We start from the raw sequence: 72,089 nt of genomic DNA, 5'->3' as shown, positions 1-72,089 counted from the left end.
TCTTTGGAATTCTTCCACTTAGTGAGTATAATTTTGCAGGCCAATGTGAGCACAAGATCTAACAAGTAGCAGTCATTTTCATCTGGGAGCTTTGAGTCTAGAAAACCCAGCAGGATATAGGAGAACTCCCTTGGGGGATCGATGTTAAAGGTTTTGCTTATACACTTGTATATTTTGTCCCAATATGTTCGTAAAATGGGGCATTTGAAGAGCATGTGGGCAACATTACCCTCATGGGTATTGCAATTCCAGCATATGGGGCTCTGGCTGAGTTTAAGTTTAAAGATACTTTCGGGGGTCCCTTCCGCCAAATTTGTTGACGTAATACATAGTCGTGTAATTGTCGGTATGAAGAAAAAAAAATGGTGACAGATAGTTTAAAGAAAAAAAATTGCTTTGAGAGCCCGATGTACTGCTTTGAGTTTTAATAGATTTATATTATAAGATATCTCCTTGTGTCACTATAGACCCTGAATCATTAGGTAGTACATATGTGCACCAGATCCTGACCAGGAAACCTCCATGACAATGTCTGTGACAAATTCCTTGACAAAAAGAAATCCAAATTGAAAATTCAGCGTTTTGGACCACCAGGTCAGATAGCAGAGCAAGGTCTGTCAAGTAAATTAGATCCTCTGCAGTCTCCTGTTTGAGACCACTGGTCTTCTAGACAGTATTGAAGAGGTCTCATGAAGAGTCTTGCATTTGTGACTATGAATACGTATGATGACATGGATACGAGGGTTGAGATTTGACACAGTTGTCTGCACATTTTTAATATGGGTGATACTCTCTCCTATGAAGGATACCATTTTTTTTCCGGTATCTATCTTTGAGTCTTGAAAAGTCAAGCATTGTACTGGTGAGGTTACGGACCTGCTAATTTATTTCAAGGTCCAGCTTGGTCAAAAACGTTGTTGCAGTTTTGAAGTCTTGATTCATCCTAGACAGGGAACCGGTCTATCAGCCAACAGTTGAGATACATGGAGTGAGTTCAGATTACTGACATGCATTTTGGCAAGGTTTATGAAGCAGATTTTAGGGGGGAAAAATGGAATACCGATAGTGGTCGCTACCTACCAGGAATCAGATATTTTCTTTTAGGATGGGAAACTGGAATGTGAAATAGGAGTCCTGTAAGTCTGTTGCACATCACCAACCGCTTTTTCTTGTGTGCTGGTAGAGTTGATGAAGAGCCAACATCATGAATTGTTTTGGAGTGATAAATTGGTTAAGGAACCGAAGGTCTAGAACCAGTTGAAATGTATGTCTTGACTTTTCTTTTGGATCATAAAATATCTTGAATATATTCCTTTGTCGAGTTGGTTTGAAGTACCCTTTCTATCCCCAATTTTTACAGAAATAGAGGAGTTTAGTGTTGCAAATTAGGTAGGACAGCTCAATCGTCTTTTTGATGAAATGGGAGGTTCAACCTATTTGATTATCTGTTTTGTATGATGTTTAATAGCCATCTGTCCATAGAGTGGGAAATGTAGGGTGGAGGGTGTCAGATCTTTGTTCTTTGAGGGATTTTTCCTTCTGGAATGGGAGGATTTAGGTGGCGACAAGAGCTTCCATACCATTTCATATCTGTGACATCTCCCCAGAAGAGCTGCTAAATTGGCGTTCGAGTGGAAGCCATACCACAGATCTTTTTTCCTACAGTGTCCATTCTTTTGCTCTGTTCGGAGCTGTAGATTCTGAAGATTAAGCATGCTTCGCCTTATCCGTTATGAGTCAAGGTTAGAATCCATTTTCAAAAAATCTGGGTCTTGTATTGGTGGCCTATTTCTTATGAAGGGTTGGAGTGGCAGCTTTAAAAGCGGTAGAGGTAAGTTTTTTTTTTTTACAAAATGTCCAACAGACCTGTTAGAGATGGCAGAAGATGCTTTGGAGCGTATCTTGGTTGTACAATTTCAAGGATGACAAAGTGCACTCTTGATCTTGATAATGATCAGGAATAGGATGCATCCCTTCTGTTAGAAGGTGTTTTGGGTGGTGTAGTCTTAATCGCAGAAGGTGGTTTCCATTTTTAGATTTGAGACATGAAAGTTGCCTTCCATGCTCCTACTGGCAAGACAAGAGATTCAGGTGAGTTTGCAGAAGATACTCTGGCATTATTACTACTCTCAGAGAACAAATGGGTTCAATCATTTAAATAAATGGATGACAGGATGCTTAAGATACTGTGGAAAGGGTGGAAGGTAATCCAGAACACTCTGGCAAAGGAGAGTACTATTGGAGATTTCCATCTCCTACGGAGAAGGACTCAACGCCATACAGGGCCTTTTTGAAGACTACTGCTGCAACTAATCTATGCCTTCGACGTGTTTTAACAATAGAGCTCTTGGCAAGGGTGAACGCGCTGGTACAATTGTAATCTTCAGTGTCAACAGATGCTAGTCAACTCAAAGCAGATTTTGACAGCTGTGGCAATATCAATCCTTTCAAGGGGTGCATGTCGGCACTGAACACCTAAGCAGCGACACTGCTGCTCTTGGTTAGTGATCATGTCACTGAGTGACGTAGATTACTATCTTGCTGGTGATCTTATGTATATACCTCTGGGTATTCACCAGATCAATGAATATTTTCATAGGAAAGATGAGAAGCTTTGCTTTCCAATGTTTTTCTCCTTTTCCGCATCAGACATCTTAATCTGATGCCCTTTGTCTTTAAGAGTCCTTTGACATTTTATTGCAAATGTCATTTTGCCAAATGAGATGGCGACAGGCATACCAGACAGAATGTGTGCATCAGAACTTACCATTTTCCTTCCACAAGGACGGAAAATGGTTAAAAGAAGGCATTCTGACAGAAACGGAGACCGATTTATGCAAGAATGTTTACAACAGATGTCGAGTAAAAATCGAAAATGCTGCCCCCGAGGAGTTCAGAGATCCAGCCTGAAGAAGCCAGAAAATGGACTCTAAGGCAACTGCCAGTACAAAGCACTGTGGGTTGGGGTTGCTCTTAGGTTCTGAAGGCAGTCTGTCTACTCTCAGTGTGAGCCTATCAGACTGCATGTTCTCTTCATGCTTTACACATTAAAAGGTAGCTTCTTCCCATGACAGCTTAACTCAAATTAATTTATCAATATATACTAGCATTCAGGAAAAAAATGAAATCTGACCATATAACATTGGAGATCCATTGGAAATGGATTTGGACTTAGAACATCCTACAAAGTAAATTTCATTAAGGTCTATATTTTAAAGATGTTCCTGGGTCCACACAAGCAGCAGGGAATTATGTGACATTCATGAAAATCAATGAAGATCCTAAGATGAAGAAATGCAATGCAATTTAAGCACATCATGTGCAGAATCCCTAAACTAATTAAGCCACAGATGACCTCATCCTGCTTAGGCCAGCTTTTAGTTTGTATAGTAGCCAGGAACCTTCTCTTTAGGAAATCCAACATGTTAAAAATTGTCACTCCTACCTTGGCAACATCAGGAGATACCATTCTCTTAGAACTGCTTCTTGGTATCCTGTCACAGGGCAAGCCACCAAGATTTGTTTCCAGAAGTGATGGATAGGCCATTACTCCAACAATGCAAATTCTTAACCTCTAAAAGGTGCTCCCTCTGTGAGGCAGTAGAACTATAGACTGCCTGTCAGGGCTGGAAGACTAACAGGATGGAACTTACACATTTTTGGATTCCTGAAGGAGAGGAAGACCCTTCTGGTTCATGTATCACTTTCCTGGAAACTTAAGTTTGCTCAAGCCACTAACCTGTCTTTTTAGTAAACCCCTTGAGTTTGACAGGGCCCATCGGTTCCCTACTAGAATCCTTGCGTACCAGAAAGCACGAAGACCAACTGTTTGCAAACCTCTCCGCTACCAGCATGTAGAACATATCGCCTTCATGCTTAAAAATAACATCCTTTGGAAAAATAACAAAATATTTATCTCGCAAGATTATAGACTGGATACAAGAAAAGGTTTCCTGGCACTTTGCCCAAGACTAAGAACCTTGAACTATCAGTTTTCCTTTGCGGGCTCAGCAAAATTGTGTCATGAATCAGGGTTCTCCACAATTCTTTACAGATTACTTACAATTGAAAAGATTCCGCCACAGGAAAGATGATTCTTCTGTGGACACTGCAGTCTTAGGGCCTTCTACTACAAATCCATAAATCTCCACTGTAGCAACAAGCCATAACGAAGTGCACAACGGCAAGAATACCTTTTTTGGCCTTCACTTGTAATTAGGGCTCCCTGTTTTATGGTATTTATTTTTTGGCCATTTCCGTCTGTATTTATCCATATTTATTTTGTGTTTTGCATATAAATGAAGTTGTAAAATGGTATATTTCCATATCTATTTAACTGATAGACGCGCACTCATACTTTGAAGTGTCGTGTTTTAGCTATTTAAGCTGCCAAATATTACACAATACATCCACTGGTACATACTAACACTATACCATAAATATATGTTGAAATAGGTCTTTATTTAATGAAATTCCATCCTGGTTTTCAATTTCCTATGCTGTCCATCAGCTGGCCTATAATTCATGTAAGACAACACGGAGATTACCTTAAAAGAAGCTGAATTTTCTGTATTTATAAATACTTCCTGGCAAAACAGCAAGTTGAACTCTCTTGGCCTTTATTTGAACTTCTTACAACACTACTTAAGCTAAATTTGTTGTGTTAATGACTCCGGTTTGATTCTTCTGGCCTTACTGTTTGCTGGTAGGAACTGTCAGATAGGCATGAGACAGATAGATGCACCTATTAATGTTCAGCTAGGTTGCTAGCCCTTTCTGTCCACTATTTAGCTGATTTGACCCTGTTAATGCTAGAGCTACCCATAAGTAGTACTCTTTGATGGAACTCTTTGTTGTACCGTAGTTGGTCTCAAAGTACCTTAATATATGTCAATCGACCTAGTTTTGACAAGTTTACGGGCAGATGTGTAAAAGACTGACTGCTTACTGTTTAGGCACCAGCAGATGGCCTAATGTTATTGCTAGTCTAATCATATTTCTGCAACTTACTCCACTCTGCATAATACTGTTAATATGCATAGGCGCTTAAATGCGCATACGCTCTCAGTCTGTTAATGCATAGCAATGATCTTTTTCACATTCTAACCGCATTCAGTTCTCAGTCCTTGACGTTTATACATTTATTCCTTGGGCCGCAGATTGGTCTCATGCGTTCCATACAATTTATTCTGGGTTCCATGTGAGGGGAGCTCTCTTCCTATGTCACCATGCCAGTTCAGTACTTTTCGGGTTGTGGGTGGGTAGGACAGGGATTTTGGTTTTCTTTTTTCATGCACTTGTTTTATTTTTCTTTGCTTGAATGAATGAATGAATGAAAGTATTTATAGAGCGCACGGTGGCCAAACGGCTTCCTGGCGCTGAGAGCTCTAGTGAACAGAACAGACAGGGCCGAGGAGGTTAGCAGGGGTAGGCCTGGGCAAACAGGAATGTTTTAAGCGCTTTACGGAAATGTGAGAAGATGGGGATAGAACGCATAGAGAGAGGAAGGGAGTACAATGCTTGTAACAATTGTCATTTTTATGCTGATTATAATTAATGTTTTCTTTACTCAAGTACCTTGTTTTGCAGTGACAATTCTGTGCATACAGGTGGTACCCCACTGAATGGTATGCGTTACATACATGAAATGTACACAATACTAAGAAATGCGTTACTTACCTGTAACTGCAGTTATCCAGTATTGGTATCTAATAGATTCACATGCCTCAATCATTCCCCGTCAGGGTGGGAGTCGCTGGTACATAAAAAGAGTAATGTCATATTGACATATACATAGTAATAGGCCAGAGGCCTCTCATTAGTAACATATCCATGTCCTTGGGTAAAAAAGGACCAAACTTTGGCCAAGAGCCAATCAGATGTCACCACCCTCTAGAACCTTCCTGGAAGGAGCCCTAATCCATCAGATTTTCGTAAGCACAGTGCAAAGTAGTACCTATTTAGAGAACCAAGGTGAGCCCTTCCAGGGGAGGTGGGTGGGCTGCATGTAAATCTATGAAAGATACCAATACTGGATAACTGCAGTTACAGGTAAGTAACGCATTTCTTATCCAGTATTAATGGTATCTTTCATAGATTCACATGCCTGAATCAGAGTAGCAAGCAATCACCAGCACATTTCCAATGGTACAACATGTAAAATCACTCGATATTAGAATACCAATTGAGAAATATAACAAGTACCAAAACACCATATAAAAGAGAAATGTGCAAGTAGACAGTAGGAAGGTGGGATGAAAGAAGGCTCTAGTGAAATAGATGACGGAGCACAGCTTGACCTACTGTTGCATCTTTCATAAGTTCAGTATCCAAGTAGTAGTGCCTGGTGAACGTATGTTGATAATGGGCACTCCTGCAAAGAGCGCCATTGAAGTGGAGACCGCTCTGGTGGAATGAGCCCGAACTTTAGAATGCAAAGGATGACCTGCCTGTTGATGGCAGAACGTAATGGCTGCAGAGATCCAACGAGAAATGTTCTGCTTAGTTAATGGAAGACCTTTTCTAGGCCTGCTGAAGGCAACAAAAAGCTGGTTGGATTTCCGAAACTGTTCTGTTTTGTGGATGAGAACTTCAACAACGTTTGAGGTCTAAAGAGTGGAGAAACCGCTCTGCTGCGGAAAGTGGATTTGGGAAGAAAGTCCACAAGACTATAGGTTCATTCAGGTGAAAATTAGACAGAACCTTCGGGATGAATTTAGGGTTGGTCCGTAGAATAACTCTGTCCCGTTTGAACTGCAGGAAAGGATCCTGAATAGAGAAAGCTTGCAGCTCACTTACACGCATTGCTGATGTGAGCGCTAGTAAGGGAGCGGTTTTCCAAGACAGGTATTTGATGTCGGCTCTGTGTATTGGCTCAAAGGGGTGTTTTAATCAGTTGAGCAAGCACAATGTTTAGCTGCTAGGTGGGTGGTAAAGCTCTCACCGGAGGGAACGTCCTGAACAGGCCTTTCAGAAATTGCTTAACCAGTCTATTGGACCTGTGGGAAGTAGCAGATGAAGAACGCCTGAACTGAGATAAGGCCGCCAGGTGGACATTAATAGAAGCATGGGCCAGCCCCGAGTGCGCCAAATGGAGCACGTAGGGTAGAATTTGTGCAGGTGTTGATGAAAAAGGGTGCATCTTGTTTGCTTTACACCATACGCAGAACCTTCTCCATTTTAGGGAATACGTCTTGTTGGTACTGTCGGCCCGGGATAAGACTGCCCTGCATTCTTGAGGAATGTCTAGGTTCTGAAACTCTCTGAACTCAGGAGCCAAGCAGATATTCTGAGAAATGCTGGATCCGGATACTGGACTTGCCCCATGTTCATTGTGAGGAGTTGGGCAAGACTTGAACAGAATCGGCGGCCCCAGCGACAGGAGATGAAGCTCTGTGAACCAGTGCTGGCGCCGCCAAGATCAATTTCCAGAGGACCCTGGGAATTAGGGGAAATGGAGGAAATGCGTATGCAAAGACATTGCACCATGCGATCGAAAATGCATTCCGTAGAGATCCCTTCTGGGGATGCCAGTTTGCATAACGTTGGCATTTTGCGTTGTGCTGTGTCGCAAACCGATCCAGTTGAGGCCTGCCCCATCGGGCGAATACAGAGCTGAGAAGTAGTTGATCTAGCTCCCACTCATGGCACACCGAGCGTTGTCTGCTAAGAGAGTCCCCCAGGACATTGTTCGTCCCTGGGACGTACTCTGCCCGAAGGGAAATGTGTTGAAGTAGCCATTTCCTCCATTGAGATTCTTGAGACAACGTCAGAGAGCGAGTTCCCCCTTGTTTGTTCAGATAGTGCATTGTGGTGGTGGTGTCTGTTCTCACAAGCACTGGGGAATCTTTGATCCTGGGCAGGAACGCTCCTAAAGCCAGGTAGACTGCCCTTAACTCGAGAAGGTTTATGTGCAGTTGCTTCTCTGCAAGGGACCACTGCCCGTTGTTTTGGAGTTCCTAAGACACATCTGTAGTTATCACATGTGGCGATACTGGAAGTATGAACGAAAGACCCTACCTCAGATTCTGCAGGTGAAGCCACCAGTTCAGAGCATGGACAATGGTAGGAGTTATCCGGATTACGTCGTCGAAAGATCCCGAAGATTGAATCCACTGAGCAGATAGCGCCTCCTGAAGTGGACACATATGAAGGCGGCAGTGTGGAACCAACAGGATGTTCGAGGACATCATCCCTAACAAGGATTTGTACAGGCGCACTGTGATTGACTTTTTGGATTGAATCCGGGCGGCCAAGGTCCTTAGTTTCAATTGATGTTCCTGTGACAGGAAAGCCTTTCTCTGAGTAGCATCTAGGACAGCTCCTAGGAAAGTGAGACACGGACGGCTGAACGGTAAGTCCCAGATCGTATAAGAGCTGAAGACAGGCATTGGAGGACTTGGTGACGCCTGCGAAAGTAGGTGCCATGACGAGCCAGCTGTCTAAGTACGGGAAGACTTGGTGATGTTGGCGGACGTACGCTACTACTGGAGAGACATTTGGTGAAAATGCGTGGTGCCGTCTTCAGGCCGAAGGCCAATACCCGAAACTGGTAGTGTTTGCCCACCACCGCAAACCTGAGGAATTGCTTGTGGTTCCTGTGGATTGGTATATGAACGTACGCGTCTTGAAGGTCTAAAGACACCATGAAGTCGTTTGCATTGAGGAGTTGCAGCACCTCCTGGTTGGACACCATACGGAATGACTTTGTTGAGGTATTGGTTGAGGTCTCTTAAGTCCAATAGAAGTCTCCATTTTTTTCTCCTTTCGAATTAAGAAGAATCGGGAGTAGAATCCCTTGCCCTTCTGATTCCAGGGGACTCTTTCTATCGCTCCTTTGAGCATGAGGGAGAGTTCCAATTGCAGCAGATGCAGATTTTTGTGCAGCATTGGTATTGGCGGCTTCTGAGGAGTTTCCACAAACTCCAGAAAGTGTCCGAATTGAACAAGTTGGAGGACCCACCGATCCGTTGTAATTTGTTGCCAATTGTGATGGAAGGATGAAATTCTCCCACCAACTTTGTAAGGTGGAGAGGAAATGGAGACCTGTGGCAGAGAAGTCACTGCCTTCTGGATGTGTCCTTCCCTCGACATCCTCGAAAGGAAGACTTGTTGTAGGATGACTGGTTTTGCTGCGGTCTTCATTGGTACTGGGATTTGTACTGCTGATTTGAGCTGTACGTGGATTTGTACCCCTGAGAGTCACCTCTCTAGGATTGACGACCATCCTCTGGAGCCCCGAAAGGAAGGATTTTTGTATTGGAGGGTACCTAGAGCCTTTGCGGTATCAGTATCTTTTTTGATACCCTGAAGCATCTCATCGATGTGTTGCCCAAAAAGCAGTTGACTGTCATACGGCATGTCCAATACCTTGGTCTGAACTTCAGGCTGGAAAGATGTTGCTTTAAGCCAACCTTAGCACCTCCGAACTGCAGCTCCTGCCAGCTGACGGAACCCTGTGAATGAGATATCCATCACAACATCAATTTTTTTTTAGTAATAGTAGTATTTATTTGTTGATTAATTAAAATCATTACAAGCAAGGAAAGATCAAAACAACCAAGTAAAACAAGCATATACATTGGTAGATGACCATTCCGTCAAAAAATTCATACATTACGCAAATTAAAATGCATACGACTTACTAAAATGCCTTCTAATTGCCCCAAAAACTATTATAGCAGCATTTACATAAAGTGACTTGTGTTGGCAGTTGCAACTACAGATACCAATTTTAGCTGTAATTCATCAATCATCATCATCGAAGCGGAACGCTCACCTTCAAGGAGAATCTTCAGCTTCTTTCTGCTCTTCTGGAAGCGAATCCAAATATGAGCGATATCAGCCCACATTTGACGGTTGTAGCGTCCTAACAGTGCTAAAGAGTTTGCTGCACGCAATGTTAGTGCTGACATGGACGAAAACCACATCCCTATGTTGTCTAGTTTTCGGCCTTCCTTATCTGGCGGCGCAGCTGATTGATTTTTTGACCTGCACTGCGCTGCCTGGGCGATGACGGAGTCCGGCTTTGGATGACCAGTAAGGCAAGCTGGAGCCATGTCCGGAGATTTATACTTTTGTCCAGTCTGGGCAGTACTGGAGGCAAAGATGAAGGGTTTTGCATTATTTTCTCCCCTTGTTCCCAGAGGTAATCAATGATGGAAATGGACCGTACAGCCTTTTTGAATGGTTCCTTAAAATCATAACGGAAGCAATCCTGTTGCCGACGTTACCTGGATTTTGAATCGTAAAGCCGCCCTTTCTAGGATATTGTGGAATCCCCCAATGTCTTCCAGGGGTGAATCAGCTTGCGCCTGTACAGGGGATGCTGGGCATGGAATCACATAGTCATCCCATTCATCTTGTGTGTCTCAGAGCTCCCCTTCCTCCTGTTGTTGCTACTCTTCTTCCTCATCAGAGGATGGCGGAGGACGCGAAGGAACCGAATCTGGTTGAAGGACTAGAGGAGGAGGCCGAGGTGGCGGTGACAAGTGGTGGAGGCGGAGAGTGGACGGAAACCTTTGCTTGTAGTCCGCAATCAGAAACTGCAGATCTGACACTATGGAGGCTGGGAGACACACCATAGACTGTAGGAGGATGGAATTCCTCCTGGTACTCCACGTCAGCCTGCTCTTGTTCCTCACAATCTGAACTTTCATGGAGTTTTACGTGTAGGTCAGATGGTCTGGTCGCTGTTCGGAACACAGAGCCCTCATGAAGAGTCCTCAGTATCGAGAAGATGAGCAGGTGGGACTGGCTGGACCCTGCGTGAGAGTATGCGTGGTCATCTTGAAGTGTGTATAAGTATACTTCAAGGGAGGAGACTAGTCGTCGAGCCAGTCGATGGAGTGGTTGTCAACGGGGGAACGTCGACAATCAAACCAGATTCAGTCGTCGACTGTCTTCTTCGATGACGGTCGTCGATGATGGCTGCTGTGTCGACGGACCCGTCGGCAGCTTGGTCGAGGACAATGGCCTTTATCGTCGAGGATTTAGTCGTCGAGGAATCAGTCGTCGAGGATTTAGTCGTCGAGGATTTAGTCGTCGAGGATTTAGTCGTCGAGGATTGTCGTCGACGACGACGAAGAGGAGGATTGTCGGCGACGAAGAGGAGGAGGATTGTCGGCGACGACGATTTTGATTTAGTAGACAATGATGAGCTTGTCGACGGTGGCGTCGTAGACTACTTTGATAATAGATGGAACAGACCTACCCGTCGACGACGAGGATGTAGTAGTCGACGCTGATGTTAAAGATGACGACATGGAGATAGTGGCTGTCGACATTGTCACAGGCAGAGCTGAAGACGTCACAAAAGGCGTCTTGAAGGCAGGATCTTGAAGAGAAACCTTTACAGCCATGGCCTTAAAACAGACCTCTGAAGACTTGGGCATCTTCTTTTGAGGTGGCTGCAGAGATGGTCCTGGGGATGACGTTCTAGGCCTTTTGGGAGAAGAGTGTATACTCCTAATGGAACACTCACCTGAAGAGACTGCCTGGTCCTTGTCCTTAAGTCTTTGAAGCCATATCAGCAGGCGGCCCTCTGTCCTTGAGAGTTTTGGCTGAAAAAGTGCGGCAAACTTTACAATGCTTTGCTAAATGGTCAGGGTAGAGACAGTAACGGCAGTCCTCATGCCTGTCATCTACATGAAGAATCTTCCTGGCACAAGATCTAAAGAGACACTTTTATGGAGGATCAGCCATGGCAAAACTGAAAACCCCTCACAGAAAAACATATGTGGAAAAAATCCAGAAATACAAAGAAGCTGAGCAGAGCTCAGTGGAGACTCCCTTCGCACGACGTGCGGTAGAAAATCTGAGGGACTAGGGCTCCTTCCAGGAAGGTTCTAGAGGGTGGTGACATCCGATTGGCTCTTTGCCAGTTTGGTCTTTTTTTTACAAAAGGACATGGGTATGTTACTAATGAGAGGCCTCTGGCCTATTACTATGTATATGTCTATATGACATTACTCTTTATGTACCGGGGACTCCAACCCAGACAACGGGGAATGATTCAGGCATGTGAATCTATGAAAGATACCCCTAATACTGGATAATCAACGTAATGCCAGTGTTTCCACTTACTCTATCGCAGACACAACAAGCATTTGCAATGCAATAGGTCTCGCATTAGGAAAGTTTGAGCTATTGGTATTGTAAATGACACATTTTTTATTTATGTGTTGGTATTGAAAATAGCGAAATTACTAGTTTTGTAATTTACAATGCCAATAGTTTTAACTTTCGCATATGTGACACCTATCGCATTTGTAATACAATATGTGTATTATTTACGTGACTAAGATGTATTGATATTACAAATAAAAATGGCTTTTATTATTTGTTTAATATTTAATACTTAAATAAAAGTTATTGTAATTTATAATGGCAATAGCTTAAACTTTTGTAAATAACTTTTGTGAAGATTAGTGTATTTTATTGTGACGAAAATACAAGAACAGAAGTGAAATATTAACATCTTTTTTGTGACATTTGTAATGAAGCTTGAAACATTGAGAGAACATATTTGAACCAGTTGTTGTTAAATGGTTGCACAGATTGATGCTGTGGTGGCGCAGAGTGATGCTGTGGTGGCGCAGAGTGATGCTGTGGTGGTGCAGAGTGATGCTGTGGTGGCGCAGAGTGATGCTGTGATGGCGCAGAGTGATGCTGTGGTGGCGCAGAGTGATGTTGTGGTGGCGCAGAGTGATGTGGTGGCGCAGAGTGATGTGGTGGCGCAGAGTGATGCTGTGGTGGCGCAGAGTGATGCTGTGGTGGCGCTGAGTGATGCTATGGTGGCGCTGAGTGATGTGGTGGCGCTGAGTGATGTTGTGGTGGCGCTGAGTGATGCTGTGGTGGCGCTGAGTGATGCTGTGGTGGCGCTGAGTGATGCTGTGGTGGCGCTGAGTGGTGCTGTGGTGGTGCAGAGTGGTGCTGTGGTGGTGCAGAGTTGTGCTGTGGTGGTGCTGAGTGGTGCTGTGGTGGTGCTGAGTGGTGCTGCTGAGTGGTGCTGTGGTGGTGCCGAGTGGTGCTGTGGTGGTGCCGAGTGGTGCTGTGGTGGTGCTGAGTGGTGCTGTGGTGTTGCTGTAATGGTGCTGAGTGGTGCTGAGTGGTGCTGCTGTGGTGGTGCTGAGTGGTGCTGGGGTGGCGCTGAGTGATGCTGGGGTGGCGCTGAGTGGTGCTGTGGTGGTGCAGAGTGGTGCTGTGGTGGTGCAGAGTGGTGCTGTGGTGGTGCAGAGTTGTGCTGTGGTGGTGCAGAGTTGTGCTGTGGTGGTGCTGAGTGGTGCTGCTGAGTGGTGCTGTGGTGGTGCCGAGTGGTGCTGTGGTGGTGCCGAGTGGTGCTGTGGTGGTGCTGAGTGGTGCTGTGGTGTTGCTGTAATGGTGCTGAGTGGTGCTGAGTGGTGCTGTGGTGGTGCTGTGGTGGTGCTGAGTGGTGCTGGGGTGGCGCTGAGTGATGCTGGGGTGGCGCTGAGTGATGCTGGGGTGGCGCTGAGTGATGCTGGGGTGGCGCTGAGTGATGCTGGGGTGGCGCTGAGTGATGCTGTCGCGTTGAGTGATGCTGTGGCGTTTAGGGATGCTGTGCGCTGAGTGGTGTTGTGGGATAGACGATACCTAAAAAACTAGGATCGGCCGATGAGAAACAAGCGACAGCCATCCCCCTCCAGGGTTCTTGGAAATCGTGCATGACTCAAGGTTGTGACTCCAACATTTCCTGCACTGCACGAAAAATCTCACAAGAAGATGCTAAATAAACCAGAGTATTGTGTGTCATTGACAAAAACCCTTAGGGTAGGTAGCATATGTTCACAATGCAGTGTTTTTCTTGCACACTTCTTAGAATATGTAAGCATCGACTGGTGGTGGCTTTCCCAAGCATGTTTAAATAACATCTAACAATGACGATACTGGACTTAAAATGTGGGGGGGTGACATTCCTACCAGAATAAAAGGTGCATACATTGGGCTTCTAGGTCGGTTTTAGGAAGCAACTCAACTACTGGCAAGTATGTTCTTGCGGACTTCTCATCCCTGCCACTAGTGTTCCAAAAGAGCTCCTGGCTGACATGACCGAAGCCAGGTGGAATATTTAACTGTTAAACTGATGAGTTGTTACTGGAATAATTTAGGAGGTACTGGAGATCAGACCAGTAAAACACATTTATATTAAGAGGCCGTTAAATGGCAGTGCGGTACATAAATGCAAGTCAGTAACTAGCATTTTAATGGAAACCATGGCACGTCTGGCCGAAAGGAGGAAGAAGCTCGAGACTGAGACAGGAGGGATGCAGACTCGGCGAAATCCATGCTGATTAGGTAAGCGGAACGTGTCAACTTTACTTTATCTTTAATCAGTTTACAAGCAACTGACAACTTCTTTGCGGGGAAGGGGGCAGTAATGATAATCCACGAGAAGCAAATAGGGAGACATGACGGGGTGGGGACACGGAGTGTGTAGGGAGACATGACGTCAGACACCGATGATGAACCCTAGGCTTTACAGGCAGCTAGGGTAGGCGGAGAATTAAACAGGCAGCCTGCTTGTGGTGGTGGGAGGGAGAGCCCATGGGGAGATGGAGCTTTGAAGCAGGAAGCACTGCGTTTGTTTAAAGTTATTTGATAAAAAAATTGGAGGTGGTCGAGCCGTGCCCTGCAACGTTAAATCAAATCCAATGCAGCTAAAGGATTCTTCCTTTCTCTTGTGCGCCGCGGAGACGGAAAGCCGCTGCTGCTGCCTAGCATTACTTATGTATGCGACATCGGGCGCCAGGCTGAAACAAGTGGCATGGTTTAACAAGTTAAAAAACAAGAACTACAGCAGGCAAAAGCAATAAAAGGCTTTGTCAGTAAAGAAGCAAAACTTGTGTCAAGGGAAAGACGTAACTTCTTAAACTCGCCATGATTTGATTTTTAAAAAATGTTCTGATATGCAGAGAGGATGAAGCTCTTCTGAAAGCCCGAGAGCTCAGCCCAGACAAAGCCAAAGCAGGAAGGCTGGAGAAGCGTGAGCCTGGTGGGGGGGCGGGATGCGAGCGAGTGGGAGGCACAGCGGCCGCAAAATGAAACGAGTCACACATGGTTTAACAAGTTAAAAAACAAGAACTACAGCAGGCAAAAGCAATAAAAGGCTTTGTCAGTAAACAAGCAAAACTTGTGTCAAGGGAAAGACGTAACGCCTTAAACTTGCCATGATTTGATTTTTAAAAAACGTTCTGATATGCGGAGAGGATGAAGCTCTTCTGAAAGCACGAGAGCTCAGCCCAGAGAAAGCCACAGCAGGAAGGCTGGAGAAGCGTGAGCCTGGTGGGGGGGCGAGATGCGAGCATGTGGAAGGCAAAGCGCCCGCAAAATTAAACGAGTCACGGCCTGGCGGCCGTGAAGTGTGAAGTAGTGGGCGGGGAAGCAGATCCCTTTGAAGCTCTCGGAGGCAGGAGCAAATGGTAAGGGGAGGTCAAGCTCGTGCACGAGGACGTGCACTTCTGGAAATCCGCTTTTGGTTTAGCTTTCTGGTTTTACCTCAATAGGTCTTCTGCGAGACCTAAACAGCCAGGCAAAGGATTGTTTCCAAAAAAGACACGTCTGGCTGACTGTGTTCCTCTCACATGGGGTAATTGGCGAGTATTCAAGTGCGTCCAGTTTCCAGACGTGGGCTTTTAAAACTGCACAGAGAATCCCAGCCTTGGCTCCAGTCTCTTCATTTCACATGCATTACAGGGGCTGCAAAGGATCTATCTTTCTTCCAGAATTGGTAAAATGGAGGCTAAAGTGAGTGTTTCCGGCAGGGGCCTGCTTCTGAAAGAATGCACTACTGGCTGGAAACTGTAGAATGAAGTGGAAAAAATTGTACTTCTGAAGTGTCTTTCAAGACCTTCTCCAATGCTGCGAAAGGTGCAGTGAGATCTTTTGTGGGTGGAGCCAGTGGAGTGGCGCGAGACAGCTGACGTAACACAAAACAGAAGCGAGGTTGTAGCTTATTCTCCAATGAACACAGAGTTTACTGACAGGTTGATAAAGTAATAATCATGAACATTATTCCACCAAAAGGCATGGGGTAGCGGAAGTGACATCACAGGCTTAAACATACACCAGCGGCGGGTTCTTGATAGAGGAACGGGGGTGTTGCCCCAGTTTGTTTTGTGCGCTGCTGTACATGTATTAAATAGTAATTGTGTACATAGTGCACGGCATGGCCCAGGCAAAGTTTGTAGGAGAGTGACCTAAGGCAAGCCGACGTGGGTGGGAGGAGCCTGCTTGAATAAGTGACAGTGAACACTGGCCTCCTTGGGACGAGGTGCGCATGTGGGGTTGGACAGGTGCCTTGCTCCAACCGGTTCGACATGCGCACTTGCGCCCTTGCCTACCAGCACAATTGTAGGAGCCTGGGGGATTGCTGTCACAGCCCCCCAAGTAATAGTCCTTTCTGGCCTTGCGGTGGCCCCACACCTAAATCCGACCCCCTTGTAATCATGGCTTAAATACTGAGACCTAGAGGGTATTTCAGATTCTAGTGAGATGCAAGTCACACAAAACAAACCTGTTATTACCGTTGTGTAGCCCACAGGTGAGACTGACACACAGTGTTGTGCAGTTCTCAAAGTTACATTTCCAAAAACATAAAGACAGGTTAAACAAGGCAGTGCAGTGGGGAGCACGGAGGGCGGTGCCTCAGATTAAGACAAAGATGCAAAGTATAGCTTTATATAGGAGAAGCTTGGGGTAGTATGCCATGATAAGCGCATTTGCATAGTGCTATCCAGCATGGTGTATTTAGCGCCATGAAGCCTCTGAGTTACTCATGGCAGCCCAGCACATATTCCGCCGGGGTACCTTTCACAAGGACCCTACAGGCTTCGACTGGGCAGGAGGGAAGACTCGTTCGATAGAGTTTATGGTTCTTGGGGGGGTGAGAGGGTTGTGTGTGGTTAGTACCCAGAGCGGCTCCCCATCCACAGATTGTGGGGGCTGCTTTCATTCCTTGCATTATGACCCAGGACACCCTTGTGACCTCACTGGTTGACAGAAAGAATGAAAGAAAGAGTGTCCTTCCAGCTACACAGATGGAAGCATGGGCAACAAATAAACATTATTGCACTCTGCTCCAGGCATTAACAGTCTTTAAGCTCCCTCTGTGATTGGCCAAGACAGCCACAGCATTCTGTAGCGGGTATTAACGGATTTCAGGAAGAACAATGGAGCGCCTACTGCCTCGCAGCAAGGGCTGTGCTGAAGACCGGTCCATCGGGCAGGTAAATGGGCAGGGCTGGGCTACCTGCTGATTCGAGTCGCCATTAAAGCTCTATTAGGGTGACCAACCATCTGTAAATTTCACAGACAGTCCGTAATTTCGGCCGTCTGTCCGTTGTCCGTGAAGGATCCTTTAACGGACGCCATTTGTCCGTAATTTTAACCGGGCACAGCTTCCACCCACCTCCCTTCTCAACTCCAAGGCTGTTGCAAAGCTCAGATACCCACCAGCATTGGAGAGGCACAGCAGGATGGCAACCCTCACACCTCCAGCCCTTGATGAGCTGTTAAGAGGTGCTCGAAGGTGACAGAGGGAGGGGCTGTGGCTTCAGGAGCAGGGGGGCATCTATTCAAATGCAAACATCCCTGAATGCGTCTCTGCAATTTAGAGGGGCCGCCGCCTCTCACATTCCCTTTCTGCCAGGGCCCCAAACATCCTAGAACCGGCCCTGATTGCACTGAGGCAGCACTAGTTCTCTTCACAGAGCGGTTCTTCAAACATGCAGCCTATAATGTAATAAAGTAAAGAAATTTCAAAATTGCACCTACACTGATTAACAAAGTATGGAGGACAATCAGTTCTCTTGGAGTATCTCCTTTAAGTGCTGTACATCAGTGTGGGGGGAGGGGGGCAAAACTAACATTTTGGAAAGAGAGCCTGTCTTCTCGTTGTCTTGTCCAGGGGGGGGTGAGGAGCCCTACCCCACCCTGGAAGAGACAGGATGATACTAGAATACTGCATATCCACCCCTGTGCCCACCCTGGTGGATCCTGCTCCTGTGATGGCTCCTGTCCCGCCCCATGTGATGGCTCCTGAAGGTGAAGTTCTTGATGGGCCTTTTCTCAGAAAGGCTCAGCTCAAAATTAATATGAAAAGGCGGGCGAGTGAGTAAGTGAAGGGATGGGTGGATAGCTGTGTGGTAAATTCTAATTACCCATGCTTAATTTATGCGGTAAAGTTCAATAAGAATAACTCAGAAAAATAAGAGGCAAAATCCGTGATATTTGAGGTTTCTCAAAAAGGGTTTTATTCCTTAAAAAGGAATTGGGTATTTGGCTCGAGCCAAGGTGGCATACCATTCCGTCACCACATGGGTTCGGGAAGGGACTGACAGACAATACTTTATTAACAATCATTCATATATATAGTCAATGCATTACATTAAGGCATATGCAGAAGGCGTAACAGTTGAGAGGAGAGATAAGAATGCTCATACGTAACAGAAAAAGGCGTTGCAATAGGCGTGTACTAGAAACGTCATTTAACATGATGTCACAAGTAGGTGGATCCATAAGAGAATCCTGCAGTGTCAGCAGAAATACATGGCAGAGATGCGCGCGCAGCAGTATGACGTGTGATTGACGTGCAACTGGAGGGTGAAGGGGACTTGACATTTAGCCCTACAAGTGGAGACATAAGTCTGGGATGTCAGATCAACCTAATCCCAAATCGTATCTAATATCTTATGTTTTTAGGAACTGTATTATCTGGAAGGAAAAGGTCTCTAGGACAGGGGCTATTCTATACTGACTGAGTGCGTGTATAAGCGTCTACGTGTCTGTATAAGATGCGAGGGGGGCATGGCCTACCATGGCAACGGGAGCTATGAATTACTTGCACGGAGACAGTAAGGCCGGGCCCTTTGCTCTGCAGCTGGGAGGATGTTTACTTGAACTACGAGACAGGAATGTATTTTCGAGGAGCGGAACAGATAATTCGAAGGTTGAATACAGTCTTGGCAGGCAACAGGCTGAGCCAAGCTCCGTGAGCCGCGCAAGGAGTAAGGCAGAGGTCACAGGTACAGAAGCAGCCCAGGCTGAGGCGTTCAGAGTCAAAAGGCAAGAAAAGGCTCGATGGCAGAATTCAGGGCCTACTTCGCCAGAGCTGGAAAAACGTGTAAAGTACACCACAAAAAGACATTGGCATGGCATACTTAGGAACGGAATATTCAACCCGTTCATGGCGGATCTGAAAGAGGACATGTTAACGTTGGACGCAAATGTATTTGCGTCTTCATAGCTGGCACAGGAGGGAAGTTACATGTACTTCAAGCTGGTACATGGAGACCGTGGGGTACACGTTAGGGAACATTTCTTGACCATAAAATTTATATTTCCTCAGCTGGATGAATTAGTGAAAGGGTGAGTGGATGAATGAAAGATTGAATTGAAAGATGATAGAGGATGGCTGGATTGATGAGTGAGTGGAAGGATGGAGGAGAGAAAAGGTAAATAGGTGAATGTATGGGAGGAAGGGTAGCTGGATGGGTAAAAGGGTGGATGGATCAGTAAAATAATGGCGGATGAGTGAAAGCGTGGATGGTGATTGAGTTGATGGATGAGTGAAATGATAGATGATTGATGAACTGATAAGTGCAATGGTGAATGGATGGACAGGTGAGCGAAAGGGTGGATGCAAGGATGGGTGAGTGAAAGGGAGGGTAGATGGACAAAAGGATGAATAGATGAGTGAAGGAGTGAAAGGATAAATGGATGAGAGAAAGGATGGATGCGTGATAGGGTCAATGGATGGATTCATGAGTAGATGGGTGGGTGGATGGGTGGAAGGAAGGATTGCTAAGTGAAAGGGTCGATGAGAGAGAAAGGGAGGATGGATGATGACTGAAAGGGTCGATGGTTGGAAGGATGAGTGACTGGGTGGATGGATAGTAAGTGAAAGGATGGCTGGATGGGTGAAAGGGTAAATGGCTGGATGGATGAGTGAATGAATGGATGGGTAGAAGAGAGGATGGATGAGTGTACAGATGGATAGGGTGAAAGGGTGGATGGATGAGTGAAAGGATGAATGAAGGGATGGATGAGTGAAATGATAGATGGACGGATACATGATGAATAGGTTTGCAAATGGTTGAATATGTTTGGGTATGGCTGGGCTTACTTACACTATTGCGCGACCTCTGATGTGTCTGTAAAACTTATCCAATTGTCCTGAAGTTTTGTCCTGAATTCTGATCTACTGTCTTGAATTTGTGTCCTGAATTTTGACCCTTTGTCCTGAATTTTTACAGTCACCGTCCTGAATTTGCACCCATAACAGGTGGTCACCCACCCTAAGCTCTATACACCTAGTCACAGCGGTCGAAGTGCATTAAAAAAAAAAGTATGGGACCGATGATCCTGTGTGCAGTGGGGGCGGGGCCAGTGAACGTGGGGCGGGACAAACACGCGGCTAAAAAGAACAAAATATTTTGAAACTATTTTGCTGGTCTTTTACTTACAGGTGACTACATATACAATAACGTACACCTTAAAAGGAAAGGAAATGCAGGCTAAACAAATCATTGAGAGATGCATTCATTTAGGTTATTTACATTATGAAGCCGTTATTTGTTAATGTGATGACTGCACGTGTCTGTGTAACCACAGAAGTGTATTCTAGTCGGTGCAGCGGGGTATAGTGACTGATGTGCTTTCAGTGTTATGACGTCCCTGCCTGTGCCAGAAAGCACTATCAATATGAAAGTCCTTATTTTAAAATTACATTACACCCAGTATAAGACAGACACACAAAATGTGCAAAAGGATTTATGTTTAAGATTTTTTTTAAAGTGCTTCAAAATATAGAACTTGGTTGCCAGCATGTGTAGAACTGTCACGAAAGCTTGGACTCCACAGACTCGCTTGCGATTTTTCTTAAAAGGAATACATCTTTGTGATCAGGAAGCTTGCTTTGCAAAATTACGCAGTTACATTTCTCTGCAAGCAGCAGCAGCCCGGGAAGACTGCGGGTTTTCTTGTTTTGCAATCAGTTCCTCCCTTCACCCTGGAGACTTACTCCTCAGCCCCTCAGCTGAGGCATCTTAAAGGTCAGATATAACCATCCCAGGTTGTCTTTAAACGTAATGTAGGATTACATTTCCCGGATTTCTCTAGTTTCGTTGTCCATGAAAGCTTCCCCAGCTCACGGGGAGGGCGGGACGGCAGAATGTATCAGAGTCGTGATTGGTCCACTGCTGTTTACACCTCGCTTCCATTGGCGGCAGCTGCCCGACTCCCCTCTGGGTAGGCTGCACCGTAAGATCCGGCCGTGGGAGTGGAAGAGACCAGTGTGTGTCAGGCTGGGCTCTTGTACCCATGGAGGACGCCGAGGGGGCTGTGGCAGGCGCGCAGGTCAGGGACTTTCATGGTGACGAGGAGATCGAGGTGTTGGAGCTGAATGACGACGACCCGGACCCGGGTACTGAGGGGGCGCAGTGGGGTCAGGGGTACAAGATGTGCTGTCTGGATTCACAATTTCAAAGGTTGGCTTTTTCGAAAGTAGGAATGAGGCGGCGGGGGAGGTCGGGTCCCTGTGTAAGTGCGTGTGCGCGTCTGTGTGCATGCACGTGCGTTAGGCTGATTTGCTGGGAATGTGGACGGAGCCGACGTGCACGTGCACGAGGTCAAATCCAGCGGAAAAGCGCGTGGCACCCTCTTGTCCGTCATTCCCCCGAAGTCGATAACTATAGTTGTCGATATGGACTGCATCCTACGGATGCTTACCAGCTCGACCTAAAAAGGTTATACAACCTTTTTCCATCTAGAGAAGAAACTACATGAAACAACTCCCATGGTCAGAGATTCACTTACTATGATTATTACGCTACTATGTTGTCCTAGACTGCCCCAGGAGTTATGGCCCATAACAGATTCAAGATAGTCTCAATGAATGTTAAGGGTATAAACCACCCTATCAAAAAAAGGAAGATCCTGGACTACCTTCACATACAGAAGGGTGGCATCTTCCTTCTACAGGAAACTAAGATAGATTCCAAACAAGTTAACTCACTTAGAAATAGGTTTTACAGCGATGTTGCCGGTTCAGATGCAAGAGGTAAACAAGCACTGGCGTTGCCAATAGGCCTCGCATTAGGCAAGTTTGAGCTATTGGTCTTGTAAATGACAATTTTTTTATTTATGTGTTGTTTTTGAAAATATCTAAATTAATAGCCTTGTCATTAACAATGCCAATAGTTATAACTTTTGCAAATGTGACACCTATAGCATTTGTAATGCAACATGTTTTGTATTTTTGTCACTTGCATGTATTGATATTACAAATAACAATGGCTTTTAATTTTTTTAAATAATACTTGAATAAAAGTGATTGTAATTTATAATGGCAATAGCTTAAACTTTTGTAACTAACTTTTGTGAAGATTATGTTCAGTGTATTTTATTGTGACGAAAATCCAAGAACAGAAGTGAAATATTAACATCTTTTTTGTGATATTTGTAATAAAGCTTGAAACATTGAGAGAACATGTTTGAACCAGTGATGCTGTGGTTGCGCTGAGTGATGCTGTGGTTGCGCTGAGTGATGCTGTGGTTGCGCTGAGTGGTGCTGTGGTTGCGCTGAGTGGTGCTGTGGTTGCGCTGAGTGGTGCTGTGGTTGCGCTGAGTGGTGCTGTGGTTGCGCTGAGTGGTGCTGTGGTGGTGCTGTGGTGGTGCTGGGTGATGTTCCAGTGATGCTGTGGTGGTGCTGAGTGATGCTGCGGTGGTGCTGAGTGGTGCTGCGGTGGTGCTGTGGTGGTGCTGGGTGATGTTCTGGTGGTGCTGAGTGATGCTGTGGTGGTGCTGAGTGATGCTGTGGTGGTGCTGTGGTGGTGCTGGGTGATGTGCTGGTGGTGCTGGGTGATGTGCTGGTGGTGCTGTGGTTGTGCTGAGTGATGCTGTGGTGGTGAGTGATGCTGTGGTGGTGAGTGGTGCTGTGGTGGTGAGTGATGCTGTGGTGGTGCTGAGTGATGCTGTGGTGGTGCTGTGAGTAGGTACTTCTGCCCTGGCAAGTGAAGACAGAGAACGTTACCACTTGTGTGAGAGTGAACCTCAGTACCCTGTGAGTGAAACTGATGCTATGAGTTCCCTGCATGCTTGAGAAACGTGCACTCTCGGCTGCCCTGGCTGCCTCCTGCGTGTAATGATTGTACAGTGCACTGCTGCGTCTGGACTTGAGATAGGGTTTAATTAGAGGTATGTGAGCTGTGTGTATATGGTCTTCTTGGACCCCAAGGACCGATGGAGGCACAAAGTGAAATGTTATTACATTTTCTAGGAAATATCAAAATACCCCTCAAACACTGTTGCACATGAACTGTGATATGAGCTCATGTCAGTGCCAACATAGACATGCTGGATGCTTGGAAGGAAGGGTGCAGGAGGGGGGTTGGAAGGGGTGACAAATATTGAAGCCAGCTACAATCTGTTCTGTCACTGCCTATTTCGTTTTGTTTGTTTATTTCGAGTATGTAATGTGTGTGTGTTTGTGTATCACCTATTTACATTGCCCTGTGATTATTTATTTTTCCTTGTGCATTTCGTGTCTTTATCTGCCATTTTGTTTTTATCTGTTTGCACTGATTTGTGGCTGCCCGTATTTGAGTCTGTTTTGTGCCTATATGAATCTCGATGTGAGAGAGGGTGGGGAGGCAACGAAAGAGAGCGCGCGCGTGTCTGTGTGTGTTTGCATGTCTCTCTTTCGGTACCACGGAAAGATGCAAACAGTAATTGGCTGCCTTTGAAACGGAGCCTGGTTGTGGAGGGAGGGGGTGACAGCTGGAGGTGCGAACCAGCTGTAATAAGGGAGAGCTGAGGGGGAGGCGAGGGGCGTGCAAGGAGCTAGGCAGAGCATGGAATGGAGGGACTACAAGATGCAATATATGGCAATTTCTGCAAAAGTTACATATTAGGCTATTGCCGCTTAGGTGGCAGTGTATGCAAGAAGATTTGCACTCAAGGTCATGCCTTGAGAACAAAACTGACAAAAGACATACCTCACTCAGTTTAGCGCATGACCCAACACTCTTCATTTTTAGTGTCAAGCAAACATAGCATATACAGTGCTTGCTTGGTGATGACATAATCAGCACGTGCCATATTTTATATATGGTGCCCATCTAGCCTGCTCAGCACGGTATACTTCTGTTCCTTTCCTTAAACACATACTGGAAAACTGCTCTTCACTATCGTTAATGCATTATTTATCAATATTCCTTTGAGTATCTTCCACACAGTCGCATATCATGCTATATCTATATCTGGCCCCCGTCAATGCTCTGAGCACATTGTTGTAAATGTAAAGTCTTCCTGTCGACTTTGCTGCGAAAAATTGACCGAGGAAAGGCTGTCAGCTAGTTCTATTTACTGATCTTGTTCGTTTATACTTGAATTAATGACAAACGTTGTATCCAGCGTAAAATAGAGACACCCCCTTTACGTAGGAATGTTCACGTGCAAAGAAATACGTGGACATTGGCAACCTACATCTGAAACCAGGTATGTCTAACTAGCAAAAGTTGATGAATGGCCACAAGCTTGCAAGTTTGTTGTTATATGTAAATCCCTTGCAGACTGTTTCATAGGAGAGAAACATTCACAGATCTTCTCATGTCATGGGCCGGAGTACGTATGTTTCCAGAGTGGCAATAGTCAGGGGGCCCTCATCACATTCTGCAGGAGGGAGCCATCCTGCTTACGCCACTGTTTCAGGGCAGGGACTAAGTGCCTCGATGCACCGAGGCTAGGCATGCGGTTTTGGTTGCCTGCAGCCCCGTGACCCGTGCATGACTTCACGATGAAACCCCTGGGTTGTGTGCTCTATCGGGGAGGGTCCCTGTGCGGGCATCTGCAGCGTGGGGGGTTGTCACCTTTTGGCACACCCCGTATGCAAATACCTGCTCCCCGTGAGTCTCTTCACACCACAGCTCTAAGTGGCAAGGGGGCAAGGGAAGGGGCCGCATGTCCTTTCCCAGGCTTCTACCTGAAACCATCTGCGCACAGAAATGCATGCAGCAGATGCCTCTGTCGAACAATATTATGTGGATTTTTTATTTTCTAGACGGCATGGCTTCGCCTTGCACGGCCCTCTCGGGTTTGTGGAAATCACTGACCTCAAAGTTTCTAGAGTCCAGAAGCAGGGAGTGGGGGCACTAGTGCTGAGGGCACGATAAAGAGGTCGACCAAACACCCACACCAGGCTTCAGGCTTTTGCTCCGGACAAAGCTTCTGATTATAAAAAACGTTTGCTGTTGTGCTATTCGGACTCGAAGAGCGCATCGATCATGACAAAGCCTAAACAGCACACCGACTCTTTGATTACGGCTAATACTTTGGCATCAACAACCCAAAAGATAAAATTGCTTTCCTAGTCAATAACCCTATTGCCAGAGAAACGGGCAAAAACACAGTACAAGCAATGTATTTGTAGGCATTCATAAACTGATGAAGAGAAGCAAACTGAAAGAGAGGGGAGGTGCTGGTGTGGGAGGGGAGGTGCTGGTGTGGGAGGGGGGGTGCTGGTGTGGGAGGAGTGCTGCTAGGGCAAGGCTGTATTTCGGGGAGAGAGAGGGGAGGTGCTGGTGTGGGAGGGGGAGGTGCTGGTGTGGGAGGGGTGCTGCTAGGGCAAGGCTGTATTTGTGGGAAGAGAGGGGAGGTGCTGCTAGGGGAGGAGTGCTGCTAGGGGAGGAGAAGCCTGATGCCGGATGGGGGCGGGAGAGCCTGGGAATGCGAGAGGCTGGGCTTGCATGCGATGTGCGTGATGAACAGATGTCCGTGAGGTGTGGGAGGAGTGCCTGATGCCGGATGGGGGCGGGAGAGCCTGGGAATGCGAGAGGCTGGGCTTGCATGTGATGTGCGTGCATGTTTGCTCACGTGATACACGTGAACTGCAAGAAAACCGCGGGGCTGAAAGCCCTTGATTTGACTTCTATTTTGCCGACATGAATTCTCGCTCCGCTCGATGCGCTTGCGCGCATCGATAGGTCGCGAGACCTAAAAAACCAGCGTCCTGGCTTTAGTAGCCAAAAAAGCTAACAGACCTGGTATGTAGTGCATCTGATACACAAAGGAGGTGGGTCACTACGAAATTGGTAAAAGATAGTACGGAATTATACATCACTAACCTCTATGGCCCCAATAGGGATGTTTTGGACTTCTGGGAAGGTCTTAGTAAGCAAATTGAAACAATCCCAGATACCGCCATGCACATACTAGCAGGAGACTTTAACCTGCCCATGGACCCAGCCTTAGATAGGGATTCATGCTGTCCTTTTCGTACCAACAACAAATAGCCCTTATTAATCTTTGCAGGTGTTTTAACTAGACACTTTGAGGCTACAAAACCCCACAGGAAGGGAGTACACCATCTACTCTCCACAATTCTTATTCACGCATTGATTACCTACTTATTTCCAGTAATGATATAGCCAGAAATGATCAAACCTCCATTGAACCAAGGGTGATCTCAGACCACTCATGTATTAGCTTGTTTATAACTGACCCGAAGCCTTTTAAAAGACAATCTCTTTGGAGACTCAATGAAGTTTTAGAAGCAGAATCAAACAGACAAAGTACGATCCAGAATTTCCTTACCGTAAATAAAATTGGAGACCCTTCGGACCTCACATGATCGGAGGCATTAAAATGAACCATTAGATGTGAGATCATCAAAATCAGTACTGCCATGAATAGGGACACCAATAATAATCAGAAATTAGAAAAAGATTTCCATGCTGGAAGAAAAACATATCCAAAGAACTCAATTTTGAACGAAATAGTGAAAAAGATGAGTATACTACATCAGTAAGCAACTGACCAGGGATATGGATAAACGAAAAAGCATTAAGTTTTGTGAATCCAACAAGGCGGGGAAGAGCTTAGCATCCTACTTAAAGTTCAAACTACAGAAGAATACGATTAAGAATCTAATGGACCAAAAAGGAATAGCTTTCTGTCCCTGATAAAATAGCAGAAGTTTAAGAACTTCTACAGCACTTTGCATAGCAAGAACCGGGATTTGGGCACCACAAAAAACCAAGATCTAAAAAAAATATGCATCTTACCGGCCCTCTCAGAACAAGAAAAAAAATAAATTAACCCAATAACCGCTACTGAAATTGATAACACAATAAAAGCCCTTAAAGTTGGGAAGGCGCCAGGTCCTGATGGGTTTAATGCTACATTTTATAAGTGCTTTTCCTCTGCGCTGATTCTCCCACTCCTAAACATGTTCAATGAATTCAGCAACTCTGGTCAGATTAATGGGACACCGGCAGAGGCTATCATAGCAGTAATTCCCAAAGAAGGGAACAATCCAACACTCCCTAAAAACTATAGCCCTATATCACTTAATATAGACTGCAAAATCTATGCAATGATTCTTGATAAACGACCTCCAAAAATTCATACCCAAACTCATCCATCCTCCACAAGTTGGATTTTTAAAGAACAGACTCCAGTGATAATACTTGTACTCTATCTCACATTCTAGAGGAAGCCAAACTAACACTCTCCAACAGTGGTAATCACTGTGGGTGCCGAAAAGGTTTTCAACAAAGTTGATTGGGCCTACTTAAAAGCAACACTTGATAAATGTAATCTGGGTGAGAATTTTACACGTATGGTAATGGCTAGATTTTAACCCCTCTGCCAGGGTTAGAGCAGGAGGATGCCTCCAATCTTTTCAACTAAATCAGGAAACAAGGCAAGGTTGCCATCTTCCCCCCTCTTCCTTTTAGCAATTGAACCTTTCCTCTACCAACTTAGGAACAATAACCAGATTACAGGCGTACGCTTTAATTGCACAGTAAAAATAACAGCTTGCGCAGAATGAGGCAGCTGCTATTCCTGCACTTGTCTGCCATAGAAGAATTTTCTGCAGTATCTGGTTATAAGTTGAAGGACAAAACTGAAGTAAAACTCCTGAACAACCTTGGCAGAAAGGAAATATCGGTAAGTGGTCTTTTATGGCACCCTCATAGCTTCAAATAACTAGGCTTCGACTTCACGAGAGATCCGATTACCAATTCTCTCAAGAAAATCTCTTCATTAATAGGATGGTCTCCTAAATTTTTATCTAGGGGAGTAAGATCAGAGCCATTAAAAATGACGATTACTCTCTTTGTTAACTATCTAGCCAGTATGATACCAATGACTCCAATGACTTCCTGAGCCGAATCTACAAGCTTTATAATATGTTCCTCTGGCAAGGTAAGAGACCCAGAATATCCATGAAAAAAACGTCAATTAACCAAAGAAAAAGGTGGTCTGGGACTTCCGAACTTTAACTACCAAACTGCGTATCTTTGTAAACTAGGATCTAACAGACTACTCCCCAAGCTGACTATGTCCCAGTCTGGCTGGAAATAGAGAGATCAATCGACATTCCTTTGCCTGCTCTCCTCACTATAGATATATCCTCCATTCCCCACTCAAAATAGGTTATGCTCAACACTAAAAGAGCCCTGTTACGACTGGATCATACTTCTGTGGTAAAAATTAACAAATCGGACGACCTCTCTGGCACATACTGAACCTGAAGATCGATGGAGAGATGCTCCTTTGGGAACAATGGTCAAAAAATGGCATAAACCTAGTCAACAACCTTTTCAAAGGGAATCTCCCCTTAACGTTCTCCGAGCTCTAGACCCGACAAGTTTAGGAATTTATAAAAATCTAACGAGTTCAGTTTAAGTCACTCCTCAAGCTACGCTCTATAAAACCATACGATCCTTTCAAGGATGCTTCAGCTACTTAAGTCAGGACACAGTTTCTAAAATATACAAACTCTTATTCCCTACAGCTTAAGCCTTGCAAATCTCACATGAAGTGTGAAGTAAATTGGGAATCCGAACCAAACTCCATTGAAATCCCATTCGACTGAAGATACATATCACTCCCTTCTCAAATAGAATGTCTCCAATATTATCCCAAACTAAGCTCATGCTAACAGGACATACTGGACCCCCCCCGAGGGGATCTTTAAACTTGACCTTAGCCAGAGCCCTAAATGCTGGAATTGTAATACTCATGTTGGCAACCTTGCTCACATGCTCTTCCGCTGCCCTACCCTTCAAACATTTTGATATAAAATCTACAAATGTATAAGCAAAACATTCAAGATTGATCCCCAAGGGAATTTTCCCATATCTGGTTAGGCTTTCTAGACCCAAAGATCAGATGAGAATGATCATTATTTGTTAGATCTTATGCTCACTTTTGCCTGCAAAATTGTACTCAATAAGTGGATAAGTCAGTTAGGATGTGGCAAAAATGGTTGTCCTTCCTCAGAGGGATTGACATCACTCCACACCTCTCCCTGGCGTAAAACAAACCGGAAATTATGGAGGTCCTTGATGCCTTTTCATTCACATACAACCCACTGAAAATTCTCAACCTCCTATAATGCATTACTTCTAGAATGCTATGTCCTCTTGATACACCTGTATTGTATTTTTCTTAAGACACAAGCAAATATTGTGTTCGATAGACCACATGCATCTTTCCAGCTTCACTGAGACTTCCACAGTAATGCACATAACTTGCTGCTTTCTACTTTTGTATTTCTCATGGTTGTCAGTATTGTGTTAATCATTTTAACTTTGCGTTTATTTTTATTTGTTCTTTTCTTGAAAATTCAATAAAAACAATTTGAAATAAAAAAAACTATAGACTGCCTTATCTGTCTCTTAACTGGAGGCTTTTTGCAAGTTGGGTAACTTGCGGAAGAGGTGTGGCGCAGCCTCAGGCTGACTCCAGAGCATGGGGCTCACGATTCTCCCTGGCGCCAGCAGCAGGTTAGCCCAGCACCATGCTACTCTGGGCAATAGCTCACTTAATCTTCCAGACAGCCCCTGGCAGCCTTAGTGTAATTGTTCACGCTTTACAAATACTGGTATTATTTCAGAACTGCATGAGCCATTCAATTTCTGCACTGACCGTGATCAAGACAAGTCTTAAGTCTTATCCATCCTGAACTATTCTTTTCCATCCTGAACTATCCTGAAGAGATGCTTGAAGACAAATTATTGAAGCTGAAATTAGGACAGCAGTAGTGACATCTGACAGCACTATGCCTCCTACTCACTGTCCTTTCCAGAAAATGTTCAGTGATAACTACACACTAGTATTTTGATTATGAAGTTTAATTCCTTTGAAGGGATGTGACATGCAACAAAAGACCGCTCCCATTATGGGGCGGACTTCCCCATGTAACTAGGCTATTATTGAACAATTGGCAAGACCAAGTATGCTTTGGAGATCAACTCTGGTTTGATTACAGACAAAATACCAAATGTGAACTTTATAAACAGTTATTCAAGGCATTCATGAAAGCCTGAATGAGTATGGAAAAGGAGGCAGGTGGCATACACCTTCAATGTTTAATTTGCTAACAAAAGCTTTTGGATGTTGGCACAGCAGATTTGTCAGAACAGTTTAGACTGGGTTATTAAAGAATGTTAGCATATAATCAAATTGAATAAGCCAGAAAGGCACAGTAATCAGTAAGCAAAGGCCTGCAAGCAGAGTACCTCACAGTAGGTAGACTTTCAGAACAAATGAAATGGCTTCAGTAGTTCTGCTTCTAACAAAAGCTTTTTGATGTTGGCCCGGTAGTTTGTCAGCACGATTCAGACTGGGAGATTAGGCAATTGCAGCATAGAACCACAAGTTGATCGCAAACTGGAGAAGCCAGAAGGACAGTAGCCAAAAGTATGTCTGCCAGGTGCCTCACAGTAAGCCCAGACTTGAAAGAAATGAAGGTGCTGCAGTGGTTCCCAGGTGGAACCTTCCAGAAAAAGTTGAAGGCAAGGAATTATTTTCCAAGGGCCACAGGAATGCCGAGCTAGAACAAAGCAGCCTCACACTAAACCCCGGCATGGCACAGACGTGACAAATGTGAAAGTAACTGCTCGAGTTTCTGCAACCCCATAGATCAAGCCTGCTAACTAAATTGAGGGTTTTCCCTGGTGGCTTCCGCAGCAATATTTGCTACTATATAGCTGGGAGATCAAGCAAGACATTAGGTCCACCCAAATTCCCTCAACAGTTATGATAACAGGAACCATTCTTTGCAGATGGCACAAAGGTGAAAAATCTAAAACTACTGTGTCTGTGAATGCTCTTGAATACTCTTTAGATATGGTTTCTAACATGTATGCTTTCAGACCAGGTGTAAAACTATCATCTTAAGTGCTTGCAATTGTTGACTTCCAGCCACATCATGACAAATCATGAGATACATGTCCACATTTCATGTTACCATTGAAGAAATGACTACATTTGTTCAAAGTAGTATAGTCACAAGGCTGAGACTTCTCTTGATAATACTGTGCATAGTCATCAACGCCATCTTCAGATTGTTATACCATAGGGAGTCGAGAATGTAAGGATGGATATATCAGCAATGTGATATCCATGCAGTAGTATGATATAAGTATATAAAGAACAGCAACCTACACTGTTTTGGGGCAAGAGTTGGCACATGTGACTAAACTACTACATGCCAAGAACAGATGCTTACAGGGTAACAATCTATGAGGCATGTGTGCTGTAGATCCGCAGGCTTTGCATAGACTGAATCAGTCCCTCTACCCAAGCAGTGGTTAACCTGTGGGGGGGGTTGTAGTTTGAAAAAGTTTAGGACAGTTTGACCAACATTGTTGTGTTTGCGTGCAAAGATATCCACACATTGTTCTGTAAACATGTGGAGTGGACCATGTTGCTGCTTTGCAAATTCCAGCAATAGGAATGTTCCCTTAAAAAAAAAGCAGTGGAAGCTCAAATGTTCCTAGTGGAGTCAGCTTGAGGGGGACCAGGTAAAAACATTTTAGCTTTTACATAGCAAGTTAATGTGCATCTTACTATCTTGTAATGCCAGATTTGGAAACAGCCTTTTCCATTCGAGGTGCAATGGCAAAAGAAATTGCTTTGGTTTTCTGAAAGTTTTAGTTCTGTTTATATACATTAGGGCCCTTTTGACAGTGCATAATACCCTTCCAGATACAGACTCTGGTAGCAGGGGGAAAACGGCAAGTCAATGGATTGATTAGAACATGAAAATAGGAAATCACTTTAGGAAGGAACTTAGAGTTTCTTCCAAGTAATACCATGCCCCTATGTAGTTGTAAGACTCCCGGGTTAATGCCTGAAATTCACTGACCCGCCCAAGTGAAGTGATGACGATTAAAAGAGCGAGTTAACATAAGTATTGCAACTCACGAGAGTGGGGTGGTTCAAAAAGCTTAGAATAAGTTGTGGTAATACAATGTTCAAGTTCCATGCTGGTGCAAGTAGAAGTTTGGGAGGAATGATTTTCAAGTCTATCTATAAAGGCTTTAATAACGGGGATTTTAATCCCAAAGTGCCATCTATTTTGCAAATAAGCTGCAATAGCCGCAAGCCTATAGAATTGTAGGTCAACCCTGGGGTCTGTAAAAGCAATAAGTAATTGTCTGTATTTTTGCATTGAGGGCTGAGGTTGTTTGACAATAGAAAATTGATTTAGCTGCAAAATACCACCTTGTGGTAGGTTTGAGAGCAGCTTTAGCAATGTCCATTCATTCTTGTGGTAAGTTTAAGTACCCTAATTCTAAGACTTCAGGAGCCAAATTGAAAGATTAATTTCCTTGGGACGTCTTAGTGTTCCTTGGTTCTGTGAGAAGATAGAGGTTGAGGTGAAGCTTCTCATGTGGAACTAGGGATAGCTTCAGTGCTGTCAAGCCCATGTTGGAGCTACAAGTATCATTGTAAGAGGTTTGCCTGAGTTTCCTAACCATTAATTGAAGTAGTGGGAGCAGAGGAAAAGCATATGCAATTATTCCAGACTAATTCCTTCATAGAGCATTGCCCTTGGACTGTTGGTGTTACCAGCTTGTGCAGTTTGGAATTTTGTTACGACCGGATCAATTTGTGAGAACCTCCATTTTTGAAATTATGGTAGGACCAAGGGGTGGAGTTCCTGTTTATGGACTGGTTGCTGCATCCTGCTTAGAAAGTCTACAAGTCAATTGCTGGTCCCCGGACTTGCTCAGCTAGAAGGCAAATGTTATGTTGGATTTCTAATCTCAATATTTTCTGTGCTGAGACAACACAAGAGTGAACCCCCCTCGCAGTTTCTGTATACAATTCAAAGTAGTACTTGTTTGTATTAGGACAACTTGGGTGTTGTAGGTGCGGTAGGATGCTTTCCCTGCTATGTTAACAGCTTGCAGCTCTAAGTGATTTATGGAGATTGCGGTGTTTGGAGTCCCATACCTCTTGAATTGAGATGGGCACCCCCAACCAGTAGAAGCATCTGCTGTGAGAATTGTTTGTGTAAGTTGTGTAATTGAGTCTTTAAACTGGCACCCCTTTGGATACATGAGGATTCTACCATTGCAGAAGTGATGTGTGCTGCGGTCTACAAACACTAGATTATTAAGTGTACCCAGGTAGTTCCATTAATGGACCATTGAGAGGTCTTATCTGTAGTCTGGCAGGCAATCATGCCTAGAAGTCGCAGAAATGTTTTGGCTTGGATTTGACAGTTTGAAACTGTTGAATTGATGTTACTATGCTGTGTATGCGGTCTGCATTTGGGTATGCCAATGCAGAATGTTGACCATGGCCTCTAGGTATAACAGCATGGTGGCTGGGTGTAGATGTTATTACTGTAGGTGGATTATGAACCTCAGTTGATGTATCGTTAGGGTTACAGGATTTTGTTTGCTGAGGCGGTTTGTTTATTAACCAGTCATCTAAATATGGAAAGACGCGTGTTGTCTGCTTAGATGTGCTGCCAAAACGGATACATCGTGAATACCCTTAGTGCGAAGGTAATCCCAAAGGGAAAAAACATGAATTGATAGTTGTATCATTGGAATTGAAACCCGATATTTTCAGTGTGCAGGATGAATAGGTATATGGGAGTATGCGTCCTTGAAGTCTAAGGCAGCCATGAAATATCCTTTCTGTAGCAAAGGTATGATCTCCTGAAGCGCAACCATTCGGAATTCGGATAATGATTTAGTGGTCTGAGACTGGTTCTTGGCAAACAATCTTTTTTGGGGATGAAGTATAGCAAGTATACTCCAGTTACCTGAAACTGCTTTTTGAACTACCTCCATCATTCCTTTTAGTGAGCTGTTATTTCATGTTGTAGGAAAATGTTGAATGGATAGTTTGCGAGGTGGGATTTTTGGAGAAGTTTTAATGAGCTCCAGACAGTTACCATGTTGGAAAATATCCAACACGTTGATCTGTTGCGATGGATTTCCATATAGGGAGAAAGTTCTGAAGACTACCCTTCACCGGAGTGAAGTGGTCTGGGGGAATGGTGACGAAGTCATTGCTTGGTATTGTTTGAGGAACAGTCATTGTCCTCAACCTCTTCCTTTAGGAAGGCTTCCTTTGTAAATTGTCCATGGCTTTTGTATGCAGACCCAGTGTTGTCTGAGGTGGTAGACCTTGCATATAATGAGCATACTAAAGGAACCACAGTATGTGCTTGTTTGTAGAGTCCCTATTGATTTGGCGACCTCTATCTTTCAATTTTCTCAATGGTTGGGTCCACTAGAGGCCCAAAAGGGTTCCTGATCTAAAAGATAGGTTTACACTAGATTTACATTCGGCTTAAATCCTGAAACAGCATTCATGACTATGTAATGGCCTAGTAGTACCTCCAGCATCGACGTCACCTGCATTGAGGCACTTTTAATGGAATTACGGATAAGGAGTCTTTCCGCATTAACAATTAACTGCGTTCCTCTGGGAGGGGGTTGAGGAGGCCCCTCATTTTGCCCTAATGGGCTCCATCAGAGCTAATAGAGCCTGGCTGTTTCATTACATCAATGGTTAGCTGCTTTTGCAGCTACATTTCCCAGAAGCATCTATTAGTTTAAACTTTGGAGGTGGCACATCTGATGTTTGGGAGTTTGCCCTCTTTTGCATTAGTGACTAGAGACTGGGGTTAACTGACCTAATGTACAAAGGTATTGGTGCAGCCATATATTTTGTCAATGTGTGGTCTTATGACAAGCTTTGACAGGGTCTTTAAAAATTGCCTGAGTGTTGTATTATGCCCTTGAGTGATTGGTATTGTGCCCCTGCTGAGCATTTGAGTTTTGAAAAGCAAACTATTGCGTCCTTATATAAAGTGACCAGATGGAAAGCTGCTGCCCTGGATATTAAATTAATATGCAGAAGCATCAGGTGGTGATGGTCATGATAGAAATCAGGGTATCCTCTTGTTCTTCGTAGTCATCCCAAGCATCCTCAGGGTGTATGTTTTGTGGTATAACCGCTAATCTGAGAGGAGACATTTGCATCAGATAATTGTGGTGAGTGAGGTGGTGGAGTAGATTGTGAGGGTAGAGTTTGTGGGTTAGGTAGAATAGGGATGTGTAGGGGCAGCATCCTTTTTTGGAAAGAACGAGAGGTTCTGCTGCTCAAAGCACTATTTTCTTAGTTCCAGGCTGAATGTGGAGCATTCGTTTGCTTAAGGTAGAGCTGTTTATAGATTAGATTGAAGATGAGATCCGGTGGAGAATTCAGTCCGAAAACAAAGCATTTTGATGGCAGAAGATTGGATTTAGTTGAAGCAGCAGTCGGATCTGAAATGGTATTCTTGGTTGTGCTGAGATTGAGGGGCTGTAGACCCAGGTGAGGCCCCTGCTTGCAGGCTCGACTTTCAGAGCCAGAGGGCGGGGCTTCAAAGTCAGTTTAAGTGCATGCCATGGATTTTTTGCAGCGTCAGCCAGTGAGCAGTTTATTTGGTCGGAGCCGATGTTTTGGGCTTTGGATCAGGGGTAAATGTACTCACTGCCCGATGCTTCTGTGCCCCGAGAGTGGCAGAGTCCTGATCAGATTGTGACTCTGAATCATGGACGGTGATTCCTCTTGTGCTGCCAAAGCTTCCTAGTCTGCCTTATGTGGACTAAAGATGTACAGTACATCAGCTTGCCTAGTATGTCTTGGCATAAACCCCGAAGAGTCTTTTGATCTAAAAGACTTGAAGGCCTCAAAGCTTTCCGCTCGATCGGGCGAGGCATAGGTTGCAAACGGCGTGTTGGTCGGTATGGGGATAAAGAGTGACACTTGGTAGAAGCAGAATGAGTTAGTCATTAGCAGGTCAATTTCCAAAGGCTGTTGGAGTGGATAAAAGGAGGCAAAGCCTTATGTGGCAGGAAGCAAGTCAAAGACCTGCTATGCAGAATGATCGCTTGGATGCAATGAATTTATGTGATCATGACAATACAGTCAAGTGGAGATGAACTAGAGAACCAAAGGAGTCTATAGTACAGACCAAACAAGTGTAGGTGTGCCATATCAGTTTGGCAAGAGCAATGAATAAGTCCTGGCGGTACAGGTTCTTTGTTAATTCCCACTCTGGCCTCTACCATACCCATAGGGGAACCAATTGTGCGCATAGACTAAAAATTACATACTGGCTCTTTCACCCCTTACTGGCATGCCTGGCCATTCTACATACCTATTTAGATGGTTTTAGGACACGTGACATAATTGACCCAGATTAAGCGTTGCTGGGATTGAAGTATAACCGGCACTACGATTACCCCACATTGCTTCTTATCCTAGAAACCAAAATAGGCAGTGTACATGTTCCCTACCAGGTTGGAATCCATTCAGCCCTGAAGAGTCAGGGGACCACTTTCCCCTGACTAAACACGCGGCGGCTGGCTGCGTTATGCAACAGAAAAAATAAATTTGCTTTTGAGTAACACCTTTATAGCTTGTTTAATGTGTGTGCACGGTATTTAGATATACTTGTTTGCTGTAGGGTTTCCCTACACAGATTCAGATTAAGGGGTTACAAGGGTCTCCCCTTCCCAGGTAGCGCCATACGCAATTTTGTGAGCCACATACATCAACGTGAATCTGCTGAGCGCCATTACTTCCTACACTAAAACCCTGAACCTTTAGTATAAATGCAAACATTATGGCTGGTGTTTTATTCATATGGACTTTTTGCATGATTACTTGCATGGTTTATGTACTCTTCCTGTTGTACATCTATATCCATGCCTTCATCCCCAAATTGCAAAATAAACAGTTAGAGCAGGCGCTGCCATGGTTAGTGTGAGAAATGCAGCATTTCTAATTTGCTGAAATGTTACCACAGCCATCCATGTATTACTCCCTCTAAGACCTGCTTTCAATGAATTACTGGATTAGAGTGCATAAGAGCTTCCAATGTTACCCAATAAACCAGAGTGCCAAGTTCTGCACAATTACATGTTTGGTAGCATCAATTGAACACAATAACTTGTTTTAAGACAGTTTTATATAAATCAGATTTCACCTCCTTTATTTTGATTCCCAATGTTTTTCAATTTTCAAACAAAAGCTAAATACAAATTTTAAACAGGAAAGCACTAATTTTAGCCAAAGGAAGCAGGCTTGTACAGATTAACTTCAAGAAAGATTCTCAAACTTAAGCCTTCTTTGTCAAAACTATACAGTAGTTTGTGTTCATTGCACAGTCTTAAAAACAAAGTAAAAGCAATCCCAGCAGAACCAGCTTTGACAAACCAAGCCACCTGACAGTCCAGACTGCTCAAAAGTAAGCATTCCTAATAATGAGTTATGTAAGAATGCTACTTTAGTAACCAGCATTTGAACTCCATTTATCTGCAGCCATTATACAAAAGTCTCTAGAAATCCATTCAAACCCTCAAAACAGCAACTAAGGCATTAATCTTAGCCACTTTACAACTGCCTCTGCATAAACAAATCCACTGAGAAAAATACTTTCATGCAGTTCTGCAGAAACTGGCGAATTCTTAAAAATGAAAGTGCCTTTAAACTTAAACATGGCCTTGTAAAAATTAAAAAAACAAAAATGGCCAGTAATGCACAAGATGCATTAAATTTTTCCATGTTTACTGCCTCTGATCTTTTCATTAATATGAAAGATAGTGCACATTTCATTCATTCTATAATGGTCACATTAAAGCAATAGGGCTTTTACATCCATTACATTCACTTCGCACCCTTTAAATACTGCCAGAAAGAACATACTTCAAGATGATAGGGAGCAGGACTAGCTCAAATGGGAAGACCAATGCACCTCTGAACAGTGTGCAACAGTCCCATTTCAATTCACATTTTAACAGGATGCACTGCAACAATCGGCAATGCACCCTCTTTCAAAGGTCCATGCAGAAAAGAAAAAGTTCCGACAAATGATTTAAAACAAAATCCAGGATGAACAGGTTTCACAACGTACAAGTGTTCTGAGCATGAGTCCATTTTCTTCTTAAATTCAGAGAATTAATGGCAAGAAAACGAGATTTTGCTGCTGTTGCATTCTGTGATCTTCTCCATTTGGCTGGCTGTAACCCTACTCTGGCATGTAAGGGCGGAGATGATCCTCAATGGTGCCAACTGCCCAGTGGGTGAGCTGCTCCTGTGGCAGATATAGGCAAATGCTGCATAGCTTGAAAATTGTAGCTTTGTTTTTAGGAGTCTGAAAGACAAAAAGTCCTAAATGAGCAGGGTTTTTTTTAATGCTTTGCTGCAAAAGGTAAATTATCTAAATAATGTACTAGGAATTAGAAGCAAACTATTTGAGCACAGCTCTCATGCTGCCCGATTCCATGCAGAAAAAAAAATGTGAAGCAGACTGCAGTTGCAAATCGGCTACTTCATCGGAATCAATTATTGCACAATATAGCATGCAATATTTTTATGATACTCATTTAGAATACAAATAGTCCTGTCTTTATTAAAACCTAGTTTGATTACCATGCAATTTTAGAATAGACCAATCGGAAATTAATGAAAACCTACATGGGATAAACAGACAATGGGAAATAAACTAGGATAAAGTCTGCTGCATAGTTTATAAACCAGCTAAGATTCATAGTCTTTGAACACTATGTCACTAACAGATTGTGTGGCTTACAAGTTGGAGCCATTAAGCTACTTCAAATACGATATTAGCACACTGTATTAGGTTTGCAAATTAGCATGAAAAAATGTTGCCTCGATAAAAGGTGCAAAAGCAAGGGGTCTCTTCGCTGGCAGAGACAATGTAAGAGGAACACTACAGTTATACGAATAGGGCAAAACTAGTATTAGTAAACACGATACCTGCAAGATCTGTCTGTCGATGAAGAGAAACACCGACTGATTTGGATTGTTGATAACAATTCCAGTCTTATCCTTCCGGCTCAGTATGTGCATAAACTGTTTTTCGTAATCCCCATGATGAAATTCAAACCTGGCCTGCAGATGAATAGAACAGCCATAAAAAAACGGGTTATAAACTACAGGTTTTAAAACCCAGGACACAACTAGGCCATGCATACAAGAGCCTTCTGAGGGACACCATTTGAATGAAAAGGGTGGGGAGGTTAGAAGCACTATTGATTGAGAATGCTGAGAATATGACGAGTCGCTCAGTTAAAACAATTGGCTGATATTTAAAGTATACTTAAAAGGGATCCCATTGTTTTCACCACAAAACGTTAAAAGCAAGATGACTAGTAGACGCATAGGATGAGATTAGTGCTAATTATTACACTAAGCAGATCTTCACACATCAAAGTCAATTATTACACTAAGCAGATCTTCACACATCAAAGTCCATGCATCACAAAAGTACATATGATTAGCCAGAGTGTCGGAAAATAAATCACATTAAAAACAATGATCGATTAAAATGGACCGTTTGGCCCGGCCTAATCTTAAACAGCACATTTTAGCAAGAGTATATTGAGTTAACCATTCGGAGAAGAGTATGGACAGTTTTTTGCAACTGGCAAAAATCAATGCCTATTACGAATCACCAGACTTTCATCCACCCCAAAATGTTGTGTAGCATAAGAATTCCCCATGCAGGAATCAATGTGATGAAATTAAGCTATCGCTATACTTTTGTAGATCGGTCCTTTATACATTTAATATGGGACTGTCAAAACTGCAAGCAACCAATATTGATCAAAAACCTGAAAAAATGCAACAGTCATGGGAGACCAATTGACTGCAATTTTGCTAGCTCAGAAATAGTCTTCTTCACTACAAAAAACTGCAGTCCCACCTCATCTTGGAGTAATCTGTCCAGAGGACAATTGTACAAATCTTGTCGGTGCATTCTGGAAAGGGTTTTTCTTCTGATAACAATCCACAAAAAGACGTCAGTATTCAGCCTTATTATGAGGAAATCAAGAACAGACTACTGACAGACCTATAGATCTCAGGAGGTAGCTTTGGGAGATGCAGTACGGAGAACATAGGTCAGACATTGGGCCGAAATTGCCAAGATAGCTAAGTGAATGCCAACCGTCTTGAACTTTTATGACGTATCTTTCTCATGATGGAATATTTGACTGTGGGTTGTAAATAGCTTAATAATCCTCAGAACAAGGAGTCAATTTCTGGGTCGGTCACATCGTTTAACCTAGACATCACGTGTTACTTATACCTAAAAACTCCAGCCCAACCATATGAAGTTTAATAGACATGTGGCAGGATTTCAAGCCCACAAAGTAATCCAGGGCACTTGTGTAGCAGCACATGATTTGGATAGCCTGGAGAATTTCACATAAGACTTCTGAATGTTGGATACTTTGGTGTTTAAAAACAGAAAAGAGAAGTCCTGATTGTCACAGGAGATTAGATTGATCTATTTTTAAGACTTGGTGAGGACTGGGTAAATGCCATTACCATGGAAGCCATAGAACCATAGACAGGTGCACCTTCACACGACTATTCTACACATACAGCACTTCACTTTAAGCAATTTAAAAGCACTTGTATTGCAATTAGATTTCAGCATGCACATCTGTAGTACACTAGTACTTACTGAAGAAACTCGCACTCTTATATACCTCAAAATGAAGACTTAAAAATGTGATCGACCAATGGCACCCACCCGATCAGAAACATGAAAACCAACATACCTGCACTGGCCTAAAAGGCTCGTCATCAGACCCTTTCCATCGAGAAAACAGGAGGCAGACAATCTTCTCAATATCATTTCGAGGCCAGAGCATGAAGTCCATCTCTTGAGTACATCCAATAACGTCCTGTTAAGAAAAGTTTAAATATTGCTTTTCACACAATTAGACAAAAACAGGAAGTATTCTGCTTTCCACTGTGTTTTAAAGATCAAGCTTTGTTATTGGAAGGTAAGACACCTGCCTACTAAAATAAAAAAATGAAGATTGCAGCTGAACTAAGGAACTAAAAGAATTGCTAAATTACTACTGGATCAAAAGTGCCATTAATTCAGCTGAACTTAACTGTACCCCAAACACAATACATTCGTTTTTTGTCAAACACCATGCCATCGATCTGTGTCTATTAGCCAATGTCAGCTTCTGGTTTCAAAAACGTAGGCTCACTCCTGCGAGCATATGCATTTTTGTTTAGAATCAATGATCCCCACCTTACACAACTGGAAAGAAATGGTATGCACGTAAACACAAGACTGAGCCAGGTGCTAGGTCACAAGAGGAAAACCAAACAAAGTGTATATGAACTAAGAAACAGAACAGGGAAGACCAAGAAGTCTGTACAGCAACCCTAAGTGGAACACAAACTAAACATGACCATTTGGGGCCGAGACAGTACTCCGAAATGTAATGCAGGTGGGCCTGGGACTAGAGTAGCACATAAGCAAGCCAGTGGGAGTGGAGGGTTCACAGTAATACATTTATGTATGCTTAATCACCTATTGTGTTGAAGCAGTAGGATTGTAACTGTTTTACATTTTGTATTTTAATTTCGTTTAGTTATGATTTCTCATGGTACACAACCGAATATCTAAATTCTTATAAACCAAAGGACTCCAGGTCCCCAAAATCACCTAGGGAGAAAAGCAGGACACAAGTGCCAAGCACGTTCCACTGGGTCACACGCGATACTATGCACAAGTGGGGGTTGATAAGTAATAGATAAAATGTTTTATTCTAGGCATTTCCATGAGGCCACCTCCATTCCTGTAGATATCTTGAGCCAATGCTGCTCTATGCTTTAGGCTACCATGCAACCTAAGCATGTGATTGGGCCACACGCCACTACCACAGGAAAACTACATATTCCAGTGGTACTTAGATTGGGCAATAAGTATGTTTTTCAGCACAATCTGAATTCGTCGAAAATGCACCCATTGAGAGCCCTGTTCACACCCACATATACAGTCATCACATAATCTGATTATTGCTCGTTGTACAAAACTCCGGTGCATTAACTACAATTCTGCTGATGTCAACTACAATTCTGCTGGTGTTTGCCCCATACCCTGTAAATCACTACACAAACCGGTAAACTCCTGCTAATTCAGAGACCTGCTTTTGTGTTGCAATGTAGTCATGGCAGCCATTCACCCTTCACGGCGTGTAATTACTTTAACTACACTATTTTGTAGCAGGTCTAGAGGCATGATCGTAGAATTCCGTCTAGAGGGTGCGCTGGTATTTCACAGAGCACACCTCTTGTTAGAGTGTATAGAATTTACATATCCTTTACTCTAGGACAGGATACTCTGCACTTAATGTTCCTGTAAAAATGGGTACAACCCCCACATCGTTTGGAATGCATTTCTGTATGGTGCACGGAGGTCACGTCAGCTTGTTACCACACTGCCCCACTTACCCACAGACGCTACAATTTAAAGCAGGTCTTAAGGCAAGCTCTTAAGAGTTATGTTTAGAGTGGTGACATTATTGCGGCCAGGACGCACCATCTCGTGGATCCCCACTCATTTGATGAATGGTGTGTTACCCTTGAAGCTCCTAGTACCTTTTGGGCAAAATGTGTAGTGGCACAAGTAGAGTAGTGAGACCTCCGAGACCAAAAGAATGAACTCCAACAATTGTGGGCCACAGTATTTTTAGGACCCCAACTCTGAGGGCTACAAGATGTCCCAAGTTAATTCCAATACGTAAACTTTGGACATTTTTGGAAACTACTCCAAACAATAGCACATGTATATGTTGCATTGAATGTATATTTTATATATATGTTTGTGATGTTGATGCAAATTTGTTGCGATTGTTCAAAATCATTTTTTTGCACACTATATAATGCGTATGGGGTGTACTTGGAGGTAAATTCATACAATTCAGTATCGTGCCACCACATGATTTTACATGCATGCCACTTCTTTCCAATTTAGTATGGCGATTTATCATGGATTCTAACCAAAGAGACCTGCTAGCAGGACTGAGCACCAGTTTGAAACAATATGCAAACATTGGCCAATACAGACAGATCAATGATGTGGGCTTAAAGAAATAATGTTATAGTTTAGGGGTACTCGCTGTTAAAGTTAATCTGATCACCTTAACCGAATCACTCAGAGTCATGACATTAATTCAGCTCAAACTAAACAAAAAGGTCGGATCTAAAAGGTATGAAACGAAATCTTAATTTAGAGAGCCTTGCAAGCCTTACACCTGCCTTTTCTGTACTGTACTTATCAATGAAATGCTACAAACAGGTGAGTCCCTCCGGTAGCTGGAGAGCTTCAGTAGCTCACGAGCTATGGGTTGGAGACCCCTGCATTAGACATTGCAATGTCACCATTTAGTGATTACTAAACTTATTGAAAAAATGTGGGATTACTGTTTAATAAATATATTAAAGTGTTAAAGACATTGGGCTAGATTGACTGTTTAGGGGCTGAGGAATGCAATATGACGTTTGAGATTTAGCTCCTACATAACATAACAGTTTATAACACGGATATCACGAACATCTCCTTTAAGTAAAAACAGTGCTTGGGCCTTCTTGCTTGGAAAGGCTAAGCGTGAAGGAGCTTTTTGGAGTAGGGAGGTCTCAGCTATACCGTATAAAACATGTTACACAAGCAAAGAAATTAATTGGATAAACAATTTTAAAAACAGTATGGTTCGACATTTGACTGCAGTTACCCTGCGCATGGACTGGTAGCGCGGTGCATGAAGTTGTACTATATCCTTCTGTAGAAGCTCGAAGGAACTTTCCAAGGAATAGCTGGAATCTCGCACACCTTTCAGAATATTTTCTTCATAATTATTGGTCATAACTGGTATCACTTCAGACACTTCAAAAAGAGCTGACCTTTTCTTCTGCAAGAGAGGATAATGTTAGTTCTTAAAAGGGGCAGGAGTATGCTTAAAATAATTTGTTTGAAAAAGGCGACCCTTTATTTTCAAGCTTTAAAGGAGAATATTGTCAATAGGTTTAAACATTTAACATGAGAGCATAATTATAAAATATAAAGGGACTATGTATACATTTTAACAGCAACCAGGACGTTATGCTTTTCCTTCGAGATCAAACTTTATTCAAACAAGAGCCTTTAAAAAAAACACATTGCTAAGACACCTGGTAGTAAATGCCGAAATGTGGCGTTCAGTGGTGTCCTGTTCATCAGCCTTCGGACTATTTGGAGCAGTAGGTGGCAATGCAACTGGATCAGACTAAAGCACTTGCAGCACAGAAAAGCCTTGCTCTTCTCACAACAGAACTTGGTGGTAAAAATTCAGCCATCGAGGAGCACCTAGGGGTGCTAGTGATTCAGACAGCCCTGAATTAGATCAGTGAATGGGAGCTAGTTTAGCTCCTTCAATAATGTCATAAGCCATCAGTTGTTTCTGAGTTACCAACTCACGCCACAGTAAAGCTTTAAGGGTAATCAGTCTAGTGCTTTGGTACAAAAGCCCAAAAAGACCTCAAGGATTTTAATTGGAATGCTATCAACTGTACTGAAATGTGATAAGACTAAACAGGATGAAACGGTCAGTGCGTGGATAGTGTTTCAATGCTGCAGCCCATGAAGAAACTGGTGTTTCTCTTCAATGTGGCTAGTTAAATGGCTATGCATTTCTTGGCTGTCAAGATTAGCTACGACTTTTAAGTGCCTTATATTCTTGGGATCACAAATCTTTGATTAAAGCAGTGTTACATAGCACCTACAGATTAACTGGGTCTTGAAAGAAAAGTTAGATGAAAGTATTTTCAGGCTACTTGATTAGTATCAGAGTTTCATATTTTAAATTAAGACCTGGTATTTTTTTTAAATAATTTTGGGGAAAATGATTTAGCTTTGAAAAACTGGAACAGAGTTTACAAAAAGTGCTTCAGTTAATTTCTCATAGATTGCTCCTTAATTGCTTGTGTGGTCTGAACAGATGTAGAAGTCTCGGGATCAATTCTCTTACTGCATTCAGTGGTACTGGCAACTTCGTATTCAGAGTAGCACTTCAGACTACACCTGATCAAACCAATCTAATCTTGCACATCCAATATAACCTATTATTCAGGGTGATTTGAACGTTTCTGGCTGCCCAACCTAGCTACAGTACGTGGGAGGGATTAATAAATCTGCTGTTTGAGAGACGTGCAGTTATGCAGAGGTGACAAACACTAGAAGCAATCACTGCCACTTTAGCAACTGCAGCACGCAAAAAAAAAGCTTAGTTTCCTAGTAACAAGGCCCACCAGTAGCAAACAGCATGGCTATATGCACTATAAGATGGGTCTATCACTAACATAACAAAGTAAGGCGACTGATTAGAATTTAGTTTGTACTACATGAACAGATAACACATTATGGTGTGAAGCCTAGTACTTTATTAGGCAATTGACAAGAAGTGCTTCGGGGACATGGCCTCTGTAAGATTAAGTTTAATAAAACTAACCTGCTCAAATGTCACTTGCCTAGTCTTACTTAAACAAATACATAGTACAACATAATTGCTCTTCTGGTCCCTTCACTGCCTAGCTTCATACTCGAGAGAACACTCACCATCCCAAACTCCAATGGTTGGACTTATGCGGTTTGTTACTAGTCTCTTCCAAGACTCCAGAAGAGGAAAAAGGTATCTCCATTATTTGTTCTTTTGTTAAGTGGCGATTAATAGTCCCATTTTTTAACAATCTACAGATTTGTAATTTGTGGTGAAAATAGATGTGACAAGAATGGAACATAGAAATCAAGGCACTTCTACATTCTAAAGGGTAGACGAGTCGACTAATTAAAGCATTCCCAAATTGAATTCACAAATGCTGATCAATGCACTTGTGAGTATATTAAGAAACTGCCAAACTGATTAGGCATGGTGTTGGTCGACAGCCTTTTAGCTTTATCACTGCCTGTTTTGGTAGGTGTTTAACAAACTATTTTGTTGCAACTGCAAGAACAGTCAAATATAGAATATTTGTGTGGATAGGCTTGCTCCCTGTGAAATGGTAGAATGCCACTAACAGTGAAGTTAACCAATGGATTAAGTGTGCTCATCCAATGCCCCAAAGTGTAAGCTGCAGTAGACAGGCGAAAATTGAATGACTACACCAGACCAATGGATGAGGCCTGGACGAAAGTTTCCAGAAGTATATTACTGAATTATATTTTAGTATCATTAAATGGTCTTGGGTAACACTAGACAAAAAGTGCCTTACATGGCACAACTCAAGTAACCGTTTTGAAAAACATTAAATTTACTTCATTCAGAAACTCCAAGAAAAACATTTGCAATAGGACTCAAATTTGCGAGTTTAAGCTATTTGCATTAAAAGGACAATACCATTTATCTGTTTTGATAAATAAAAGGCATTGTCATTTAGAATGCAGATAGTGCAAACTCTTGTAAATGCAAGAACTTTTTCATTTCAAAGAAGTGGTCGTCATTATCCCGAGCTGCTTGGAAAGTGGAAGCACCCATGGCGTGTTGAATGTTGCAGGAAAGCATGTGGCCTGCAGTAGAATTACAGACTAAATACGACATACTGTGTAACAAATAAAAGGCCCAGTCCTCATGGGAGGTTGCAAATTAAGACAAGGTGGTACTAAGGAGGGACTAACAAGTTTATTTACAAATCAAAAGCAAGCATTTCAAAGGACAATGATGCAAGCCAATGAAAAATATGGGCAACGAGTGGGTGGAGCTTAAAGTTCATACTCTAATACAGCATGCATGCATAGCAGCACATGTGCCCAGGCTAGACCCCAAAAAATGGTACCTCAAGTCATACAGGGCAGGAATGTGCTAAAACCGCCATCATGTCACTTTGAGGACACAAATTGTAGCACTCAGATGGCAGCAGCAGTTAAATCAGTGGTAAACTGGCACCCAGTGAAGCTAAAAATCTAAACCATTTTGAAAAAGAATCACAGATGGGAATCCAGGGAGCTACTGCTGGATGCGGACTGCATAGCTTTTGGAAAAAATAACTTTACATGCCTAAATGATGAGTGATATGGTAGTGGCAGCTGAGCTTTATTTTTGAGTTGTCAGGAACAGAAAATGAAGAGCTTGTTCCAAGCAGTAACATACTAACCAATGTGGCTCAAGTCTACTTTAAGAGATGCTTGCCAAAAGGACATCCACATTTCAGATTACATTCTGCCAACTTTGGAATGAGGGTACAACTACTGTATTCCAGTGGAAGAATTGGTTAAAAAAATATGTCACTTCAATAAACATTTCTGGCACAGCGGATACCACATGACACATGTGAGATCTTCTAACATGCTTTCTGAAGAGATCCATCTAAAGTTTGATTTTAGCACTTCAGCCTTGAGTGATCCAGCAGCAATTTGGAAAAATTCTCAATTCACCCAGGCTAATTTGTCAGTAGTGACCCGTTTCTGAAACTTTCAGAGGAAGTGAATAATCTGTGTGTTAATGTAAAGATAATTTCACTAGTGTCATGCAGGCAAGAGAAAGAAATCAGATATATTCACTATTATGGATGAAATGTCACAATTTTTTGCTAACTTGGCAAGTGTGAATGTGTTCCAAGGAGATGAGAAACAAGGATGTTTCCTTACCCACTGTTTAATGTATGTCAATTGATAACCTTCAAAAGCTTCTATTGAAGTGGTTATGTTTCCACCAAAAAACGATGTATGGGTATTCCATGGTTATCTTGCTATATGGACATCCCGAGATAGTTAGCTCCCACCAAGACAGACCCTTAGTATTCCAAATTGCTTAGGTACTCAGAATGTTCGAGCATCAAAGCAAACATGGGATGGCCAAAGTGGTGACTTTTGGAATCAAAAGTGCTATGCTCTGTTCATCCTCTATGTGAGACTTCTGTCAGCATAAAACGATTGTGGGTTAGGCTGCCTTCAATGAAGGAAAAATCTGGGCTCCCAGCCTATCGGCCTGGTCGAGAAACATGGACTGGTGCATGTTTCGTGAAAAAACAGTTTACATTGCCCGGGGCAGGCCCAAGAAATGGGGAGGGTGTGGAATCAGTGGAACCAATACTGTGGCGAAATTTGTACCCCTCCATTTGAGCCTCCACCGGAAGTGCAGCACTCCCCTAGCGTGATGTTCCTTCTGGTTTGGATTTGCCGATCTATCGCAGGCTCTTCCCCCCCCCCCCCCCCCTCCCCCTCCAGTATGCTCTTCCTATAGACTATGAAACAGTTGTGGATGTGGTACTCCCTTCCCAGAAGGATCACTTATGTCTGTCTTCAGTTTAGCCTCTGCAGTTATCTTCTTATTTTTTTGGTTGGTGGGTTTTTCCTAAAAAATAAAAACAAAAACCTGATTCCTCCTGTGATGTAATGTACAACACAACATGATTGATTGCTGCCAGGCCCTAGAGTGGTCTGCTGAAGGGCTGTGTATTTATTCATCCTGATATGTTTTTTGGAACGGTTGCCACCTGACCCGACATGGATGTAAGATTGCTATTCTATTGTATCTTCACGTTCCTCAATAAAGGTTTATAAAAAAATAAAAATTGCAGTCAAGTGAAGACCTACAGCACCTTAGAGGTAAGGAGAATTGGACAGGGTGAAGTTTCATTCACCCAGCAGAGTTGGCATAATCTCAACAGCAGGAATAAGGCACAGCAGAACCGCTGGAAATATGGAGTTTCTAATGTTAATGGAGACCCCCGATTCAATAGTGTTCTATCAACTGTCACTACAGTTTATATGCTTAAATTGATAAACTATTGACTATAAGAGCAACAGAAAGTACACATTTATCCTCCACTTTCAGCCGTTCGACATATCTGCAAATGTACTTCGCTGTGCATACACAGACTGTTCTGAGTAGACAACACAATTTCAACCCCTTATTTTTTACCCGAAGCACACTCAAAACCTTTTTTATTTACTCTTCAATCATAGGCATGTTAGATGATTGAAAGTCAAATCCTCATGACCACGTGCAGTGCTGGGCAGTATAAAATAGTGCAAATCCGAATCATAGTGGGAGACCATCTTGTCCTAATAAGATTTACATTGAGATATTGCACATTTGTTCAATTCAGTGGTATTAGTTTAGGTATTGTGCAATCAAAGCAGATTTTATCTAAACTCTTAACACTATTTAAACTGAACTCCCCCAAAAAAATACATACGAGCCAGTTAAGAAAAAAAAAAAAAGTAGGCTCCTACCTAAATTTTTTGGGATTGTACTGAAATGAGAATCAAAAGTCGGGTGCAAGATGCTGATCCGACCTGACCATTTCAAACTATACCTAACCCACAATGAACCTATTCCTCCTGCCCAAACCTTCCCCTTATCCATGGTCACTGATATTCCAGTGGACACCAACTGCCCTCAAAATACACTCCTTTCTCTGTCCCATGACCTCACCCTCAATCGGTCCCTACTTCAAAACTCGCAGCCAACCCCCAGGATATAGACTTCCTGCTTACCCACTCTGGGACATTAGATCCAGAACACTCCCCCCCCCCCCCCCCCCACAAAGTCTGGAAGCATAAATGACCGCCACCTGACGTTCATCCCATCCCCACTTCTAATCCCAATGATACAGCCCAAGCCCATAATCCAGCACCCTCTCCTTCCACAGACTTTAATCATTCAGGGCTCCCCCTAATGCAAGAAGCTCTTCTAGCTCTATTATCCAACAACTGTCCTGAATGGAGCAGAAAATAGACACCCTAGCTGCCAATATCCTACACCTACAAGACCTGCTCAACTGGTTTAAGCCAGTGTGCTCACACTCAGGTTACCTATGCTCCTTCCCCCGGCACAGCCTCCCCCATTGCCCCACTTGACACCCCACAGCACTCCATTCCTGTGAGGAATCAAGCACATCGACCCAGCCAAGCTCTCCGGCCAATTTCTACACCGGAAGCAGATTAGAGCAACAACTCGTACCTCACAATGAGCCAGAACACTGCTCCTTTTGCTATCCGTGTTATAGGTGGCACAAACAGAACCCCTAGAACTGTCCACTTGCCCAGACCTCCCGCTCAATACACTTCTATCTACAACACCCACACAAACATGGAGGCTCCCTGCCCTTCATCTTGCATGCTTCTCAACTGTAGATCAGCAATTGAACACCACAGACATTGCTGATGTTTCACTCGCTCATTAAATAGACATTGCATTCCTCACAGAATCGTGGCTAAAGGACCACTCTACCCCCATTCTAGACACACCCCCCCCTTACAACTCAGACAGGACAGACCTATCAAAACAAGCGGCAGACTAGCCATCATTCACAAAGTAGGAATACAGCTTATCATACTAAAACCTACAGAATACCAGACTCTTGAGTACATGGGTGTTGAACCAACAAGCAATGGCACCAAGCTTATCAAATTTCACACCATCCATCATCCAAGGGAGTGGGCCCTATTCGCCAAAGAACTAACCGACCTAAAACGTTTCTCCCCAACGGACACGCAAGACGTGTTCCTGGATGACCTCAACCACTGGAATAACCCAGATGACACCACAGTCCAGACTCAAACATGCTTGAAATAACAAACTTCAAACAAATCTGCAATGCACAAACTCGCATCAAAGGAGCAACTCTGGATGCGATCACCAAAAATGAGCTGCTCTGAAAATGACTTTTCCCATTGACTGGTCTGACTACCACCTTATACAGTTTAATATTGACTCAAGTCCTGTAGCGACCAATCTGACAATCCAAAGCACTGGACCAGGAACATCACAGACTTCCCAATAACTGAACTTGAAACCAGGATTCATGCCCTTCTACAGCCCCAGCCTTCCACTTTGTCAGCTGAGGACCTCAAAGCTCACTTAATTCAACACAGGCAGGTATTAGATCAGTAGCGCCACTCAAACAGCTGAGACCAATCCAATCTGAATCTTGATTCGCACTGATTGCATAGAATTCACTGAACTGCAGAACTACGTTAAAGGAAACCAGGTATTAAAGGTCTGGGATTTACCAGAAATTTGAAATTTTTAAACAAGGACTCCCAATACATCAAGTATTCCATTGTAAAAATATTGTAACTTTAGTTTGACATGTTTTACAAGTCAAATCTTATCTTCGCCCTTTGGCACCTAGGGCAAAGGGCAGAAGGCTATTAAGGCTGTTTTAAAGCCCACTTCTGAAACTTATACAAGGCAAGCGCCAATCTCAAGTCCAGTTTTTAAAGTTAGTTCTCTGAAAGAGCTTACCCTCTACAATATGTTCAACACCCCAATACGTTGGATGGCAACGCCCCCTTCAGATCATGCATAACTTCATGCTCACAGTATTTCTGCACCAAGCCCCACCCACCTGGGGAGGGCACCCTCTAATGAATAATTGAGTATCAGAGAGGACTAATGTTTAATTCTACAACTGAAGGAATTTCCTGTTGAAGATGTGTATACCTGCTTAACTCCACACACAATTGTTTAGATGTACTTACACCACCCTCGTCAATCTTCACTACAGTACTTACCTACGGACCAAGACATTACAAGAACTTTCAGACTTGTCAACACGATTGTGTGATGGGAACAGAACTGATTGTTAAAAGATCACATTAGTGGCTGGTAGAGCGCCAAACAAGTCAACAATGCAAAACAAGCTATATCGAAAATATTTAATGTGTTTTTTACTACATTGAAATGTTGATTAACGTTGGTGACCGCGTCTGCACAATACTTTCACCCCCAGACACTGCCTTAATGTAGTTACATAAAATTAAGTCCTTTGCTAAACAGAAGATTCGGAAGCAGTAGCAGTAAAAGTCTTACCTTGTCCTTAAACACAACCGCGACAAACATTTTGAAGTCAAACTGGTCAGCCAGGGATTCTTTTTTCTTCCTGAGCTGAGCACGAAGCCTGTTTAGCGCTTGCTTCTTCCGGGAATTTGGGTCCCCCATGATTGATGTGTGGGAGATGCTGTCACTATATAAGAGCACTTTTTCCCTTACTATGACCCCAGGTCACCATAGAAGGGCCATGGTCACCACTTGTTAGGTTGGCTCGAATAGAAAGCTACCTTCAAACCCAAAACTAGCACGGATCGGTCATATTTACTGTGGGTTTAAGAGGTGGCAGGCGTCCAACCATGGTGGACGGCAAATTTTGTGACAACAAAGTGCCCACCTGAAACTGAGTGCATTTAGGCCAACTACGTTTGACCGCAAGGAGAGGGGAAGCGGGGTGTTCAATCCTTTACAAAGGCAGCAAATTATGTGTCCCATAAAATGCAACTGGCATCAGCCCAAACCTTTACCATCATGTTTACCATCCTCTCAAACACAAAAAAATGTCAACAAAAAAAACAGGAAGTGGTCACCCAGTCAAAATCATGACTGCACTTTGTATTTTCCGCGATTTTTCGTGCTCAGCGGCCGGGTCATTTGTGGTTGTTTGTAATGCAGGGGCTGCAGCGCAGAGACTAGGTGTCAACAGCTACTCAGATGCAAATGGTAAAAGAGGGGAGAAAATACAGGCGAGAAACCGCCCGAGCCCAAAATCAGCAGCCCTCCGCCCTCTGCCCCGGTCTGAGTCTCCCGCTGAGCCGCGGCCGCTCCCTCTGGTGACAGGGGATCATCGTGGAGAGTCCCCCAACGGGGTACATCTGAAGGCCGCTCTGGGCCACACTCATGGTCGCGGGGACGCCCGCATTGCTTGCTAGGACGCCATCTTACAACCCCTGACAGGGAATCATGAGTAACCCGCACACGACCTCGATTAACCTTTTCTTAAATGATTTAAAGACTATTTGGTCGCTACTAATCCCCCCGTGCTTTCCTTCCCCGGTCTTGTTCGTTCAACCCGAGCATGTTTATGCGGTTGTGAAATAGTGACGGGCCTCTCCGGGACGCCTCTAAGATGGCGGCAGGTGGAGGGGCGGCCGCCATCTTTTGTTTATCTGCTTCCTGCACTCGTTATCGCCTACTCATAAACAAGACCCACAAGGCAGAGTCAGAACAACACCACTCGAATATAGCAAACAAAAACTATATATAAATAGACAAATACAAATAACCAAACGCCGCCGCCTCGGCCGCCCACGGGCGGAGCAGTGAGAAGGACCCGCCGAAACCTCTGAAGGCACTCGGCGTCCGCGGAGCTCCGCGCCCAGCGCTACTGCGTCATATTTCGCTAGCTGCTCCGTGCAGCCGCAGCCAGGGGCCTCCCGCCGGGCTCCCTCCGCCCCTAGATAGCCGCCTTTACAAGCTCGCTATATCTGCACCAAGACGTACGCCTCCTTCCCTCATGCTTTCAAAGCGCGACTAGCTGTCAGAGGAGGTGTTCCCTGTAACCTCTTATAGGATCGGTTGCATCACGCCCTTGACGCCCATCCCGGAAGAAGACAAGAGAACCTACCAGCAAGGCCTTCGATAGGCGCTGCCTTTCCTGGAGGCTCCACCCCCGTCCGTGATTGGTCAGTACTCCACAGGTCTGTCAGAGTACTGTCAACGTAATGACGTTTTAGTCGACGTGGATCCTGTTACGCTCCTTAGTCTTCCAGCTGCTCATGACGCTCGTATCTCGGGCTGTCACGCGCCGGCTGATAGGAAATGGAAAACAGACAAAATACTAATTTCGATGCGACATGGAAAGAGGACCTGTAGCGATTTTTTTAAAACAAGTTTTGTTTAAAAAATAAAAAGTAAATCGGATGCTTTGATTGTCATATATGTAGCTTCCAAGTTTCATTTGCCCATGAAGTGACATCTACAAGTGTAGTGTGCTTAGTTGTGACATTTCAGTGCAATGTGTTGTACCTGCCAACTCTCTTCTTAGGCCGGGCTTAGAGTAGTGAGCCACCTCGGTGTACCGCCTTCTACAGCCCTGAAGCATGTGATGAAGCATGATTTTTGCAAAATATTCTTACTTGAACAAATCTACCTACTCCTGTGTTATTAACAAAAACAAATTTATTTATTTATTTATTTTTTATTTATGCATTTTTATATAGCGCGGACTTTACCCGAAGGTGTCAGAGCGCTTCACATAAGGAACAGAAATGAAACATAATGAGAAACAATTACAAAAGAACAGATTTCAAACGCATACGTTACAGTACATAAGGTAATAGTGACATTTGTGAGCAAACAAAATACATGAGGTAGTAAAAATTGTGAGCAGTCAAAAATACATGAGGTAGTAAAGGTAATAGTGACAATTGTGAGCAAACAAAATACATGAGGTAGTAAAAATTGTGCGCATCCAAAAATACATGAGGTAGTAATAAGTGCACAGGAGGAAAAAGTGACAAGTGTGCAGTTACAAGAGAAGATAAAGTATCATTTGGGGTATAATACTGCAAAAGGTGCTAGACACTCCGGCACAAGAACAAGTGTTATGTAGGCAGAGGTGGCACTTGTGCCAGTATCAAAGGTAAAAACATGTGAAAGGTCGCAAATCGTGTGTTACAAGGGCAAAGTGGTGTGTGCATGTTACAAAAGGGCACAAAACACAGGTACATGGAAAATACTCCAAAAAGGCAGACACTCCAACCCCAGGGATACACTGGGAAGGCACTTCCATGGTCGTGGAAATTATCAGTAGTGGGAAAATGACTAATGGTGTGTGTAAAGTTCCTTCCTTGCCCCCACACTATTACACTGAGCCTCCGTAGGTGAAGAACAGATTTATTATTGCTTTGCAAAGTAATCAAGAGCTTAGGGCGCCGAGCGTCTATACTGCACAAGCTCCGGTCGCCAACTGCCGTTTTCCCCGTTCGCGCCTTCACATAATGCTCTGCTGCGCATGCGCGCGCCTACTGCTCCAGTCTATGGCGTGATGCGTCATCGCGTACACGCTCATAGACTAGAGCGCACACCACATATCTCCCCCCTTTAACATTGACAACATAACCATTCCCCCCCAACTCGCTGAGTGTCCATGTACCATGAGTCTATGTCTCTAGAGGGCACCATAGGGGTGACAATACATATAACTAGTGTCCACTCATTTCAAAGTCTCTATATCGGGAGGGCACGGTAACTGCCCTGCCGCTGCGGGTGTGTCTTACCGGCATGTTCTCTTCTACCTCTGTCTCTCCTCGTGATCTCTCGCCATCTCTCGACTCTCCTCTCTGTACTACACCGGCCGGTGTACCCTCTCTGTCGGTAGACTCTGTGTTAGGAATTTCCGCTTCATTGTCCTCTCCTACTCCATCCCACAGGTCTTCTGCGCTGTGCCCCATTTGAGGTCTTGCTTCTTGGGAGTCCACCCGTATCTCTTCCTCCTCGGACTTAGGCCACACTACTATCTTGTTGACTCTGGCCATGCGGTCTTGGGACCACACCTTGCCGTCGCTGAGGAGAGCCGCCCTGCCTCGGACCTCTTTGACCTGTAAGGGCTGGCTATACTTGCTTTCACCTTTCTTTTGTATGGTAGGGAGTTTGACCCTGACCCATTCTCCTTCTTCCAGCTCTGTTCCCTTCACGTTGCGCCGTTTGTCGTAGTGTGCCGCATAAATCTTCTGGGCCTTCTCCAGGTTGTGCTGAACCACCGCAGGGGACCACCTGCTGGTGATGGTCTTCTCCCTCCACACTACGTTGTCCCTGGTGAACGGATGTCGTCCTCTGAGCACTTGGAACGGACTGTACCCCACCACCGTGGGGGTAATCCTGTAGGCCCACAGCATACTCATCACTTCGGTCTCCCAGTCTTTTCCCTGCGTGATGGCTGCCTGTATGGAGCCCATTAGCACGCGGTTGAACCGCTCTACTTGACCATTACATGCTGGGTGATAGACTGCCGTGTGTTTTGCCTCAATCCCGTTCCTCCTCATGAATCGAGACCACTTGTCCGAGACAAATTGCGGTCCATTGTCACTGAGAATGCATTTGGGTATACCTTCTCTTAAGAACACAGACGCCAGGAACTTCAGTATCGTGTCCGTGTCCATAGACTCTTGTATGTCCACTTCGGGCCACTTTGAATACTTGTCTATCACCACACATAGATACTTGTTCACACCTCTGCTGTCCAAGACGGGCCGAGTATGTCGATGGCCACGTTCTCCCAGGGGCTTTGTGGAGTGTCAAACTTTCCCAGGGCAGGTCTGAGTGGTCGTAGCACTTTGTCCGCTCCTTGGCACTGTCCACACTCCCTCACTTGCCTTTCTATGTGGACATCCATGCCTGGCCACCAATACATTTGCTTCACTCGTGCTTTGGTCTTCACGATGCCCAAATGTCCTTCATGCAGTTGGTTCAACAACTTGGGAATCAGTGTTTCCGGTGGCACGACCCTCTCTCCTCTGTAAATGAAGATTCCCGAATCGCTCAGGGACAGTTCCTCTCTCATCTCATAGAATCTCCGTACTCCTTCCGCGAGCCTCTTTTTGTTTGGCCAGCCAGACGTAAGATGCCTTTTTATCTCTACTTTCTCCTCATCCTGCTCGTAAGCAGCCGCCCATTCCTGACGGCTTATCGTCGTCTCATGGTCCTCCATGCTGGCCACCATCTCCTCTCTGCCCGGGGCCTCCTCTGGCGCATCCTCCATCGCCGCAGCCCGACTGAGGTAATCTGCAACCCTGTTTTGCGTTCCCGGTAGGTACTCCACGTCATAGGTGTAATCAAGTAGTTTCAGAGTCATTTTTGCTATTCTCGGAGTCGCTGTATCGTGGCCCGAGGACGTCAAGACTTTGATCAGAGGTTTGTGATCGGTTTGCAGCTTCAATCTTGTGCCCCAAATGAACTGCCGAAACTTGCCCATGGCCCAAGTGACCGCCAGCATCTCTTTTTCGATGACGCTGTACCTTTGTTCTGTCGGGGACAGCGCGCGTGAAGCAAAGCTGATGGTTTCGATGGATCCATCTTCCCTTTCCTGTGCCAGGACCGCCCCTAAGCCCTTGTCGCTCGCATCCGTCGTTACTATGGTCTTTCCTGTGGGGACGTACCCTTGCAGCGGAACCGCTTGGCTGATGCAGTCCTTTATTGTGTCAAATTCTGATTGCGCTTCTGAGTCCCAATCAAACTTCGCCTTGTCTCTGATGAGTTGCCTCATTTTGTATGTTCTGGTGGCGAAGTGCCTCACGAACTTGCTATAATACTCGGCCATTCCGAGGAATGACCGCACTTCCTCCTTGGTACTCGGAGCTTTGGCATTCCTGATGGCCTTCACGTTTTGTTCTTTGGGTGAGATACCATGCGTGCCGATTTCATGACCTAAGTATGTTACCGAGTGAGTCACAATCTTGCATTTGCTCCATTCTGCTGTTAAACCTTTGCCTTGCAGCACTCCCAGGACTCTGTGTAGCTTTCTGTCGTGATCTCCCTTGGTGGAGCCCATCACCAGAATGTCATCCTGGAAGTACTGTACCCCCAAGATGTCCTTGAACAGCCGATGCATCAGCTTCTGAAATACGGCCGCTGCGGATGCCAGGCCAAAGGGCATCCTCCGGAACTGGTAGCACCCGAAGGGCGTAATGAAGGCGGTGTACTTCCTACTCAAGGGATGCAGTTCAATTTGATAGTACGCTGCCGTGAGGTCTATGGTGGAGAAATGGGTGACACCTTTAGTCTTTGCCAGCATCTCCTCGATTCTGGGAAGTGGAAATCTCTCCACAATGAGGTTTTTGTTGAGCTCTCGGAGGTCCACACAGAGACGAACCTTACCATTAGGTTTCTTGACTATCACCAAGGGGGATAGCCACTCCGCACTGTCCACCGGCTCTATGATGCCTTGCTCCTCTAGCCTCAGAAGTTCCTGTTGCACCGCACCACTTGTGGATATGGGTATGTTCCTGACTTTGTGTACTACAGGTACTGCTCCCTCCTTGAGGACCATTTTGTGGACGAATTTGTCCAGTTTACCGACTGTGCCCTCAAAAACCTTTGGGTATGCAGATTTCCAGTCTTCATCTTTCGTGAGGGGCCACTCGTCCGTTAGTAGTATCTGTTCTGTCCCACCTGGGTTGAGTATGATACCTAGATCCCCGGCGTCTCTCCATCCCAGCACCGATGGGCCCTTCTCCGCCACATACAGTGTGCATGTGGCCGACCTCCCTCTGAATTCGAATGTGAAGTCTCGGCACCCCACCAGGGGGATGGCGTTCTCTGTATACGAGATGGGCTTGATGTCCGGCGGCATTAGGTCTGGCCCCACAACTGGTGCGAAGTCTTCTTCCCATATGGATCTTTGTACGATGGTCCAGGGAGATCCTGAATCGACAGCCACGTGTACCTTCACTCCCCCTATAAGCATGTCCGTGCGGGGCTTATCTCTTCGCTTCCCTGTCACCTCCAGCACCTGGTCCTCAATGCACAGCACCAAATCACCATCGTCTAGATCGTCTTCCTCGCTGATGTCCGCGGTGGCTGATTCAACGCACTTGACCGTGGACTTCTTTCCCCTTTTTCGGCAAACCTTTTCAAAATGGCCGACCAGGCCGCAGAACGCGCATCTGGCGCGGAACGCGGGACAGCGTTTATCCTGAGCCGAATGCGCCGTGCTGCCACATCTGTAACATGCGAACTTACTGTCTGGGCTGGGGCGGACCATTTGTTTCCCAGTCCATCTTGTATCCTTCCTCTGGTCTCCATACGTCCCCTTAGGTTTACTGGACTGTGGTGCCTCATCTATCTTGTTAATCATCTGCCTCGGTGCGCCTTCCCGTTTGGCTGCATCTGCGCCGCGTTTAGACATTTCCGCCTTCTTGACCATCGCCACCACTTCCTTGAGTGACGTCTCGTTCTGCGCCCATAGTTTGTCTTGGACGGCCCTGCTGGTGGTATGCATAACGATCTGGTCTTTTATGTAGTCATCCTGAAGAGCACCATACTGGCACGTGATGGCCAGGCGTCGGAGCGCCGCCACGTAGTTGTCTATGGATTCGCCAGCCTCTTGTTTCCTCTGTTGAAAATTATAGCGGTCTATGGAGACGCAAACTGCTGGGCGGTAATGGCTGTCCAAGTCATCCAGTGCATTTTTGAAGACATCTGTCTCAGTAGCGTCCCTCTCCTTGGGCACCAAGTTCTTGAACAACCTCACCCCTTCCGGGCCTAAATTGTGGAGTAACAGTCTCTTCTTCCTTGCCGGGGTGTATTCCCCTTCATTTTCGTCTTCAAGCGCCTCAATGTAATTCTGAAAGTATTCCTTCCAGTCCTCCCATTTTAACTGTGGTTCGCCCGGTCTGGGCAGGAATGGGACGGGGGCCATCAGGGCTGAAGCTTGATTCGCCATTCTGGCCTCGCCTCTGGGGTCTACCTCCTGGGCACTATGTTGAGCGGCCACACCGGATGCTCCTGCAATCCCTGCCGTGTCACCTTGACCCCTGGGACTACCTGGGGTATTGTCCCTAGTAGCCTGCATGGGTTGATCAGTCTGCGCCCCTTCCTCTAGCTTGGGGGTGGTGCCTTTGGTTGCCAGGGTGCTGGCTGTAGGCTCTTTTCCCTTGGGCAGCACTAACCTGGGTGGTTGGGCTTGTGTTCTGGCTATTTTGTGCTGTTGCGCTGCTGCCACGCCCTCTGCTCTTCCTTGTTGCTGTTCTGCCTTTCTGGCTGGTGTGGGGCTGTAGGAGGGTGCTTGCTCCTGTCCACTGTGCTTGATGGTGTTCGTGGTACCAGCCTCGTCGCCAATGTAAAGTTCCTTCCTTGCCCCCACACTATTACACTGAGCCTCCGTAGGTGAAGAACAGATTTATTATTGCTTTGCAAAGTAATCAAGAGCTTAGGGCGCCGAGCGTCTATACTGCACAAGCTCCGGTCGCCAACTGCCGTTTTCCCCGTTCGCGCCTTCACATAATGCTCTGCTGCGCATGCGCGCGCCTACCGCTCCAGTCTATGGCGTGACGCGTCATCGCGTACACGCTCATAGACTCGAGCGCACACCACAGTGTGATGTAGAGGTATGTCTTCGCACATCGCACACATCAAGAGTGGTTAAAAAGTAGTTTATTCAGGAACAGACATGTAATAGGACCCCATCCAGCAACCAGCTAAAGAAAACTGCCAAACATTTAAACATTGCTTGGCAGCATGAACACCTAGCATTCAGAACACACTGCTGCACAGAGATGCAGAGATGATAAGAAAAGCACAACACCTCCCCCCTTCATCAATCAATAACTTTTAGCTAAAATAACATAAAGTTGAAACACAAGAAATACCAACAACAGAAAAAATATATATAAGTAAGGCAATCTTGTAACCGTAGAGGAACTCGCTTGACACAAGAAGATCTGGATCTTCCTTCACTAGTACCAGACTCTGGGGTCTCATAATGTGTAGAAGGTGTAGTGTTGGGCCTTAGGCCCACATAGCGCTGTAATGAGGGATGCAGACACAAGGTAGTGGGTTAGCAAAACTGGCCTCGAGCACGTGCGCCCGGCCCTCTTTATTGACCGGGTCACCTGACTGGTGATGCCGGTGGTGGGTGGGTGTATAGTGTGGATTACAGGTTGCAGAAAGACTAGAACGTGTCCATCAGGACACTACATTCTTCCCAAACTTTAAAAAAACTGAAAGGAACAAAGTGCAAACCTGCGGGAGGAAATAAACACACAATACACTGTTGTCACAAATTTTTATAAAAGTCTCTTCAGCTGTGACGGATGACGACGGTGGAAACTTGCAGCTGGAACTACTAGTTCACATTGGCACGACGTCCTGGTTCTCCGAAGATGTACCCTTCAGGATTTTCAAGCCTCGCTCTTGGGGTGACGACAAACAGATGACAAGACAGTAGATTGGATGGATGTTGTTTTCTACCACTCAGTCCTGGTTTCTTTAGTGTAGGCAGCGTGGCTTCTCTTTGCAAAGGAGGTAGTAGTTGAAAGACGTTCTTATCACTAGGACGTCCCTCTCGCAGGTGTTCTCCTGCCGCAAGATATCCCTGAGGCCCTTCATCAGGTTTCCACTGGGCCGGGCGTTCTCCGCAGCGTTGCTACAACTCCACAGTCTGGGTGTGAATGGAGGAGACGATGAGAGTACAACCTCAAAGTCCGTAGCTCCACCTGGAGGGTGGTTGTTGACTTCTGCCTTTGTGCACCAGTTCCTCCTCTTCCTGCGACGTGCAGGATGGACGGCGGTGGATCCATCCGTCTTGTCGGAACCCTCTGCCACCGGTGTCCCTGAGGCCTTTGCCCCTTGGATATCCACGGGCTGGTGTGGAGTGGTCCGTTCTCCTTCTGCCAGACGTCTGAGCGCTCTCCCCATCCAGACTTCCGCTCAGTCCCTAAGGTGGGTGCTGACAATGGTCCGGTCTTTTCCTTCCTACATCCGACAGGTTGTCAGAGGATTTGTAAGTAGATGCCTGTTCTTTTTCTAGTGCTACCGATGTTCCCCTGGACTTGTAAGCCCCTGTCCTCGATGTTGTGGCGCGTGTCACCTCTTCTTCTGGTGCGTGTTGGCTTGCCACACCTCTTCACATCTTCTTGGACGTTGTTGTTTCTGGTGGCACCATGCCCTTCGATTCCTTCCTACTCTTCTTCCTCGCGAAGCGGTCAGGTCATCTTGCTGCTCTTGTCCTCCTGACCAGGCTTCCCCAAGTGTTGTGCACTCCACCCATTTCCTTCTGGTCTTGTCCCAGCTCTAGGACACTCTGTGACTGGACCGTTCGCCGCGACCTTCTTCTGTTGATAGTTTTACTTCTGGTTCTTGATGATGTCGAAGTTCGTTGGTCCATGCTCGCGGACCACGTCTTATTTGAACTTCTTGGACCTATTGCCAGTCCACTCTGCCGATGCCTGGCAGTGGTGTTGTTTGGCGCAGGTGCTGATGGCTGGGGTGATGGTGTTTGCCAGCCATGTAGTGACTCGGGATTACAGGTGTTGGTGACTTGCTGGGAGTGTTGGATGTCCGGAGAGGCTTGGCAGCCATGTGCCTCCTTCTTGCTGAGGTGGAGTGTCTGTGGCGGCTTGAGACGTAGAGTGTGGGGACCCTCGCTTGCCTGTTGTGGGGCCACTGCCGACTCCATCTTGAGGCGGTGTGAGGGTGGGCACTCAGTGCTGATTTTCACCTGTGGCATCTGCGGACGGAAGCAGGGATGCGCTTGACTTAGACTGCCGACGCTCAGGGACGGTCGGTTGCCTGGGAAAGCGTTAGGATGAGACGCGGTTGGCGCTTGCTGCAGCTTACGTTCGGTTCATCCCTGAGGCTGTATCCAGGGACGTCGGTCTGCCTTGGTAGCTGTGTGGTGTGTCAGGGTGGGCTTCTTAGCTGGCTGTGAGTCTTCGGTCTTCTCCCTTTGTTGGCTTGTTCAGCCCACCTGTGCTCATCCAGTCTTCGGGGTGACAGGGCTGTCACTCTTCTTCTTTCCTTCGAGGGCGTTGCATTTGGACCTCGAGGCGGCACTGTCATGGCGCCGGCTTCTGCTTTTGCTCTGGCATGCTTGTCTGGCTAGTCACTTGGTGAGGTGCTCCTTGCTTGCTGGGCGACGTGACGTTTGGTCTTGTGTCGCTGATTGTTGGAGTGCCTGGTGTTGTGGCGGCTTGCCACCTGGGGTGTGCCGCTCCTCTCTTGCCGGTCTTGGGTCGCGGCCGACTCCATCTTGAGGCAGTGTGAGCGAGGACACCGTGGGTGGTCTTCGGCCTACTGCAGGGCTTTGCTGTGGTGGTAGAGATGTGCATGCTCTCCAACCTGCGTTCAGCAGTGCTTCTGTGTGGAGAGGTTTCTTGGGTGCTGACTGTGCAGTCAGGTTCACTGGCGCGACCTCTTACGCGCTTCTGGCTTGGCGTGCTCTTTCCTATATGAGGCTGGTGCGGCTGGGGCACCTTGAGGCTCTAGGGTGTGGTGGCTACCTGTAGACTTTGTTGTCTTTGAAGGCGTCCTGGCTGTTCTCCTTTGCAGGGTGCAGGGGGCGCTCAATTGGTTTTCTTCTCGGAGGGCACGTCTTGTGGTGTCCGGTGCAGTCTGTCTTCGCTCCTGGGCGTGAGCATGCAGTCTTCCTGGTGATGGCTGTGAACACTCTGAGATCTGCAGACTGCTGTTGCCGTTAGGTTAGCGGGATACTGTGTGGTGCCCTGGTGCAGTTCGTCCGTGGGGTAAAGTGCCGCTTCGGTGATCGCAGGTCTGCAGCCGTCGGTCGCGGTGGGCAGTTAGCGTGCTGGACCGCCGATTCTGGCAGGGTAGTGGGGTATTCGGGCTTCACTTCCGGTCTCTGGTGCTGTTTGGGTTAATACGAGGTACCGCAGGCTAGTTGCTCTGACCAGGCAGGCAGTCCATCCCTTAGCATGTGGTGTTTGGGGAGCCACTACGTGGCACTGTGGTCGTTGCATTGGCTTGCCCTGAGTGCTGCAGGTTTTGGGTGCTGTGGGAGCTGTGCCAAGCTCTGTGCAGTGACTATCTTAGTACCTGGGATAGAGTTACTGCAGATGCTTTCTCCCTCGCTTTGGCACTCACTCAGACCTTGCAGTGTTCTTGTGGGGTGGTGCAGGCAGGTGCGGGGGCGGTCCGGCAGGGTGCCCTTGTAGTGTGGGACATGGGAGCCTGAAGCTGCAGTGTATGCAACTGCTCTCACCTTAGAGAGGGACCTGGGCTGGGGGATTTTGTCTTTGCTGGCCCTGAGCATGCCTTAGGGTCCTGGCATGCTGGGCTTGCTACATGAGGCTGTAGGAAGGTGCAGTGCTCTAAATGACTGTTAGAACCGGCTGTCTCTAGTTGGCAGGGGTATACACTTCTGACAAATAGGGACACACCTTTTCTAGTCAGGGCAAGGGGATCACACCCTTCGATAACCCCTGCTCACCCCCTTGGTAGCTTGGCAGAGCAGACAGGCTTATCTCAGAGGCTGTGTGTTAAGCATTTATGACCACATACAGTAATAAAGTGAATACACTACAAATGGACACGACACAGTAGTATTATAAAAATAAGTATTTTTATATAAGGCTTAGCACAAGACCAAATAACGACAAAAAAACATGTACACAATCGTAATAAATACTCTGGGAAGGAAAAAGGGATAGTTCAAAGGTAGGTTCTTCTTTAGCACAAAAGTCTTTAGTATCAAAGCAAATCTTCTTCTTGGCAATACAGTTCTTAGCAACAGGGTAACCCACACGGGGGCTACACAACGTCGAGGCAAAGTTAATCCAAAGGTTCGGCGTCGACCGCGAGGAGCACTACGTCGAGCCCGGAGTCACACGGACCCCCAACAACACAGTACCTTTGGAAAATGAAGCACACGATGATCAGCGGCGTCGAGCAATCCGGCGTCGCGTCTTCGGTGTCGATCAGGCCTCAGCAGGCGTCGTCGTCGATGATGCGGTTGCACAGAGTGAGCAGCGCTCACGGCGTCGAGAGGGCACGCAGTTGATGCGATCAGCAGCGGTGCGGACACGAGGTCCCTTGGAGCTAGAGCCGTACTCCCACTCACTGGCGTTGCTGCTGGCGTCGGTCGGGCCCGGCGGCCGGTCGTCGAGGAAGCGGGACACTGGGGCCGTTACCCACTGCGTCGAGCTGGATTCGGCGACGTCCGTCGGCGTCGAGATTGCTGGTTCTTTCAGAGGTGCTGGATTCACGATTCCAGCAAATAGCACTTTAGCAGATGAAGTCCTTTAGCCCTGTGACTTCAGCAGGAGACTGGCACTCTTCCAGTCCTTGGAGATTTTCTTAGCAAGCGTGAGAGTACACACACAGTTCCTCTCTCCTGGTTCCTTGGCAAAAATAAAGAAGCACTGCAGGATTCCCCCCAGCAAACAGCACACTGGCAGAAAGGGTAGGCAAGTCCTCAGATCAGCAGGCCTCTTGTCCTTGGTTACAGGGTTCCTTGTCAGAAGTGATCTAAATTCTTGGTTCAGGGGTCCTTCTCTTATACCCCTTTACGGCTTTGATCCCTTTGTCCATGCAGGGGAATTTCCCAACATCCTGGGTCTGTTGTGGGTGGAGCCAGGCAGAAGCACCTGGCCTATTCACTGAGCAGGGCTGGGTCCTCAGACGCCCAGCAGGAGGTGGAGCCTGCATTGACACTGGCAGGAGCAGAGCTATCGGCCTCCTGGCAGGAGTTGGGGCTAGGATCGTCCATGGCAGGCACAGAGCCATCAGCCGCTTGGCAGGAGGTGGAGCCAGCATTGTATCAGGCAGGGCAGGCTATCAGCAACTACTCTCCCCCTACTCTCAACGCAAATGTCCCACTCATCCCACACTGACTCATCCAGACCTCTTGGAGCCACCCAGCTCCTGTCACACACACGTAAGACCAGCAGAAACCAGATATGGTTAGACAAGAAAATAGACACTTTCTAAAAGTGCTATTTTCGAACCCAGAGTCCAAAAACCATCCACACCAACGGATGCGTAATTAAACGCCGAGTTCAGGGATACCAAACTCGACATTGCACCATGCTCCCCGAGCCAGCTAGGATCATAGCGTTAATAATCCCGGCGGCCCATTCTAACTAATGGAGAGCAGGCTACCTCGCAATAGTGAAGAACGAAGATGGCGGTAATTCACTATTAGGACATGCCAACTTGGTCAGGCGGGTCCTACCTTATACTTACAATGCCCCCTGCCCGTGGGCCTACCATAGGGGTGACTAACATGAAGCCAAGGGAAGGTTTGAGGGGTTGGCAAGTAGGTATACTTGCGCAGCCGGCGTGACAGTACCAGACTGCAGGTGGGTCTCGCAATGACCGACCCGTAGACATTCTTTTACGAGGCCGCTCCTGTGGGTGGCACAACACGTGCTGCAAGCCCACGAGCGGCATTTGTATTTTCAAGCCCCGGCACTCCTGGTGCACTAGACTAGGGACTGACAGTAAACCAAATAAGCCAAACATGGATACAATAGATACATCAATTTAACATAGGGAGCACTTGCGCTGTGGCACTGATCAGCAGTGACACCGCGCCCAAAGCATATACAGGCAAAACATCGTAAAACAGTGGAGGCAAACAGAAAAAATGGAGGAGAGACTCAAGCCAATGATGTCAGGTCTAACAATGACCACCTGGTGGCAGTGCTGGGTGTTAGTCTCCAGGCCCCCAACAGTCTGTTTCTGGAGGCTGCGGGCCTTCTTCTGACTGTTCTGGGGGGCTGTTCTTCATAAAGAAAATGAAGTTTTGCAGCCTACTCCTGTCTCCCTCCTCTGTGCGGTGCAGGGCAGGTGGGTCATGCAGGTCGTTTCACCACTGCCCCACCCAGCGCTCTAGATTGCCGCTGGAGGGGCTGGGATGGCGAATCTTTTCCATTCTGGCCGCATCACTGCTGTGCCGCTCTGTGCTCCGGATTGCTGCTGGAGGGGCTGGGGTGGCGAAACTCTTTCCTTCTGGCCCGGGGGGCCGCGTCATGCAGCGTTCCTGCTGTGTAGGGTCTGCGGTGCGGTGCGGTGTGAGACCAGCAGGTGGCGCTGCGGCTCGTTTCCTCTTGCTCAACTCAGACCAGCCGCCGCTTCTTGCTCGTCTGCTCCGTGCTTCAGCTGGGGGCTGAGGCAGTTTTTATCCCCATTGCAGGCCACACTGCGCTCTCGGCGGTGTCGGCGAGTGCATCCGCCCGCCACTCCCTCTCACGCTGTCAGCAAGATGACCAGCAGCAAAACAGAACCGCTCGAGCCCCGACCCGTGGAGGCTGCCGGCGCGCAGGAGACTGGAGGCTCCGCAGGTGGGTGCAAGCGAGGCCGCGGGGTATGGGAGGCACTGTGCCGCAACAGGTTCAGTCCCTCCTGCCGTTGCGGGTTGTGTGACAGCCGTATTGTCCTTGCTGTCTGTCTGCTTGCTACTCTTGCGGGTACCTTCCTAGTGTTGCAGGGGAGTCGGCGCTATCCCTGGACTCGGGCGGTTGCTGAGGACGGCCCCCTCCCTCTTCGCTTTCAGGGGAGACACAGAGGGCGGGGCAGCCGTGGGCGCTTCAGAGCGTCTGAATTACCTCAGTAGTGGGCAGTCTGGCACAGGGGCTGCAGCATCGGCATCATGTAGGCATGCGGTGTTGTCTTCCCTTTTCAGCATGGCTGTGGCCGGCATGCTGGCAGGGGGGGCATATGTGAGCGGCGCAGATCCTCTTGGGTCAGGGAAGCGTGACTAGGCAAAATTAGGAGCACTCTTTCTTCCTCCTTCATTTGTGCCGTGAAAGGGGTACTGGGGGTGTCGTTTGCCGTGTTCCTCTTTTCCCTCACACGAAGCGATGAGGGGCCAGTCAGTGGGCATGCGGGGCTATCGACCCGCCTCGTCGCCAGTGTAGTGTTGGGCCTTAGGCCCACATGGCACTGTAATGAGGGACGCAGACACAAGGTAGTGGGTTAGCAAAACTGGCCTGGAGCACGTGCGCCCGGCCTTCTTTATTGACCGGGTCACCTGACTAGTGACGCCGGTGGTGGGTGGGTGTAAATCTTGTGATCACTTGTCTTTATAGCATTTTTAAACACTTTGATAACCTGAAATGGCTTACTAAACTTGGATACTTGGAGACCTGATTTTTACTCAATCTATAATACAAACAACTGTAGTCTTCACAGCTTTCCTCTCGTCATACCAAACTTTCTGTTTATCCATCAGCCTTTTCTCCTTTTGTCTCCAACCATCTGTGCTTCCCACATTATCACACACCAAAGACCTCTTTTCACCCACCCACAACGGGACTGCTTCAGTACTAGCAATCCTTCCTTTAAACAAGCGAAAGGGAGCTACACCTGTGGATGAATGAAGAGTGAACCTATATTCCTTCACCTTTTTTTTTAATGCCACTTCCCAATTTTCAACACAATATCTTGCTTGTTGCATAGGCTCCTTCAGCACTTTAATGAATCTTTCTACAACACCATTGTTAGATTTGGGGGTCGCTAGTTGGCATAGGTAGGTACCTGTGATAAATAGGGACCCTTGTTTCTAGTCAGGGTAAGGGGGTATACTCCGAAAATAACTCCTGCTCACCCCCTTGGTAGCTTGGCACGAGCAGACAGGCTTATCTCAGAGGCAGTGTGAAAAGCATTTGGGAACACATACAGTAACCCAGTGACAACACTGCAGATGGACACCACACAGTTGTATATTAAAAATAGGTATTCTTTATAAAGATTTAACACAAGACCACAAATGACAAAAATCCACAATACTATACTTAAAATGGTAGAATTAGCTTAGTTCTCTTTAGATCTTAAAATGCAACGCTTTCAGTCAATGTGCCTTATTATGCGACACACAGGGCAATGAAAATGTTGCAGTGTAGTTGATGCAGTAGTCCCTGGCATGCAACGACGGAGATGCGTTGAAGATCTGGTGCAAAGAAACAAAGATGGCGTCTTCTTCTTGATGCAACATGCTCCTCCGATGTTGTCTCGACTCGATGCGTCATCTTCAGCGGCGACACCCTTGTTCAGCGATGTGACGACAATGGCTTTGGCAGCGGCACTCTTCTCCCCCAATGCGAGATGCTTCCGCTCGATGCAACAGTTGCAGTGGCGACACCCTTGTTCAGTGATGCGACGACAGCGGCTTCGACAGTGGCACGCTTCTCCGTGGATGCGAGGCTCTTCTGCGGTGCAATGCGACAGCTACAGTGGCGACACCCTCCTTCGGAGTTGCGATGACAGCAGCAGCGACGGCGACATGCTTCCTCTTCGTTGCGAGACTCTTTTCTCGATGCGGTGCAATGCGACAGTTCCAGCGGCGACACCCTCCTTTGGAGTTGCGACGGCAGGCCCAGCGACGGCGACTCGCTTCTTCCTCGATGAGTCGCGCTTCCAGCTCCTTGTGACACGCAGCTCCTCAGAAGGCCCAAAACTGCAGCAGGCACTTCCAAAGAACTCTGCGGAGCTGGGGTGAAATCTGTTGTCCCTGAGACTTCAGGAGGCAAGTTCTTTTCCAAGCCCTTGGAGATCCTTCATAAGTTGAAAGCAAAGTGCACAACGTTCCGTTCTCCGTCCTTTGGCAGTAAGGCAACCACTGCAGGCTAACCCCCCCAAGCAGCACTTAAGCTTGGGAATAGTCTCTCCTCAGTTTCTTCAGGTTCCTCTCCTCAGTAAAGGTTTCTTCTTATAGTCCAAAGTGATCTAATTTCTTGAGATCTGGGTCCCAATATTTATACCTCAAAATCCTTTGTCCTCTTAGGGAAGAGGGGCCTTTGCCCAGTCCAAACCAGTTCAGAAGCACTCTGTTTACTAGACATCTCCTTCCCTTTCACCGGGCAAGGCAGAAACATCAGACGACCCACAGGAGGTGAAGCCAGCATTGTGGAAGACAAGTACAGTCCTGGGGCACTTTGTTTACATGACTCCTTCTCTTCTTTCAGTGTGCAGGGCAGAGACATCAGCCGCCCCCCGGAGGTAGAGCCAGCATTGTGGAAGGCAGGCAGATCCCTATTCAAGGTTCAGCTGCAACTTCTCCCTCCCGTCTAGATGCAGATCTCTCTATTCACCACTGGGCTGACTCATCCTGTCTCTTGGAATCCCCCAGCCCTGTCACTCACAAAACCAGACAAGGAATACACAACCTAGCATAGGCAGGCTTGAAAGGTTAGACATGCAAATACCTACTTTCTACAAGTGGTTTTTGCAAACACAGAATGCAGGCCCACCAGCAGCATTTGGATTTACATGCCCTGGACACACTCAGTACACTAGACTAGGGTCTGAGAATTAAACCAAATAGCCAAACATGGAACCACTGATTAATACATCAATTTACAATAGAGAGCACTTGCACTGTGGTACTGAATAGCAGTGGCACAGTGCCCAAAGCATCTAACACCAGCAAAAATACATGAGGCAACAGCAAAACAATGGAAGGAGACCCACGCCAATGGTGCCAGGTCTAACACTCATGATTTAACCAATGGAGGAGCAGAACTGATAACTTACTTTTTAATTCCCCACGTTCTAATTACAGCCAGAATTCTCACAAACCTGGCAATGGGGGATTCCTGTATGTGATTAAAAGCAGCATTTTCAAAAACTCTCTTAAAGCTTGGGAGCTTATTATTTGACCATAAAGTACTCACATTACTGTGATTATATAAAATGCTTTCTTCCCTTTTATTCCACAGTTCAGGCTGCTCAAATTCCATATCATCGTCCACAGCCACAATTCCATGATCACTCATGCTTGTCGTAGTATCTTAAATTGCGTGCATACACCAAAAACATTGTAAGATACCACCATATAATCAATTAGGGAGCATCCAAATGGACTGGGGTCCTATTGGGATAGGTATAATAGGCAGGGGAGTCCTCTGGGAATATGCCATTCAACATAACAAGGTCAAACATTCTCAGATTATGCAGAAGTGACAATCCTCGTTTATCCGATCTTAAATGGCCAGGCAGTACAAATTCTGGGATGGACCGTACTTCCTCCAACTCAGGGTTTAAAAGAGACATGACAGAACCATACAAAAGTTTAGCATTGAAATTACCCACCATCATAATCCAAGAGCACTCTTCAGAGCTACTTATCCTTTGCACATAGGATCAAATAGAATCAACCAGTGAGTTGGATGCTCTCCCTGGTGGAATATACACATTTAACAGGAAAAGAGAAACAGACTGCCCTCATTTATCTTTACCTATCCTCAACTTCACTCCCATACAACACTTAAAGGGATGAATATAAATCACAGGATTCCAATTTATGGAACAGCTAAGGAAGATAGCTAAGCCACCTCTAGCATGCCCTTTTGTAGAGGGTTTTGCTGCGCAACAATATACAAAGAAATTCTCAAAGTAAAAATTCCCACAGCTCCATGTTTCTTGAAGACAAATTATTTTAGGGTCATGTTCTAATAACGAGTGAAGCTTATAGTTGGTTTTTCCTACCCCAACTAGGTTCCAAGATAGAATTCTACCCAATTGGCTACCTCCGCAGCAAAGGCAGTTTTGTAGTTTCTTTTGAGCCTTTCAGGGAGCTGGCTACCCAACTCCACTGGACCATCTCATCCTCCACTACGGGACTACTGGGTCTTTGAAGCTGGGGGCCTATAATGTTAATCTCTCCCTTCCCCAGACTACTACCTACTGATATTTTAATGTCTTTAGGATTTATTATGCCATGGGAATAGGGAACCTACTATCTGGGTCCTGGTTGATTTTCCCAGGGGATTCAAACGAGACCACCCAGAAAACCTCAGATGGAAACACATCTGTCCCTCTTTTCCTAAAAGAGTCTACATTGGCTAATACTAGCATTGAAACTACCCCTGATGTAAATGTGACTCTAGTGTTTAAGGTGCCACTCCTAAGGTCTAGATCAGGGTTACTCATAGTACGGCCCGCGGGCCAGTGGCGGCCCGGCAAGCCTTCCCTGGCGGCCCGCGGACCTTGCACACATCATTACCAGTGTTTTCTTTTATTTTATTTTTTAAAAGAGTGTCTGCAAACTAAGTTACAGCAGCGCAACTCGGAGACTCTGCTGCTCTGTGGGGGCCGGCCGGGGGATTCCTGCCATAGTTAGAGTGGAGCTGCAGGGGCGCTAAGAGGTCAACAACACAGCCTCATTAACATGCTAATGGTCTTTTAAAGACCTGTTAATGCGCTTGTGCGGCTATGTGTGTGTGTGTGCTCCGAAGCTGTATCATCCCGGGCTGACACAGAGGCAGGGTAAGATGGCAGAGGAGACAAAGGGAAGGGAAGGGAAAGGGAGACCGGGAGAGGGAGTAAGAGAAAGAAGGAGGGAAAGGGAGGGAGGAAGGGAAAAGGAGGGTGAGGGAGGGAAAAGGAGGGTGAGGGAGGGAAAGGGAGAGAAAGGGATCTGAATTTTATTGCAGCATCGTCAAAATTGTGAATCGATTATTATTTGCAATGTATATGCTCTTTAAAAAACATTCACAGCCTTGGGTGGCTACCCCCAGAAGTCTGTGACTTGAGGGAAGTGGTGACGGCAAGCCAAAGGTATGCAAATCGTGAGTCACGCACAATTAAACAGTGTAAAAGCCTGCACGCAAATCATTTAACCTGCAAGTTGCCATTTTAGATGCCAGATTCAAGCACCTTTTTATAAATGATTCACAAATCGATTGTGATTCACAAGTTGTGTGGTGAAAATAAATCCAC

The 72,089-nt window shown here is 45.6% G+C and overlaps 1 protein-coding gene across 1 annotated transcript; it reads right to left on the bottom strand.

The window, feature by feature from the left end:
- Positions 1-37,293: 37,293 nt before the first annotated feature.
- On the bottom strand, positions 37,294-53,526 carry C4_1H6orf62 (chromosome 4_1 C6orf62 homolog). Its single transcript, XM_086965128.1, has 5 exons — positions 51,954-53,526; positions 43,896-44,072; positions 40,920-41,045; positions 39,109-39,243; positions 37,294-38,482 (listed from the first exon to the last, which is right to left on the bottom strand). The coding sequence occupies exons 1-5, from the start codon at positions 52,080-52,082 to the stop codon at positions 38,357-38,359; spliced, it is 693 nt and encodes a 230-aa protein (XP_086821254.1). The 5' UTR covers positions 52,083-53,526; the 3' UTR covers positions 37,294-38,356.
- Positions 53,527-72,089: the final 18,563 nt, after the last annotated feature.

This window comes from Lissotriton vulgaris, chromosome 4_1 (assembly GCF_964263255.1).
Source record: "Lissotriton vulgaris chromosome 4_1, aLisVul1.2, whole genome shotgun sequence".
NCBI classification, from domain to species: Eukaryota; Metazoa; Chordata; class Amphibia; order Caudata; family Salamandridae; genus Lissotriton; species Lissotriton vulgaris.
Note: the sequence above shows the minus strand (reverse complement) of the source record. Positions and strands in the feature narration are given on the sequence as shown.

Coding starts and splice junctions, on each gene's coding strand:
- C4_1H6orf62 (XM_086965128.1), bottom strand. CDS start 52,082: ATGGGGGACCCAAATTCCCGGAAGAAGCAAGCGCTAAACAGGCTTCGT. Junction 41,046..43,895: donor GCTACCAGTCCATGCGCAGG/GTAACTGCAGTC, acceptor TTTTCTTAACAG/GACGTTATTGGATGTACTCA. Junction 39,244..40,919: donor AGCCTTTTAGGCCAGTGCAG/GTATGTTGGTTT, acceptor ATTCATCTGCAG/GCCAGGTTTGAATTTCATCA.